Genomic DNA, 60,948 nt, shown 5'->3' with positions numbered 1-60,948 from the left:
AAATATGGGTTAAGTGTTTAAAAGGGGATATTAGTGTGTCCATTAACTCATTTCACTCATTTCAAAGCTACAGAAGGTCAAATGGCACACACACCCTTATTTTTGTTCTGCTTCCTTGTCACCTAAGTTGAATTGCAGGTCCTTCAGCGCTCCACCTAATTCCAAACTACAAACAAGACAGCTGAACAATTATTATGGCATAAATGGTGACGACGAAAAGAGAAAAATGTAAGAGTGATTGTTGTCTGAGGCCACTCCCTTGGGTGGCCACAGAATCTCCTCCCTTAAGGTTAAAAACAGGAGGAATGACAAGGGCGTGATTGCAAACTGTTGAGTTATAGACAGGTTAACAACCTGAGCCTTTGTAAGAGCTAACTTTTTCTGTTTGTGATCCGTCTGTGGAGGTATGTACCCTGTCTCTTACCAGATACTTTGTCAGTTTCCATTTTCTTGTAGAATTATATCAGATTTTTTAAAAAGTGCCTAGAAAGGAATATAATGATTTTAAGTGATTTTCTTGAGACACAGGGGTTAAAAGGTCCCCAAAAACATAAACAAAACCCTAACGTATCTTATGATGTGATGTGACTTTGTATACTTTTAAATTTTTGTGCACTTAACTTGAGAATTCGAATGTTCAGTACGTCTTACTGATATACTGATTCATTATAGACAGCGACATATCTAACACACACTCGAGGATTTCATGTCCAAACTCGCTGTTAACTCTTTCTGCGTAACATGAACCTTTTACTTTGAATGTTGATGGTGCTCAGCAAACATTAAGAATTTGCATTTTTATTAAGTGTTTAACTGCCTTATTGGTTTTCAGTCAAGGCAGTCTAACGACATTAGGATCTCTGATCTGATCTGATCTGCCACATGATATACTATAGCAACAAAGCACTGCAAGCAAACTGTAGAAAGACAAATAAGAACTGATTTAAGAACCAGTGTGATTGGACGGTAAATTTGGACTATTATGGTGTATTTCTCAAGAACAAAGTAATAAGTTCTCTAAGTTTCAACTCAAAAACAAGAAATTGTACTTAATCTATCTTAAAATTCTTAAGAATTTATTTTGGACGATGGACGGCAATCTAAACAATTCAGGAAGCTCAAAGTTTTTCAGGAAAAGTTTTAGTACTTCAAAACATTGTCAGTGGCGGGTTATGTACCTTAAAGCCACACTTGAGTAAAAGTACACATATCTTACCAGAAAATGGCTTTAGGAGAGGTTAAATTCACCTTTTAGAATATTATTTAAGTAAAAGTTTTAAAGCATTAGATATTTACTGTACTGAAGTATCAAAAGTAATTTTATTATACTAGATGTACTTAAGTGATGAAAGTAAAGTACAAGTAAAGTTTATTTTCTTGTAATATACACTACCTTAAAAATGGAGCGTTCATTACAGTTGAAGACAAACAAGTTTTTTTTCACCACTTAAAGGATTTAGAGAACAAAATCCAGTTTATCTTTGCTTTCCATCCCTTCAGTCATTTGTCTGTCCCTTTTTTTCTTCCTCCCTCCTTGCCTATTTTATAGTAAGTTACTAAAACACTTTGGAAAGATGTATTGGAGTAAAAGTATAAATATCATTCAGGAAATGTAGTGGAGAAAAGAGAAAGTTGACAGAAATGCAAAAACTCAGGTAAAGTACAGATCATCCCAAGTAATGTATTATTACTTGGTTACCACTGGTTACCATCAACTACCTCACACAAGCCATAATAATACATAAGTAAACGATAAATACAGTGTTTTATGGCTATAAGCATTCATCTAACATATAATTGTGTGGCTGATATTTGTACAAATGTTGCATTTCCTGTTATAACGTCCATCACAGCAGTAAATCTATCCGCCTCATGTCGCTGGTATGGAAATGTTTGTGCTATAGTTTGCGGGTAGTTGAAAGGGCACGGTCTTTATCAATAGCTAGTGGCATGTCAACGGTACGCCCCTCTGTTTTTGCTGACAACCGTGTGTTTAGAGAAGGTGTGTTATGGAGGGTGGGTGTGTCTTCATGTGGGTACAGATCAAGACAAACCAGTTTAGGGCTTAATCGCTGAGTGTGGGGTTGAGCAGAAGTTTGGTTTGATATATGACAAACAGGTACAGTGACAAATCCAGCATGACATGTTCACAAAACCAACCTGATGGGGAAGTGCTTAAGAGGAGAACAAATGGCATAAATGTAGATAAAGGCATGGATTCTTAAGCTTTTAGAGTTGATTTTACACGTGTAGAGACCTCAGGTACAACACTGTGTATGAAAAAGCAAACAGTACCACCTAGTGGTAGATATACTGTGTAGTATTTCATTATGTGACTAATCCCTTCTTGTTCTTTCACAGGTGAAGCTACAAAATGCCCATCGGTAAGTACTGAAAAATGTCAAACAATTTAATTTATGTGTTACTTTTTTTTCCTCTTTGACATTTTATTTTTCTTTTTTATCTCTAATTTGAACTCACCATTTATTCTAATCATTGCACACTAGTCTTTAGCACAGAGTATGCAACCCTGCATTTTATTGCACATATTTTTTGACTACATGACAAATAAAATCTTTTAATCTCTGAATATGTGCAACAATTCCATTGTGTCACATCAATGGCTTCATTTAACTTGATAAGCACTTTTCATATCGGTGCAAGTCAAACATGTTAATGGAAAGTACTACAGTTTTACAGCCTTCATACTCTGCTGTATGTATTTGTATAAATAGTGAAACATTTTTACAAACTAGAACTAGAATAATAATATTGTGAGTGATTATGAGTAAAGATTTGTGCATTTTTTTAAGTGCCTGTGTCATTTGGATTTCTAGCAGCTTGTTAAATTGTCAAATTGAGTAATCAGAGTTGTAGCTGAAAATAAAGATACCATGCATGTAGGGTAAGAGGAGCTTCAAAGGGTGCAACATTCAGACATAAACTAATGCATTAAAAGTCAACAAATTGAATTAAAACAACGTGGACTTATGACGTTTAAAATATTTGTGACAGCTTTGAATATTGGAGTGGGAGTAACTCAAGTTTTGTTGTGTTTGCAGGCAAGCTTAGAGACAACAGCTGGATCAGAAAACCAGATGATGAGGATGAAGACGTTGAGTAAGTCATCTAAAAAAACGGATGAAACACAATATTCCAAACACACACTGCAGAAAATACAACTGTTGGGTGTGACTTGTAATTCATATCTCAGTTTTACCACATCTAAAAGGAAAAATGCCTCCTTTTAAATTCATTTTGTGTGTCACAGTTTTGAATCATCTCTGTTAATATGAGAAAACTAATCTGTTGTTGTTTTTTTTAATTCTCCAGCCGAGACCCAAACTATGGCACATCTATTCTAAACCCAACCGACGAGGTTACTACGAGCAAGACATCATATGTGCAATCTGTCAGCAAGATGTATGATTTCATTAACCATTCTTAATGCTCAAATTCATTTTGATTTTTAAAAATAACGTCATGTTTTTAGACACACTTGAATTGCAGAAGCTTTGACTGTGATATCTGTCATTGCAGCTTCGGCGGAAGTCAGGATGAGCCAAAAAGCAGGTTTGTACAGTGAACACTTTAATTTGTGCTCCAATCTTTTAACCAAGTCAACATATACTTGCACCAAACCAACAGGTGAAAAATGCAACACCTAATCATTTTCTAAATTTCTTTCATATAACTTCTCCTTTAGTACCACAACCACCACGGTCACAAAGGACGGGAAAACCACTGAGACCACCATCACCACCTCCCAGAGTGTTAGGTAGAGAATATTGCAGCACTAATATGTAACTTCATATCACACATTGAGTTTCTTTAATGACAACTGAGGTTGTCATTTCTTTTTTCTTTTCTTTTTCAGATCCCCTGTGATTAAATCTCCCACCAAGACGTTCACTGAGCGGGTCCAGTCTTCAAGCAGAGAGTAAAAATATATTTTTATAATAATCACTGTTATAAGAATTACTCAGATACCTTACGTTAAAGTACCAGTACAAAAATGTGAAAATACTCCATTAGAAAAATTTTGTAAAACTAGCCTTCATTAGTATCGTCTGCTATACAAATACATTTAGGGTGAAGTCAGTTAATATGGGACACTTTTTGGTAGATTACCAAGAAACCCGCTTTTAAAAATGGCACAGCCGGTAAAGTAAAATGTGCTTGTTTGTTTTTAAATGGTGATATACTAAAAATGTAAGTCTGTAACATCACTCAGTCATGATTTTATGGCACCTGGTATCCTAAAAACATGCTGGTTTCACTTCAGAATAATAACACATTTTATCTGATTTTTTTGTCACTTTTTACCTGGATGCACTAAGTACTTGCTGAAAATCTTTTCCCATAGAAAGTAAAGTATACTGTATATTTTTGTTGCTAAGCCCCTATTGTTTTAGCTAAAGAACTTTTATTACCAAAAAAAAAAAATTCAACATGCCACACGGGTTACTTGAAAGTTGTGGGAGCAGTAATGGAGTAAAACATACAACAGTAAAATTATAAAATAGCTGGAGTACATGTACAAAGTACTTATAAAGTGATAACTGACTGATTCTCATTTTTCACATAGGTCACAATACACAAACTTCACACCTTCCAGAACAACCAAAGTGACTGAGACGACTGTTACCAGCAATAAAGAGTAAGAAATTATTAAAATGTATGATTAGAATTATATTGCAGTGCAATTTAAACCTACACATCACTTACAATTTAACATGAATTTCTGTGCAGCGCGGAGAATCAACTTTACGACACACTCATCCCCTCGTCTGTCAAAGATGATTACTCACCTGTAGACAGGTAATATTTTCATTCATCAAACCGAGAAACTCAGTTACACTAATAATGACGCCATGTAATCACTGATCATTTTCTGTAATATCTTCTTCGTTGCAGCAAAACAACTGTGTCCAAGACTGAAACTGTGATAGTGAAAAGCAGCCCAGATACTGAGTGAGTTTCGTCCCATTATGGGTATAATACAGGGGAGGTTGTGTATTGTCTTAGTGATATTATATCCCAGTTGTTAGAGAAAAGTACTTTTTCTTATCGATAATATTAAAGTATAAGTGTAATGATATTCTGTATTTTTTTAAATCCAAAAAATCCCATCAAAATACAAAAGCTACATTACAGCAATACAACAGCACATCTTACTCCTTTGTATTGTACTCCATGGTCCAAATACAAGTAACAACAGTAAGCGTCATCCAGAGCCTTTAATACAACAACATGGGCATTGTAGTTTATTTTTCACACATACAACAACCTGTTGCTGTAAAATCACTTGAGCACCAAATGTGTATCAGTCCACCACTGAAAACAGTCCCCAACAAATGCACCATTTACCCATGCTCACCCAATTTTACCATCCTGCTCTCATCATATCCCGTATGACGTCTACTGTCTGCCTAAATCTATGTGAATATAGAATTAGGTTTAGAAAAAAAGGAATCATGCTTGGGCGTTATCACATTACATATGTAACATCAAGTTACAGTTAGGTTTTGGATAGTTATGTTATGTAGGTTAGGTTGAGGACAAGAAATAAGTTTGAGCAGCATGATGTGAAGACACACCTTAAAATAAGTCAAAGTTCACTTGGTTTTATACAACACAAACACCAGTCTGCTGGGTGAAAGTCCTGCGTTTGTTTGACCAATCCACCACCCCAACCTCCCTACTTACACAGACTTACACTCTTTATACTACTCCCGTCAGGGCACTGGTCACATCATTTTAGCCTTCACTGACATGTGGGTTATAAGTTAATTCTGGTGCATAAAGTACAAACAGTGCCTGAGAATAGTCTGGAATATTTACATCCTCAGTAGGAACCAGTCAGCCGGAGCTGACTGGTTCAGACAGGGCAGAGAAATGATAAAGTATTTGGTTTCATGCATTTTTTCAATTAAAAAGAAAACTACAGACTAATGTTGGCCTTATGCTTTAAAACTACAACATCTTAAAGGTTATTCTTGATATATTGTAACGTCATTGAGCCCTTACATGATGAATTTTCATCTCCACCTCTAGAGACATGTACTGTAAGCTAAATGGAGGTGTGTGACTGGTGTGTGAGTGTGGTTTTACATTGCCTGGTGCCCACTTCACTGTGTGTCTCTGCCGTAGAGCCAGAATAATAAAGGACAGATATAATTATGACATTTTTATCAAAATTATAATGATGTCTTTTGTGTATTAAAGTTAGACTAGGTAATTTTTTAAACAACAAATAGTATGTTATTCCTCTTAGAGACAAAAAGTTGAATTCATAATCAATAATATAATATAATACAATACAATATAATTTAACCAATATTTCTTTGCAGTGTGGAGGACAAACTTTTCAAGACACTCATCCCTTCATCTGCCAAGGATGATTACTCTTCACTGGACAGGTGATACTTTTATTCATCAAGCCTGGAAAATGAATTATATTGATAATAACGCCAGGAAATCCATAATTATATACTGCATTAAGGTGTATTTTCTTGTTTATGGCAAAAGAACTATCTCCAGTACTGAAACTGTGACAGTGAGAAGCAGCACCAATGGGTGAGTTACTGCAGGACAACTTTTTACACAGTGATGGCTACATTAAATATTCGATAATTAGTTAGATCAAAATATTGATTTATTTAATTATTTTATTATTTACAGAAGTGAGACTAAAACCACAACAAGGACTTCTTCCATGTAAGATAAATATTCATGAATATTTTTGAAATGAGTGAAAGAAAGGATTTCACTCGAATTCGCTATATTAACATTATTGTTGTGTTTACAGGGCTGAGGATGACCTGTACGACACCCTGCTGCCTAAAGGCATTACATCTGCATCTAGTCTTCCGTCTCTTCTCAGGTGAGATGTTTCAGCGATTATTTTTTCACAAAAAATACACACAAGAATACAAGAATGTTATTCAAATGTCAGTGATATAATCACATTGTCATTGTGTCAGCAGCAGCAGCAGCAGCAGCATCACAAAGAGAGAGATCATCACCTTGGAGAGCAGCAGAGGGTGAGTGTTGGATTTAAATGACTGAGACTGTGTAATGTTATTGTGTGTACATTTTTCCACTTTATCTGACATTGTCTTTTATGCCATTTAGAGGAGACAGCCCAACTCTGTCATCACCGTCCATCACTCGCAGGACAGCCAGGTAAACACACCAATATGTGGGTTGATGCCATTTACAGAGAAACCACTCAAGATTAGGTGGCAATATATTGATAGAGTATTGAAATTAGTTGTAATATATATATATATATATATGAGCGGTCTACAGATTTTATAATGCCCATAAATTTTATCAAGAATAAATAAAATAGAAATATTTTTATTAAGGTAAAGTTAATTAAAATACTACTACTTCTACTACACTTCTGCTTTCAAGCTTTTAAAAAGTGTAGGCCTCAAATAAAATGAAAGAACAATAACACATTTCAAATCAGTTAAGTTTTCTTTACATTTCAAAGTGCGATATTCTTTATTATTATTCATTTTTTAAACAAAACCTACAGAAAGAGGGGGTTGGGGGTCCTCCGCTAGAAAATTGTTTTGGATGTTCATGTCTTGCTAATATTCAAATTATAACATGATGTCTTGAGTTATGACCTTATAAAGACCCATAAAAGCAATGTCCATATCCAAGTTAATCCTATGCAACTTTGACACGCAGCTACGGCTCGCTCATTGACGATCTTCCCTCCAGCCGCACCACCTCCTACACCTTTAGCACAATACCCAGGTAATCATTTGACTCCTATCAACATCTCTCACACTCAACAAAACACCTCTTTCAGGGGTGTCTTTGAAACCAGACGTAAATGTGACCGCAGTCCTTCTGTTGTCTCTAATCTGTTCTGTGTTTGCACGCACAGCGACGACTACACCAGCGACCGTAGAAGCTACTCTTACACCAGACCAGACTCCACGTAAGAGAGAGCACGCACAGCCTTCACGTCATGTTTGTTTTCCTTCTCTCTCACTGTGCAGTAAATAAGAACAATTCTAAATCTCACATCATCTGTGGTTCATTTTGTCTTTGTGCAGTTATGAGTATAGCAGTATCACCAGTCCCTCCATCACCAGTTACAGCTCAAAAAGCTACAGGAGCAGCAGGTATCCCATGATGTTTATTTAACAAATATTACATAACAGTAAAGCATGATTCTTGTAGAAACTGATAACTGTGTAACTCTCACAGCAGGTCAGATGACGTGACTGATTCAGTCTACTCATCCTCCGCAAAGAGTGTGTATGCACCTGCTGAGAGGTAAGGAAAGTGCAAAAACATGCTAACATGGAAAAAAACTTTCTCCAAGAGCTTTCAGTCCACATGCGTAGTAGCTAATATGGGGTGAGATTTTTTTTCTGCCTGTTTCCAAAGGCAAGAATGAACATAGAGAATAAAAATAACTCCTTTTACAGGACGGTGCTCGAGAAAGATCTGTGCAGCTACTGCCATAAGCCCTTCACAGGTGATGCCAAGATGGTCCTGGATGACATGAAGATCAACTGCCACGCGACCTGCTTTAAAGTGAGCACACCAGTTTTGTTTCTCTTTCCTTTAACCCTTTGAAACCTTGAAAAATTGGCATGATTTCTTTAAATAACATGACAAGAGGGTGATGGGGAACTTCAGCCCAAAGATTAGCATAAAGTAGTAAATTGTTACACAAAAATGACCTGATAAAATCATAAGCAAGAAATTAGTAAAAAGTTACGAGAAAATTGGCTGAAAATAATAATAATAATAGAAATAAAGTAGTAGGACTACCGGAAAAAAAGCAAAACAAACAGTAAGAAAATTACCTGAAAGAAAAGCAAGAAATTAGTAAAATGTTATGAGAAAATTATCTGAAAAGAAGCAAAAACATTAGACATAAATAAGTAAAAACTTATTGGAAAATTATGACAAAAGAAATAAAAAAACTGAAGACATAAATTAGTAAAAAGTTATTGGAAAATTATATGAAAATAGGCATAAAAAAGGCCTAAAAAACAAAAACAAACAAGAAAATGAGCTAAACGAGGTTCTGACAAAAAACATAAACAGAAATTTCTGCAACATATTTTTTTAAAAATGTAATTAGAATTAAAAATACAGTTTTCTTGACATTTCTATTTTTCTCTATTTTTTTGATAATATCTAATAATAATTTGAGGTCATTTTTGTCACCTTTTATAGATTTTATTATTTATATTATTATTATTTTTATTATTATTAGTCTTTTAATTATTATTATTATTATTATTTTGTAATTCCAGGCCATTTCTTGTGAAGTTGCTTATTATTATTTTTCCCATACTTTGGAAAGAAATTTAACCATTTTTTCAGGTATCAAAGGTTTAATAGCTTGTTAAATGTGCCTGAACACAGCACAAGAAAAATAATGTAGTTAGTGTAGTAGTTGTTCAAGGGTTAAAGTCAGTATTTATCCTATGTAAAAACAATCTATCACTCCATACTCTAACATCATTCATTTTAATATTTACACCTCAGCTTTTTCTACTATGACATGTGAAAAAGTTTAAGATCATTCCCTGCAAATTACCCAAATTACAGCTAGCAAGACATCTAATCAGCCAGTGTAATTTAAAACACCTGTGTGTGTGTGTGTGTGTGTTCAGTCTTTAATTTGCAGTAATGCAGCTGTCAGATAAATGTAGTGGGGTGAGAGGCACAAAATTTCCCCCCTGAAATGTATGGAAGTGGAATATAAATCTGAATGAAATGGAAGTAATGAAGTAAATGATTTTGAAAAATATACTTAAGCGTAAGGCTGGAGTAAATAACTAACCCCTAACATGTAACACAGGCAACAGGATGTTATCATTAAGTTTGCAGCTGACTGCTCAGCATTTATCTCTTTCCTCGTGTTTTGGCAGTGTCAGGTGTGTCACAGCACTCTGGGTAATATGAAAGCTGGAGACAGCCTGTGGATCTACAAACAGGCGGTCCACTGCGAGAACTGCTTTGAGGGCATCAGAGGTAAAAAAAAAAAAGTCTAGTTTTTGATCTTCACAAATCACAAATATGTATTTGTTGTATTTTATTTGCTGAAAAACACCTTGAATTAAATTTAATTAAATTAAAAATTTTTCTCCCCCACAGAGAGATGGCGACGCTGAGTTTCTCCAGAGCCTTCACTGAAGACGACAAGTGATTCAAAATCAAATGGATTGTGGTTTTTGATAAGTTTTAGGTGACATGGGTTCTCCTTTACTTGTGTTTTTATGAGCTAACATTCTGGGTGTTTTGACAAACATTGCATTATAACTGTTTTCTCTGCACACACTGTTGCAGTTAGCTGTAATGGTTTTGTTGACATCATGCTTTGCTCTCTGTATCCACCTCTTTTCATATAACTAAGTTAGCACATCTGATATTCTCTTAAGTTTGCAGCCTTTTAGGGGGATTCTTGTGTGTAACGTGAAATGGAGATATTAATATAAAAACAACAATTACGACTTAGGGCCGGGGGCTTTTTCTGTGTGCAATAAAGGCAATCAACATATCTTAAACACCAAACTTGTCAATTCTTTTGGTTTTAAGGTGCCCTGCTCTTTGTTTGTATCATGCTTTACTCTATAATACCTATGAAGAAGCAATCTGGGGTATGTTTACTATGAATACTGATTTTTAGCGACAGAAACCATTCAGATGTCAAAATGTATATGTAGGAAATGTATGTAGAAATATTTAAGGTTCTATTCTATTCCAGGGCTCACATGTACTCCCTGAATTTTCAACGTGGACCTCCTGCGGTGGTCCATGTTTGTAATTCAGAAATTTAAAAGTTGAAATTCGTAAACTTATGCGAAACATAAACAAGGTTTGAAATTTGACTCCCACATTCACTCATCACAAGCACTCCCGTGTGACATACCTCAGGTTGGGTATTAACCGGCATTAAAGCTGCCTCTACATTGGTGGTCGCCGTCCTTAACCACTGGACCATCTGTGGCACCGATGACTTGTCCGAAGCAGAGAGAGAAAGAAGATGAGACTGAAGCTGCAGAAAGTTCGCCTTCATCAGCCTGCAGAGGAACAAAGTTTATGTTGTGATGTTCTTTAAGTGCTTCTACAGATTCTTTAAATTTTCTGACATTATTTACAATATGATATTATGGTAATAGTAATTATAGTCATAGTTAGAATTTTTCTATAGAAAATTTTGGCTAGCTTTTTTCTTTTGTCTTCTATTATCTTTCAATTTTTTTTAATTATTTTTTTTAAATGTTCTTTAGTTCTTCTCAATAACCATCACTGGTTTGCTACAATGAGACATTTTCCCACAGACAGCAACAGCTAACACATCGTTAAGCAAGTCTGTAGCTATTTAGACACTAATTAGCAAGCTCATCTATTAAGACTAACTGACAGCTCCAAAGATCATGTGTGGGATATTTACTTAAGTATTTTATGCTGTAGAACAAAATGTGAAAGTCTGTTAATCTCATGTTAACCACTGACTCTGGCACCCTACAAAAAAGGCCCAGGTGTATTGTGTATGTCATGTTTGTACCTGGCTACCTAAGTGTAAAACTTTTTTCAAATATGATATTTAATTATTATTATTAATAATAATATTGTTTTTGTTGGGTTTATAATTATTATTGTTATTATTGCACATTTTACTGTAAAAATATAAACATAATATATGTAAAACGTGCAAACTCAAAGAGATACATATTCTCTTTGTATGCTCTGCATGTGTGTCCATGATAAATACTTCCTCAGTGGTGGTGTGATGGGAGTTGAACTCCAAGCTGTTGACCAATGAGATGGAGGCTGTGCAATCATCCCAGTAGCAGCAGCATCAGTGTGTGTGTGTGTGTGCATGTGTGTGTGAGAGAGAGTGTGTGTGTATGTGTGTGTCGTAGTAGCTTTAAACGGGGGAATCTGGACACCCTCTCTGAATTGAATAGGACCCTCTGCAGGCAGGCCGTGCTTTTCTGCGCCTCTCAATGTGCTTTTTACCAAATGGAAGCAGAGGTGTTGAACCCCCAGATGATGGCAGACGTCAATGGCAACAATAAAATCACCAACGCGGAGCTGGAGGTGTTAAAGCTGCAGGAATTAGTCCGAAAATTGGAGAAGCAAAACGAACAATTGCGGACGAGAGCGAACGCTGTAAACAATTGCTCCGTCGGCCCTCATCTCCAGACCTCGTTGTCGTGTCTGCACGTCGGTGCTTCGTGTCCGGGGGACAATTTCTCCGCTAAATATGGCATTTCGAGTCCGACACAGTCGCATCCTTGCCCCCTCGGAGTCCGAGGTTCACCGGAGGAGCCGTTCGCCTATTTTCAGCCGAGCTCGGTGTCTCCTGACGCCGCCGGGGAGGACAGCGACGCCGCTGGAGCCACAACTGTTTTGGATGAGGTTGATATTTTGGACCTTAACGCCGTGCTCCCTGTCGGAGAGCCGGAGAGCTGGTAACTATTCTGTTTATATCGACTGCACACACATAGATGTGAGTTTACAGTGAAAAATCAGTGTTTCTGTGACCATCAAGGCCACATGATTGTGAACTAGCCACATCTTTGTGATTAAGTTATGTGTTATGTGTCATAGTATCCTTACATTATTGATTACATTATTGATTCTTCTCCTGGTGGAACAGACCTGCAGACACTGCAAACAGTGGGACTTTACAGCAGATACAGATACTCAACTTACGGCCCACGGGCCAGATCTGGTCCCCTATAGGGTGCTGCCCAAACACCCCCAACTATTTTCAAATTCACAATAAAAATAAAGTGACTCACACTAGGAATTATTTTTGTACTTTAAGTATACATAAGGCACCACAGTGCATAAAACAGCATCAAAATAGAGTTTGTTTATCAAACAAAGTGCCAGTGGAGGATCCCCCGCACCCCTCGACAGGGGTCCTAGCTAAGCCCCTAATGTAATAAAACCCTAGAAATGCTGTAATTCCTACACATGTAAAAACAAAAAAAAAAAAAAAAAAAAAAAAAAATCCTAGAAACATCTAAAAATCTTAGAATCCTGCTAGAATTCAAGAAATTTCCTTAAGTCCAAGAAATGTGCCAGAACCCTAGAGAGGTCCTAAAATCCTGCAAACATCCTGAAATCTTAGTAATGTCCTAAAATCCTAGAAACATCCTGAAATCCTAGAAATGACCTAAAATCTGAGACGCATGTCATAAATGTACTAAAATCCGAGAAATGTGCTATAATCCTAGAAATGCCTTGCAATCCTAGAAACATCCTGAAATTTTAAAAACATTCTAAAATCGTAGAAAAATGTCCTAAAATCCTATGGGAATGCTGTGATTGGCCCCTGGCCTCCTGTCATTTTGGTGGCCCTCAAGCAAAGCAAGTCTCTTTGTATTCCTGCTTTACAGAGGAACAAAAACAGATTCGACACAAGCGGTGTGAATCCCAGAATGCACCGTGCACGCTGCAACATAGGTATCGTCTGTGTGTAAGACAGCAATGGGATGAAATTAGAAACAATGACCCCCTTCAGCCTGTGATCAAACAGCTCGGCTTTGTGTGTGGTGTTCAGCCCCAGGCTGAACTACTTTGAGGCGCTGTATCTGCTGACTTGGTAGCTCACACACTGACATGCTGACTACTGAACCGTTTCCAGCTTTATGTATCTGATGTGATGATGTGGAAAATGTAGCACACAGCTGAACGTAGCACCGGTGTTTATCCTCACTCCATTTAACATAACTAAAAGTGACCTCAAGTCAGTAACACCATGGCCTAGTTGGAGAATAAAGTCTGTCTGGTTTATATTCTTCCACGTGGACAAAGAGGTGACACATCTTTTTTTTTTCACAACCTGGTGTGTCGTAGTCACACACACCTATATATTTGGTTTATTGATTTTGAATCAGATAGCTTGTTTGACCCTCTTTATTAAGTGCTGAGATATGTTTCACTGATAGCAAGCTGCTGATAAAACTCGGACAAACATTTGGTGCACTGAATAAACTAACAATGGCAGCTGTTAGTGCCAAATCAATCAGTCTGACTTCATTTGTATAGCACTTTTCATACCAGCAAAAACAATAAACCTAAAAGCCCCCCCCCCCTTAAATTAATTAAAGCACTAAAATAAAAGTAGTCATTCAAACCTGGAAGTGAGGAAATACCATAAGAGGCAGCATGAAACCAAAAGAAAAAATATACAAAATAAATAAATATAATATTAATAATTAAGTAAATGAATAAAATATTATAAATAGTAGTTAAAAGGTAATTAAAAGCATAACAGCAAAAACAATAATGGGTTAAAAAATGTTTTAAATAATAAAAATAAAATGAAATACCATATAGTAAAACAGACTAAAATGTGTAAATAAATAGTCAGTAAATAAATAAGTAAAGTTCAATTAAAAGCCAAACTAAAAAGGCAGGTCTTGACATATCCAAAGATGCTATAAAATTTTGGGGGACAGAAGCTCCTTATGTCACATAGAAACCACCAAAATGATCTTCACTGTGCCAAGGTTAACCACCCTTTGCTATCTTCGTAACATTATAGCTAATTTAACTCGTTGAGTGCCAGCCCTATTATATAATGGAAAGTGGCTTGTGCCTGCTTTTCTGGCCATTTTGAGTCATCTTTCAAGACTCACAGAATATTTTGTACAAAGACTCTGAAAACACCAAATAGCTCAAATTAAAGAAGAAAATCTCCTTTTTGTCATGGAAAAAAACGTTTGTTTGCACCTTGTTCCATTCTTGATTTATCTGACGTTGAATAGATGCTAGTTTCACCAAAAAGACCACTTGTTTTTATAGAAAGCTGAGAAAAATGCATTTTTTGAAAGGGAGTATGTCAAGCAAAACCGTGATATGAATGTTATAATTTTGCCTTAAATGACATAAAAGACATCTGAAAATTGTATTACAAATGTTATTTCGTTGTAAAATAAATATGCAAAGTACAGCACAGTGCAACAAATCATGGCCCCAGTTCAGAGAGAGAAAACCCACAAAATAGAACCGGAGTCCATTATTCCTACCTGCAGTACTCGGGCGACCGGCCTGCTTTGAACACAATTTTTCCAAAGTAAACGCTTCGGACCCCCGCGGGACACTCATTCAAGAGCATGGGGGGAGGGGGACCCGAGATCCACGAGAGTTTTATAATTTTATGCCGATATTGAATTTTTGTAGCTTCGTTGCTGTAGTTTCGGATCACCTCCGTGCAGATCACTCTGCTCTCTGATCCCGGCTACTCCACTTCATGCTTTGATCCACCGTCTTTTGTACTACAACTACAAATCCCAGAAGCCCCAAAATTACACACACGGAGCGCGAGCGCGCCCCTTTGTTCCAGCCGCCGAAAACACACTTTGACATATATATTTAATATACGTCGATGGCACTCAATGAGTTAATGGTTTCCAGTTTGGTGGGCTTTCACTACAACATTTTGCTACAGGTAACTTTAATGTTAAATTGTCAAAAAACAAATACTGAGACTAATTTGAACAATTGACACGGTGAGTTAACTTTACGAAGCTGAAGTTAGCCGTAACGTTAGCGGCTAATAGCTAACTTAAGCTAACGTTACTCAGCAAAGTTTGCTGCAAGGCGATATTATACACGACGTTGCCGACAAAATGTACGAGGTTACACATCCTACTTGTCACTTTTAGGCAAATTTTGTTTACACTATGTTGTCTTACCTTAGAACAAATGTAGTCATCCTTGTTTGTTTATTTTCTTTAAGTTTTTAATCGACTTTGCTCTGTTTCACTCCACTCTGTAGCCTCTCAGGATACCTCGTATCAGTGTTGCATTTACCCCATGCACATTATTTGACCATTTTTTTAAATTTACAACTGCACAAATTCAAATAAAACCGCAGGAAAAATCAACTTTTGGTGCTTTTCAATGGAGGTTTACGAGCAGGATGTGATTGGCTCGTGGCATTCAAGCAATAGGTCAATAGCTTTTGGTTTTTTTTTATTTTTGTTTTGACTGAGGTACAAATATTTAGGGCTGTAACAAACAGTCATATATGGAGAAAATCAAATATCGCAATATGTTTTTTACCACATTCCTCTATATTGATATTGCGCCAATGATATAGCATTGACTATTGGTGCTTTCACAATATATTTATACTATGAGATTTTTAATAAATATTTATCAGTAATGTGGATATAAAGACTAAGTGGATAAAGGTAAATAACAGAACAGCTAGAACATCCTGGTAAAGTCATAACATTGCATGACTTTGTTTAAATGCAGCCTTTAAACATAAAAAAGACAGCAGTTACAATATCGTAGTATCTAAAATCTGAGACAACATCAAATCTTATATCACAATATCAATATATTAGTATAGTTAACCCTACAAAATGAGGGTATTTGGCCAAATATATAAGGCCTTTTGATTTTTTTCCATATCACCAAACCTCAGGATTTTTTTTTCTGATTAATTAATTTTAGGATTCTAGGATTTTTTGTATATAGTCAATATCTGTTTTCATCTAGTAAGATAATGTCTTCAATCATGTTATCTCCCTTCAGTCATTTTTTTTTGAAGCAAAATGCATTTAGTGGACTGACAAAACAATTCACTTTATTATTCTAGAATGGCTACCAAAGGTTTTGTTTTATTTACATTATTGAGAATTAGTAGAATATAGAAATAGATAGCAGAGCTCAGATATGTAAATGATGTATACACAATAAACATATGTATGCCTTTTCTCACCCATAAACAAAATGATATTTATAAAGGGAGAATGGGAGAATAACAGGCATACACATGGTTTTAGTGTCTGTGTCATTTATGATAGAAAAGCAGCAAATCCTCAAATTTTAGAAACTGAGAATTCCTTTTAAAAAAAGGATTAAAATGATTGATTGATCATGTATCCTAAATTATTCTTACTGACACCACTCTTGAATGAATCTAGCAAATAATGCATACATTGTAATTATTTCTTATTTTCTGTTCTTATTTCTTTACCTATGTCTGCATTGTGTTGTACATTATAGCATAATGCACATATGTTTTTATATTTCTAAACCTTACATACTAGTTTTACACATTGTAATGTCACATAAAGCACATATTTGTATACTTTTACACACTATATACTTAGCATATTATTTATTTTACATACCAGTGTGAAATTGAAGCATAACACACACTTCTATTTGATTCTATTTTTACTTATTTCATATTTTCACACTTTTTCTCTTACTTTCTACAATTTTCTATGCTTTACAAAAGAGCGACTGTAACAAATCACAATTTTTTGGATCATTTAAGTATTTCTGATTTTGATTATCCAAATGGCTCCTGATTAATACTGTGTTGCTGTTTCATCTAGAAACAGTAGTATCCACCACCGCCCACAGCGAGAGGAGATAGTCATCATCCTCTGTCTCGCTACAGTCACGTAGTCACATCTATACATCTCTGCACAGGGTGAAGCTGTCACCCCTTGGATTTTTATCACACACTGTTGGTTTCACAGCCTATATTGTTGCCAGTAAAATGGCGATTGCTCTTTGCAGAAACTTTTAGAGTTTATTGGCATTTGGATTTTATGAAAATCACTCCCTTTACACCGCCGTGGGTTTACCTTTGTAAAAATCACACATTGCTTTCATCTGAGAAATATTGCCGCTGTAAAACTCGTCCCTCCAGATCTCTAAGATTTACAGAAAATCAGCCTTCAGTTTATTTAACTTCAGCTCTCTGCACAGTAACAATATGTGCTGTAAATGTGTCAGGACTAAATTGTGCTGTGTGTTGCAGGTTGTACGTGAGCCCCAAAGCCAAGCTGAAGGGAGAGAGCGCCCTCAGCCCTCTCCAGTGGTGCAGGCAGGTCCTGGACCACCCGGGGCCCGAGGTGGAGCTGGCTAAGATGACCCTCTGTCACAGACTGGACCAAGGTAACGTGTATTTACCACTCAGATTAAAGGCCTTTATCTGCGGCCACATCTGGACATCTGTCTCTGTGGCTGCTGACATGTGATCATAAGCTGTGACACGCGTTTCAGCCACAAAATGTCTCCACGTGCAGCAGGATTTCAGCAGCAGTTTCTGAGCCGTGGGAGCGTTTCTCTGCTCAGTCGTTTCTAACCATTTGACCATTTAACTCACTCTCTTTAAATTTATGGGGTTTTAAGTACGTCAGACAGCTTCCCACAGAGTGATTATTTTCTGTGGTGGTTGGAAAGACTCCCATTTACACATATCAGCGTCTCCAGAGAACAATTAAGATCAGTTTAAGGGATTTGCTACTCTGCTAAAGTGAAAAACAACAATTCCATTTGGAGGAACTCATGCTGTGCTGCTGGATGGCATTACACTGTGTTAAGAGGAAAACAGTGAAGAGCAGTGTATAGAGGATTATAAAGCTGCAGTCAAAGTACCTTGTAAAATCTGACAAGTTGATCTTACTTTAAAAAGAATAGGCAGAGGCAAATTTTTGGGTAATTTTCATGTACTTGTAACCTCAGGGTCATTTCTTCAATTGTTGCTCATGTTTTTTAATAGAATAAAGCCAATTTTCCCAGGTCTCAAAACATTAAAAAAAATAATTTGATTGTATTTCCATCTTTGCTGAGCAACAGTTTTGTGTGAAAGGAATTAAAAACTCGTCCCCTATAGACGCCTATCCCAAATATAACCCTGTTGAGTTCAGTAATTTAAGCAAATAATAGCCATTAACTGAAGTTTTACAGTAATAAAAATGTAGTTATTCAGCTCCCTGTATAAATTATTATAACATCATCCAGGTGCATGATGGTCAGTTCGTGGTGTTGCAGTCTTTGACTCATTTGCATCACGAAAACACAGTCATTTAATGTATGAACTGAGTCACTTACTGTTAAAGATGGATCTACTTTTGCTTCTCCATCTGATGATCAGTGATGGAGAACAAAGAAGAAAGATATTGCTGCTGCTTTTATTTTCATTTCAGCATGCAGACTATTGTTACATAATTTATCATCATATTTTTGTTGTTTTTCGGACTAAAAATAACATAACTCAAGCTGAGGATGCACCTGCGCTCACAGCAGACCTGGATATGGCGCTCACATGCTACAGTATCCCTGTTTCTAACCATTGTAGTAGTATATGGTATTTATATGCATTAACACAACCCAGATACTCCAAAAACCCTTCATAAACAGAATACTAGTGTGCTACTAAGTGACATTTGCTGCTTGACACAGTTTTTTAGATTTGGTGCTTTTACAGTTTCTATCCTCGTGCGTGGGGATATGGTTGCCATAGAGACCATGCTTACATTAACTGGGTTTTCGAGGCAGCTTTGCTCAGCTCTCGCTGCTCACAGCCTGTACAAGAGACTCTTGTGCTGCTGCATGTATGAATATTTGCTATGAGTACGTGCCTGTGTGCCGTGTGCTTTTATTTTCATGTTTTAAAGAGTTTTCCAGGATCAATCATCCTCACATTGCGCGTTTGTTGTGTCCAAGCTGATTCGATAATGCAGATTTGTTAGTGTTTGGATGTTAATTAGAGTGTGTGTGTGTGTGTGTGTGTGTGTGTGTGTGTGTGTGTGTGTGTGTGTGTGTGTGTGTGTGTGTGTGTGTGTGGTTCAAGGTCCTCTTCTTCCTCTAAAAGCTGTATTCAGTGAAGGTTGGCTCTCCTCCTCTGGGTCATGAATACATCCTTGTTTCTGAGCTCCGGTCGCTGTTTTTTGTGTTACTTGCAGTGAATGCTAGTTTTATCCAGACACGGTTGAGCCCAATTGTGTCAGGAATGTCAAATGCTCCACTCCGTCAGGTGTGTGCCTCTCTGACTACCAATCAGAGGGGGTGAACTCTGTGTTTACACACATTATCTAATGTCTGTCAATTGACTCACTGCTAACGAGCATTAAGGGAAAACTTCACCCACAAAAGGATCGTTTGTATATCAGTTACTCACCCTGTGTTAACTTGAATTTGTGCAGAAAACGTGTTTTTCTCACAAGCCTCTAGTGAACGAAGGATTCAAAAACAGGTCGACTTCTAATGTATATTCTTGTCCAGGGGTGCTACTCAGAAGCAGCATTGTTTTTAATAGTGAGGCTTCAGCAAAAGTGCTAGCAAAAAATGTTTGGGAGATACTATGCTCCTCCAAAATATGACCACAAGGTTGTTTTTACTATAGACTTTTTAGCATACAGTTGGATAAATGAAAATTAAAATATAATGCGTTGTGTGACAGTTTGTAAACGTATATTTTTATATAGTTTTGTTGTTGTTAAATGTGATCCCTATTTATTTGAATTCATCAAGAAATTTATCTGGGTTTTGTATAATTTTGAATCAAGTATTTTGTTAATTAGTAAAAAGTGTGCGATTTTCTAATGAGGCATACTTTGTAAAAAGTTTATAACAGTTGTCTTTTATTAATGCTTTATAGATAGTTGATAAGTCACTAATAGGTTATTTGGGCTGACAGACAAAGTAAAAATCAATGGGTGTCCCGCTTTCCAAATCACTGTTTACTACAGATCTATAAATTTAATTAACTGTGTTTTAGCCTTTATGAAGACCTTTAGTACAACGTATAAACATTTGATGAAGGTAATGTCAATACAGTGTTGTACCATGAAATTAATACAGCATGGGGAAAAAAAATCGAATTAAGGTAATATAAATCCAGCCTCCACCATAAAACCAAAAACTAGACCATAGTAGATCTAATTCTGATTTTGGGAATGAGATGTAGCCTACATACACAATCCCTGCTTATCCTAAGATCCCTCCCCAAAAAATCTGTAGTTTAGCCCAATAAGCTGCAGTGGTAAGCTAAACCTCATCTTACTGTATCAGCCTCTTCTGTCAAGCCATGACCCAATCATTTAAAACATCAATACTGATCTGCAAAGAGCAGATTAACATTTGGAGGGACTCTGTTAGAATATAATCAACCCGCTTTGTGTGTTGTGTGTGTTGTGTGTGTTGTGTGTGTTGTGTGTGTGTGTGTGTGTGTGTGTGTGTGTAAAACAATCAGACTAACATGTCCTTCACTACAATCTTGTGTCCAGCTAAGCGGTGGCGAGGAGTCTCCTCGGTCCGTCCATACAGCTGCATAGAGGGGCTCTCCACCCTCAGCTGCCCCGTCCTGCCTTACACTAAACCTGCTGCACTAACCGAGTCCCCAGGTAACACAGACATATACTGCACATGCATATAACTAACAGCTAACTACTAAAACAGTCAATCTCTAACTACTGATAGGAATCTGAGGACTATTTATATGCACTGAATGCTGTTTTGTGGCTTAACCCTTTAAATGATAGCTTTTTGTCATGATATAACTATGTTTTTAGGTGAAAATATACACAAAAATGAATTATTTTCAATATCCTCCATGCTCAGTATATCATTTTAGCTGCTTCCAGTCTGGGATGTCAGTGATTAGCAGCAACATTGATTGTGACAGTGCACCTAGTGGAAATAGCATGTATTTTCTCCATATGCCAAATATTGTCAAAATGATGTCATCAGGTGGAAAATAGTCAAAATGACCAATTCCAAGTCAAAAGCTCAGAATGAAACCTAGAAATAATACAATGCATGTTTTTTATGGTTTGATGGCTGTGGGATCAAACATGTCAGTTTGAATGGGTTTCAATGGAGCATTTTTTGACCTTAACGGTCTGAATGTAACTATGTAGTTTCCACAGACTTATTGTAGGAGCTGAGCTGGAAAATCACTGATTACACTAAAATACACAATCTGGACTACATTAAGGACATATGCATAAGCGCAGACGAAATTATTACACATAAAATGCACCAAACAGTCCCTAAAGGGTTAACTGCGATGATTGGCCTTAAATTATTCACTGTTATCTGTAGATTAGATAAGCTGGAATGTCTGTTTATTTAATGCATAACTGCTAATTTTGGCATTTGTTTTAACACTGCAACGATTAATTGAGTCAAAGTATTGAAAGTGAACTGGTCAATGACTATTTCAAAAGGCCAAACATTATTTGCTGGTTAGTAGTAGTTAAAATGTTTTGTTTTTATTTCTTATCATCATAATTTTTAGCCGTGCTAAAAGTGTGGATCTTGGGATGATAACGTTGGTTCCCCATTTCGGCTCAGACTGAAATATCTCCAAAATTATAAGATTATGTGCCATGAAATTTTACATGGACCTAAGAGAATGAATCCTGGTGACTTTGGTGATCCCTTGATTTTTGGCCCTTGTCCTATCAGCAGGTGAATTATTTACTTATTCTGTAAAATATCTCCAAATGTACGTGATGGATTCTACAGACATTCATAGTGCAAAGACAGTCTGTCTTAATAATTTAAACATTTCTGAGCACAACCCCTTGTAGAAAAGTGATTTTTCTCAAAAGTCAGATGGTGCCAAAATTATCTTTTTTGTTTTCTTAGCATTTTATTTAAATAAAAGAAAAGAATATTTAAGTGGCATCTTTATTCTGTATATTCCATATCTGAGCCCAAAAACTGTTTGAGCATTTAGCTCAGAGCAAAGAGTACAGAGCTGCACAGGCCCAGTGGTATGGCTGTTGGCTCTTAGTCTAGTAAATATTTTATTTAAGCAGTATTTTCAGTGAGTACTGACTTTTTTTAGAACACTCGTCTCCACAGTCACACCTCAAAATTGTCCAGTACAACCACAGACTGATCTGCTGGCCTCTTTTTCACCACCCGGTTTTATCGTGCCAGTGCTGGGACTCAAAACCTGCTTCTCTAACCTTCAGGCTGCTGCTGCCCTCATTCCAAAATCTTACATATAGCTAATGAAAAAATACCAAAAATGTTCACAGAATATGCAAATGAAGGCTAATTATCTTACATTTGCCCTAACATGTATAGTTTATGAAATTTTAGACATAACAATCTTCATTGCTCAAATTAAACCAACTCTTTTTTTATAAACTTGTAGTCGTTGCTTCATTCAAAGTAATGAGAACTTAGTGCCAAAAGCATTTGTTGCTTCCATAATACTTTTGGAGCTCACTGTATAAACATAACCCAGATTCTTAAACAACCTGTTCCTTGCAGTTTAAAATCAGATTACAGCAGATTCAGGAGATTATCAGGCAGTACCCTCGGACAGATGGAGACAAACATGCTCAAACTCCACCACAAGCTTGCTCATCCATATTTTATATTAAAGCACATGTCAGTGAGTTCAACTTTGATTTGCATCTTAAGGTCATCAGTGATTGAATCTTTTCTCTCTTTTTCTGTGTGTTTCTCTTCTTCCAAGCCCCGTTGCCATCATCTGCTCAGTCTTTTCTCCAGCCGACTCTCCCGCTCAGAGCCAGCTGCAGCCTCACTGACAGAGCGCCCACCTTCCTATCAAACTCCACGCTCCACAGTAAGACCCCTCTGACATTATGTCCTGTCCGCTCTGTCATTCATCTCTGCAGATTCATCTGGTGTGAGTCAGCATCCATCTGTGATAATCACATACGCATAACATCACATTTGTTATGGAAACATCAGTATCCCACACATATAGTTAAAATCATTGCAGCTGGAACTTACATGCACTGTTTCTTGGACTGTTCTGCCATCCAAAGCAGGACTCTCGAAGATCTAAGTTGCTAAATAAACTTCATTTTCATGCCTTTAATCAGTGACTTACTTGAAGGAGGAAGTGGTACAATGCACTAAAAAGTATCATCAAATCCTTATAAAATATCTTTCTCCTTTGTTTTTATTCATTTGATATTATTGGGTTTTTTTTTTAATGGTTTTACTTATGTAGTAACAGGATTATTCATCTGTTTATTTTGCTATCAAGCTCAGGCCCATAACAAAAATTATGTTATAATTAATGTGAGAAATAAAATTTAATTATATATAAAAGAACAACAATGCAGCTGCCTCTGTTTTTTCATGGTGATAAAAATCCAGATGTGGCTCATGTGGCTCTCCTGTGTGTGTTTTTTAGATGTCGGCCGCCGACATGCAGCAATCAGCCCTCAGTCTTCCCTGGACAGCGAGGTGGGTGTGTCCGAGCTGGAGGACGACTCCATCTCTATGAGCTACAAACTGCACGACATGACAGACGTGGAGGTCATGGCACGGATTCAGGAGGAGAGTGAGTCACCTTTTTAATTGTCTTGTGCGCAACACAGGTGGTAAAAAACAACTACACAAAATATACCCTTCATGAAAAGGATCTGAGGTTTGAAGTATGAATGTTGCTTTAAATATTATTATATCAGAGTACACGTTGTCATTCCAAAAATCATGTGCCTTTTTCAAGAGGTGTTAACATGTTTTTCAGCATCTTGTATTTACTAACTTCAATGCTTGATAAAAATAGTGTTTTGTAAGCTTTGTGTGTATTTGTACTTTTCTCTATACTTTTTTTAATGTTTGTATTTTAAGTCGTGAGATATTACAAGTGATAAAAATCAAACAGAGGATCCGCACACTGTATTAAAAGCTCCCGGTATTTTTTAATTGCCCGACATTTGGGTTTAACTTATTTATCTTTGTCAGGTATTTTCAAATCCTCATGACAAAGTCCAGCAAGCAATGTTCAGACACAAACACATTCTTCTTTCAGGTGATTTTGATCTGCTTGATTGAGAGTCAATTTACTCTCAGGTTGAAACAATCAGATCGCGTTAATCAGAGCAGAGCTGACTGCCTTAGTTTGATGTTTTGATCCAGCCCTTGTAATAATATCTTTGGATGTGTGTGCTCTCCACCTTGCTTTTTGTATTAAAAGTGAAAGACATTCATCAAATATTTAAAATATGTATAACCCTCTGAAAAGACTGACGTTTTATAGATCATTAATACTGATGCATGGCTGAAACGAATGCCTACCATATGCTAGAGGACTAACAAAAAGACTTTGAAAATACTTTTACAAACTTTTTCACATCTGAAGACAATGCAAATTTTTGGTCACACACTAAGATTTTGCAAACAGCGAGGATAAAAGACAACTAGATTTAAGAAATATAACATATAACATATTAACAATTCTTTACATGTCCACAGAAATACATGACATAAAAAAACAAGAAAAAAAGGCATCATATGTTGAAAGTACTCTTGTCAATTCGGCATCAATGTGATAAAGTGAGACTGTGTTTGTGTTAAATTTTGGATTTGGCGCCTCAACTTGCTACCAGCCTCCACAGGTTAGCTGTGCTATTTTAGTGTGAAGAGATCTTGGGAATGAGAGGCGGACTGTTAAAAAAATGTAAAAAAAAAAGATTACAGGCTGAAAGAAACATGCTTGTGTTCACTCCATAACTCCACCAGTTCTTCCTTCTTCTCCACATCACAAGAAAACACAGACTCGCTGTTTCTCGTTTGGTGCTGAAAAGAGAGCGCAGCTGTTGGCTGTTGACAATATTCACATCGTTAAACTTCAGTATTTACATGAGCCAACACTAAAAGCTTACAATAACATGAAAAATGTTTGATTTTGTCATCACGCCAAGACAAGAAAAAAATAACACTGATAACAAATGATGTCAAACTCATGATTTTACTCTGACATTGGAAATTTGTCTGAGAAAGTGAAATTGCTTTAAAAGTTCGGTGCAGGGCCAGCATTAGATAAATGTTTGACCTTTGAGCAGTTAAACTGGAGTTGACAGTAAGATCTTGATGTGCATCGTTAAATTATGCACGAGATATCAGGAGAAACGAATCAGTCTGGTCTGCAGATTCATTGACTAAATAATGGATGAGGAGTGTATCGTATACTATATGAGTTTCAGGTTCATGTTTTTCCGCAGATTAAAACATCGATCTCTTCCTCTGTAGGTCTCCGACAGGACTACGCCTCTACCTCACAAACCGCCACAGCCAGCCGTCGCAGCTCCAGCTTCTCCTTGAACTCCCTCAGGCGCAGCGAGATGGATCTGGAGGAGGAGGATGAGGAGGACGAAGGCTACGACCAGCTCCCTCCTCCCCAGCCTCGACTGTTCCGCACAGGGTCTATGCAGCGGGGCAGCCTGCCCCACTCTCACACCTTCTCCAGTATCAGAGACTGCAGACGCAGCTCGATCACACCTCAGTTTTCACTCAGTGGACTCTCGCAGTACTCTGGACCCTCCAGCCTGAGCACAGAAACAAACACAGCATACAGGAATAGCACAGGTGAGTGTTTAATCAATTCATAGTCTATGTGTAGTAGTAAGATCATTGAATATTCACCTAAATAACGATGTGACTACAAGGGTTCTGATTTGTTTTTAAATTAAATGAATACAAGTGTCCCAATTCAGACTGAAAACATCTTGACAGAATTACCCACATTCAAGACGTCCTTAATTTCTGACCAGACAATTTCAGTGAGTGCCAAGAAGTATTTAGAGCGCTCTTGGTTGCAGGATTTAAACAGCATCTTCAGTTAGGGTCAGTGTGTCAGTGTACTCTTTCACATGTTATGCATTTTTTGAGTTTAATGCTTTGAGACCTGGAACAACATAACTTTTCATGTGCTTGGCTTAGACCCCCTATTATAAGTATTTACACCATTAAAGGTTTAAACTTGAAGCGAATTGATTTGATTTCTTTTGAAAACAGAGGGTTGAAAGGCAACAAGAAAGCTGACAAGAAGTGTCCCTCAAATTGCAAGAAATTAGTAGATTTTTAAAATTATTAAGAATAAGATAGGGAGAAATGTCGTATATTTTTGATTATTATAATCAAATATTAAAAATTATGTTACAGAGTAATTATTATTATTATTATGTTTTAGCTTTTTTTCAAGTAATTTCTTTGTTTTGTTTTGGTTTTTTTTTTAAATTCCCTTTTATTTATTTTTATTTTTTTCTGCTCATTTTTAGGTAATTTTCTTATAATTTTTTTTTTTTACCAATTTCTTGCTAATTTTGGGATGATTCTTCTCAAGTTGCTCATTGCCTTCCTCCATTGTTTTTGAAAGAAATTAAGCCAATCATCTTAGGTCTCAAGGGGTTAAGTCAGAAGGAACAGGAAGAATAGTTTTTGTAATTTTGTAAAATACATTTTTTTGCATTTTGCTGAGAGTTAGATGAGAAGATTAACCATTCTTGTATCTGTTCGATTAATATGAAGCAGCAGTGTAGAACATGACAGCATTGGTCTAAAGGATCCCAAACTTTTATAAAAAAAAAAAAACACCCACTGAGGAGTGAAGCATGAGGCATCTTCATTGGGATTACACTCTGTTATAATATTTCATACTTGATCCAAAAACAAAATATTTTCCCTGGCAGCAAATTGAATAAATTGAATCACCTCTTGTGTTTGATATTTATGACCATCTGGAGAAACAAATACTGGAGAGAATAAGAATCATAGTTTTTTTGAGAGCAGGTGTTATACATGTACAATTCTGAACGGAGTAGATTTTGGTCGATTAGAGGCAGATATTTCCATAGTATGGATCCACACTTCCTGCCAGTTCAGGTCATCAATAGTAATGCCCAAGTCTCTCTCCCAGGATTGGTTAGTAGCTCTGGAAGTAAGAGATGAGTTTTAATTTAGGGCTCTTTAAAATACTTGAATTCTTTCCTTAAATACCCTTAAAAACAAGGCTTTTTCTACACCCAACATTGTTGGGTGTAAGTCTGGTATCTTTGGTAATGAAATGTTTGATTTTTAAATATCTGTAAAAATCTAATTTTCTGAAACCACTCTGTTAACACTTTATATCTAGTTTGTTTAATTAGTACAAAAAACAAATTATAAAAATACAAGTTGTGTTTTTACAGCAGGTTATATGCAGTATTATTTATTCTCCAGAAGCAATGATATTCGTATCCCCAAAGAAGTTAAATTAAACAATTCCTTTAATGTTGGAAATGTGAGTGAAAAACATCCAAAGCTCCAAATTGAGTCAATACAATACCTGTTGTGGTTTGTTGATGTGGTTGCATAGACAAGCTACGGAGAAGCATGCCCAACCTGATCCGAGCTCCCAGCATGCCCAGTGTTCCCAGTATTCCATGCTTGGCTTCCCCTGTCAACCCATCCTCCCACGGCCCCTCCTCCTTACCAACGATATCCTCCCTCCGGAGCAGCCAGAGTTTTGACTCATCCAGTGGGCTAGCACGACTCCAGTCCTCCAGTAAGACTCTTTTTTTATAAACTCGATGAATAAATCAGTTGTACACGGCTCATTTTTATTCATGACTGAATGTTGAGCACCGTTTGCTGAAGGCATGGCAATTCCAAATTCAGTAATTGCATCTCTGTCACCGATGTTAGACTTACTTTCATCTATCTTCTCTCTTGCTTTTTCAGTTCCCTCCCCAGGACAGCTCAGTCAGAGAGTCCAGAGTGTGGGGAACTTCCCGACCACTCCCCGACACCCACTAAAAGCCACAGCCTACGTGAGCCCCACAGTGCAGCAGGGCCCCACCTCCACCTCCCTGTCCAGCTCCGTCAGTCTACACTCCATCCCCAGCAGTGCTGCGCTGCCTCAGCCCCTCAAACCTAGCAGCAGTTTGGTACCACAGCCCCTAAAGGCCGGCGCCAACCAGCCGGCTGTCACTCGCAGCTCCCTTCCTCGTCCGGCCTCCTTTGTAGGAACAAGTGGAGTTCCACGTGCGAGTAAAATCACCCAACCCACACGCAGGTAAGGGCAGATATACTGACTAAATTTAATTAAAGTATGCAGCGAAACTCAACTCACGGTCCGCAAGCCAGATCTGGCCCCTGATAGGGTGCAGTGAGGCCCCCTGTTTTGTACTTTAAATATACATAAAGTGCCAGAGTGCTTTAAACAGCATCAAAATAGAACTTCAAAAAAGCAGCAAAAAAGTGCCTGTGGAGGATCTCCCGCACCCTATAACAGAGGTCTTAGCCAGAACTCTAATGTCCTAAAATCATAGAAATATCCTAAAAATCCTAGAAATGCCCTAAAATCATAGAAACGTCCTAAAATCCTAGAAGTGTACTAAAATCCGAGAAATGTCTTAAAATCAGAGAAAAATCCTAAATGTCCTAAAATCCTAAAAAATATCTGTGAAATGTCCTTAAATCATAGTAACATTTATGGGGCTGCCGTGACTGGCCCCTTGCCGCGTTTCATTTTGCATTAGTGACCCATAAGCAAAACAAATTGAGTATCACTGGTCTAGTTTGTGGGATTTAGTGCCATCTAGTGGTCAGGTTGCAGATTGCAACCAACTGAAACTCTCATGCGGCAAGCAGGCAGGAGAACTATGTTGTTGACCAACACGAAAATATGAACGGCTCTATCTAGAGCAAGTTTTTGTTTTGTCTATTCTGGGCAGTGGAAGAGAACCTGCCATGTAGATACAAATGTCTAATTAATTCTAAGGTAACGGAAATATAATAATTCTTAGTTTTGGGTGATTTTACACTAATGAAAACATACATGTTATTTACAATTTTTTGCTAATATAGCCTCCTAAATCCTACACACTGGACCCTAAAGTGTCCATCTGTTTGACGTCCCATCTCAGTCTGTAAAACTTGGAAGCATGATGCGTTTTGAAACTGGGTTAGGAGCTGTGTCCCAAATTCCATACTGCATGCTAATTTTAAACAAGTTCAAGGATGCTTTGCCTTCATACTTATAAAAAGACAAGTGTACTCAAAACAGTCAATAAAAGAACCCAACCCTTTATTTTTTGAGTGTACTGTTCTCCCATATTAGAACAACAAAAAAAACACAATTTATTTTGAAGTTCAGTGAATTTCTAGCACAGTGCTTTTATTTTGAAGTTGATTCTTACGATATGTTTTATTTTGTTGTGTTCTAAGCCAACGTGTTGTTTATATTTTGTGAAATGAAACTGAATATGTGGTCATTTATCTTATTTGTGGAATTTAAACTAATGACTAAGGAACAATCTGGACCCTGTGGCTGGACCAATTGAGAACCACTTCTGCAGTATATAGAGATGCACTTTTTTTTAAAGTTTACCGTAAGATAGTATGAAATTGGGACACAGAGCAGTTAACATATTTACACTGATTGTCCTGAGGGAGGTGCTGTAGTTAAATCTCAAACCTTGAAAGGCAAGCCACATCAGTTTGTTTATAATACTTGAGGGAATTATGAAAGTTTTAGTATTTTATTTTATTTGAGTTATTTTATTTTATTTTATTGAGGTATGTAATCAACTAGTTTCTTTCCGTCTGCAGTTTGCTGACTCCTCCAAAGAGCCTGGCTGCCCTGAGTGCCCTGAGGGACGGCAGCTGGAAAGACGGCTGCTACTAAACCCAAATAAACTGAAGTTCAGCGGGTGCACAGGGTAATGCTGCATGGGACCCAACTGATTGAAGGTGTTGCCGTCAGGAGGGCCTAGTCTTGGGCTGTGACCCAAGAGAGAGTGACTGTTACCGTTTCTAAAGGGCACGACTCTTCAGTGAAGGACAATGCAGAAACTGAGAACAGCTCGGGTCCAGCAGGCTGGATCTTTACATTACTACCTGCTATAAAACGCAGACTGACACACTAAGAAAAAACCTGGCAATATTCTGAAAATCAGCTGTTAAATGTGAACTGGATCTTCTTTGATATGTGTTTTTTTGATTTGTCATTGTGGATAGTTAAGGCTTTCATTCAACAGAATGAAAATTTCTCTCCAGATGAAAGTTTAGAAATGAAGATAGGTAACGCTTTTGTACATGCTTTTAATGAGTTAATATAACTAATTTTGATTTTTTTGATTTTTGTCAGACTGTGGTGTCGGATATGAAGTTGAACCTGGAGTTTTGTTACATCCTGTGCCTGTTAAAAAGTAGTGTATGTCATGTTATATTTATTGGCTGGACCTTACAGCACTTTCGATCACAATTATGATTAACATGTTAAAGTAAATTGTTTAAGTGAAGTATGAAATTCGTTTAAGTGCACACACACATTACCTTTTCTTTTCATTATTGTTTACATAAGAGCTGAGGTTTTTAATGTTATTTGATAAACATAATCGCTGCAATGATATTGCACAGAGCCCTGATCCTTTTTATGGATGACAAGAATTAAAGAGGAGGTGAATTTTTAAAGTGAATAAAAGCCTTTCAAAATATTTTTGTGTTTTTTTCAGTCTTTTTTGAATAAAGTCAGTTCACTTAGTGATTTAATATCAAGAAATTGTATTTCCAATGACTGACTGCAGATGCAATGCCGCACCTAGCATATTCAGCGACCAGAGCAGGCTTCCCCTTAAGCCCCCCACCCCATCTATATATTATTATCTTTTATTTGTCTCTCTTTTATTTATTCTAAACAATAACAAGAGTTAATGAGAAAATAAGTTGATAAATTGTTAACTTAGATAACAAACAATAGTGAAAATAAACAGTAAAAGAATATTATTTGTGCAATTTTGTGAGCAAATGTACTTTTACTTTATTTTTATTTTTTTAATGCACCCAGGATGGCTTTTGTTTTTTATTTATTTATTTATTTGTTTTAAATTCTTTATATGTTATCACTCAATGACACAGTTCAGTCATCTTAGTATGGTATTTTTACAGAGTGATCCATCTTTAAATTTTTTTCCTATGTATTTGTAAAGCAAAGAACATAACATTCATATATATAAATGTAAAAAAAAAAATAGAAGTTCAAAACGGAGTTTATCCCACTTAAACATGCATTTTAATTTTCATTAAAAAAATATTTTATTTTTATTTTATATTAAAATACATTAGAATATTTTATATTTTATTATTTACCATTTAATATTTTTCACCATTTCTCCAACTTAATGAGGCAAGATGCTCAATTGAAAATGTATACATCCCAAGGCAAATTCTTTACCTTTTAGCCCCAAACACAACAACAATTCACTCTAGTTGTCTGAAGGTAAACAATAAAAGCAGTGATGGCCTAAAACTGAAGCATCTCCAACAGCATTCCCTGCAAACAAATCTTAATAATTACTGATAACACATGCAGAGTTTGCTAAGACATAATGGTGAGGATTTCCTCTTCTGTCAGCACAGTACACTTGTTTACCTGGTTTAACCCGACAGTTGTTAGCTCCACAAGGGACCCTGCAGCTGAAGTGACTAATGTTTAACAGAGTGGTGTGTTGATGCTGAATCTCCCCAGTAACACTCACACCACGCTCAGTTTTTTGGCATACTGTACCTCGTGGAGAGTGAATAAAATCTCTGCTGTTTATTATGTAACGATCGCTGATATCTGTGCAGAGAAATCTTTCTCACGCGATACATTTGATTTATGAAGACAGTTAATTAAAGTGTGACTCGCTCTGCTGATCATTTGGAATTTGAGATAATGCCCAACAAAGCCCAAGAGGTACGTATTATCTGTATTTATTTCCACTCCAACACGTCTTAAATCAGCAAATATATTTAACATTTAAATCCATCTATCTTTGGGGTGATTTTGCATGTTTTTTTTCTTTTAGGATGCTGTAATTAACCTGAAGACACTGCAGGAGATTTCCACTCAGCTTGGTTTTGAGTGGACGGTTCTGGCGTATGAGCTCGGCTTTAACAGAGCTGAAATCGGGCGCTTCCACAACAAATCCACAGAGAAAAGTGTCCAGGCCAGGACCATGTTGGGAAACTGGTAAAGTGTGTGTGCATGTGTCTGTAACATTATGTAATAGTAAGATTTAGTCAGTGTGCAGATACTGTACGCTGTATTAAAGAAACAGCGTGTGAGATTTTGGGGGATTTAGTGGCATCTAGCTTTGATGATTGCAGATTGCAACCAGCTGAAACTTCTCCTGGTTAGAATTTGTTCAGTGTTCTTTGTTTAGGAGGTTTTTTACCGTGAGCCAAATTATCTGAGGAGACCTCCTCCGCTCAAATAATAACAGACAAGTAAACCTGTGAAAAACAAAACAAAAAAAATATGGTGTTTAATATGAAGGCCAATGCAAAAACACATAAACATGACGTATTCCGTGAGGCTAAAGATAAGGTTATCATAAAAAATCTTTGGCAATGTGTGGTCCAAATTTTATTTTTTAAAACCAACAGCAATGGATCATTTTAAATAATGTCATTCTATGTCTTAAAACAGATAATCATAACTTCTCATATAAAGTTATTTGAGTTTTTCTGTGGTCTACTGAGTTTTGACTTTAGTCTTTCTCCTGACTCTGGGCTTTCTCATGTCCCTTCCTTGGTCTCAAATGTTCCTCTTCTTTCTTCACAGGTATGAGAAGTCCTGGGACAAGCCCAATAAGACCAAGCTGCTGCAGGACGGACTGGAGCGAGCAGGCAGACGGGACCTTGCTGAGAGGCTGCGTTGCCTCCACTGGGGCCACCAGAAGCTGAGCCAGAGGGTGGAGCTGCCCTCTGCCTTCCCCTTCCTTATCACAGTCCACAAGACCATCCGCAACCAAGACGCACTGCGCAGGATCAACGACCTCAGCCGTAGATACACTTAAAGCTGCCTATGGCCATAATTCTTACTTTACAAGAATATAGTACTGCAGCCTTCAATAATCTCAAATTAATATGCTGAATGTCACTTAACAAATGAATGAGAATCATGTGACATGAAGTCATGCAAAATTCGGCCTGCAAGAAATTGCAAAACAAGATGAAAAGTTAATTTTCATAACTCATTTTGTATTCCTTTTTTTCCATTAAAATGCCATTTTTTTCCTTTTAAATATTCAAATTACTTGTTTTGTCCAAAAAAACAAAAAACAAAACTGAGAGCTGTTTATTATGCAGTGATGTAAAAAATAAATAAATAAATAAAAATCTGTGAAGTTGCAGAAATGTTTGACATTGTTGCATGGTACATAACATATATGATTCATCGATTATTATTGAATTATTCCACTAATCACATCAGCATATTTCTAAGAGTAGTAGGTACATGAGGTTGTGGTCAGCTGGGTTCAAAAAGCCATAATGACATAATCTGAATGTGCCATGAACATGTATGAAATACAGATATAAGGCAAAAATAAACTGAGAAGATGGATATGTGTAGATGTACATGTGTGTCTATGTATGCATGTGTACGTGTATGTATGTGTTTATGTGTGTATGTAAGTGTAGTTCTATGCATTTTTTCATTGCATTTCATTGCTTTTATTTTGTATTTTCTTAATCTTAAAAAGCACTTTGTGTTGTTGGCTTGAAAAGTGCTACAAACAAAGTTATTATTATCATCATCATCATCATCATCATCATCATCAGCCCTGAAATAATAAAAATAAAAATAATAATAAGGAATACAAAATGCAGCCCTTTGCCGCATGTCACCTGCATGTCACATAATAATAATAATAATAATAATAATAATAATAATAATAATAATAATAATGATGATGATAATGTTGTTGTTGTTGTTGTTTTTGTTTTTGTTACCCACTTGAGCACATCTTAAATTGTAAATGTAAAAATATCCTATGCCAACAAAATGAAATCAAACGAAGGACAAAATTGCATTTTGATTAAATAATTTAAGTTTAATTTGGGCATTTATGGACTTCCGATCAACCAAACCAAAATCGACCCAGTTACACAAACCAATCAGAGAGGCGATGCCTTTCTTAGCAAGGTTGTATGAGCCAGACCGGAAGCCTGGCAAGACTGGCTTCAAAGTAAAAGATGACAATTTTTCCCTTTATCTTAAAAAAACTAAGTTAAGTAGTGGGTGGTGGTAAACGTGAATACTGGTATCATGAATCCTTCAAAATCGTATTTAATTGGATATGAAGTGAAAAAACTAAAAATCCTTGCATGACTTATACGTGACAGGGGACTTTATTTTGGCAACTTTGTCCGGAAAATGTAGTTCCAAGCCTCGGCTTGACAGTGTTATCAGATGAGACTGTCTGCTACACTCAAAACAGACACCAACACAAGAAAAAATCCAAGAAAATATGGACATCACGGTCACGGCGGCTCTGCGGGTGTAATTTTTCGTTTATGTTTGATTTTTAACGCGACATTATGATCAGTCGGAGGCCGAGAACCGTTGGCTCTCGGACATACGGGCGACCGTTGAGCTGGTAATGTATTTTTCACCGCATATGTTTGACTTTATAAACGGATGTGTCGTTATCAGACCCTTTCATGAGTATGTCAGCGGCAAAACAGCGGGTTATTTGACTCCTTATTTGACGTAAAATAGCAAATTGCCCACTGAAGTTACAGCAATGGCCTCGGCGCTGGGTTGCTTCAGCGGTCCGGAGGTGTTGGAGGACGTGAATCACGCTCGGAGTTTGATGGACGAGTTGAAATTGCTGTACGACTGCCGGCTGCTCGGGGACGTTACCATCGGGGTTAAATGTGAGGAGGAGTCCTTGGAGAGCTGCGGGGGGTCGCCCAGAGGTGACATTGATCAACTTTTCTTGTGTAGCCGCAACGTCCTAGCAGCTGCGAGCCCGTACTTCAAAAGCATGTTCACCGGGGGGTTAAACGAGAGCATGCAGCAGCGAGTCCTGATCCGCGGGGTGGACTCTGAGTCCATGTCCGTCATCATAGACTACTGCTACACAGGCAGGGTGACCATCACGGAGAGCAACGTCCAGAGACTGTACGCTGCTGCCAATATGCTCCAGCTGGACTACATCAGAAAATCTTGCTCCAGCTTCATGTCAAGGAGGCTGGATCTCTCCAACTGCGTGGGCATACTGAAATTTGCAGACACTTACGATAACCCTGAGCTGAAGCAGACTGCACAAGCTTTCATCGCCAAAAACTTTACCCAAGTGTGTAATGGAGGGGATCTGTGTGAGCTGGATTTGACGCAGTTGAAGGAGGTGTTGTCTCTGGACACTTTGGATGTGGACTGTGAGAGGAAGGTGTGCTCGGCGGCTTTGCAGTGGATAGAGGCCAACACACCGCAGAAAAGAGAGGATGCACTGCAGGCTCTGAAGTGTGTGCGGTGGAACTTGTTCACTGAGAAGGACAAGTGCTACCTTGAGGGCCTCGTGGCGAGGCCTTTAATTGAGAAATACCTTGCATCTTTTTTTAACAGGTCTGCAGAGGACATACCAGGAACTCTGGATGCACCAAAACACAGAATAGGTGTAAGCGCGAAGGAGATGATTCTCTTCTTCGGTTTGCCCTACGACAACATAATGTGCTGCGACCCTTACTCCGAGGACTTGTACTTCATGGCTCGTCCGTTGGATGACATCAGCAGCCAGGATTACAAACGCTCCACTATGGAGTCTTTAATCGCCTGTGCCACACCTGAAAACAACTTGTACCTAGCATCTCACCTCTCTAAACACTTCTGGCTGTACAATCCGGTGCTCAACCGGTGGCAGGAGCTGGCGGAGAGACCTCTGGGGAGGATACACTCTGGGATGGGCTACCTCAACGGCCATGTTTATCTTCTAGGAGGAAGAAATCCAGTCACGGATCTGAAACTGAAAGAGGTGGAGTGTTACAGCATCCAGAGGAACCAGTGGACGTTTGTGGCTCCTCTGCCTCATTCGTTAGGTAAAATGCAAGTGGTGTCACTGAACGACCACCTCTACGTGGTGAACAAAAGGAGAATGCTTTGTTACGATCCCAAGAGGAACCGCTGGCGCCACTGTGGGTCACTGAGAAGAGACAAGCTTCACAAGGCATGCGTTTTTCAGGATCAGATCATCTGTGTGTGCGACATCCCCGTTGTGAAAGCCTACAGCCCCACCAGGGGGGAGTGGAAGAGGCTGGGGGACATTCCCATCGACAGCCGTGCCCTAAATTACCAGGTGATCCAGCACAACAACAAGCTGCTCCTCCTCACTCAGACTTTACTGCAGCACAACAAAAACAGGGTCCTCATCCACGAATACGACCAAACCAGGGACACGTGGAAGAACATCATGGCAGTGTACGTGTCCACGCTGGGGCCCGTGTGTGTTTCAACACGCGTGTACCCTGCGTGTCTGTTCTCCGCTCACAGCTTCACGACAGAGGAGGACGATGACAGCGGCTCCAGTGCCGACTGGGACTTTGATGGGTTGACGGACGCAGACTCGGACTCTGGCAGCTCGAGCTCGTTCTCAGATGAGAACTGGTAGTGGTTATTGTGTCAAAGAAAAGCTCGACTTATTTATAATGTGATGGCTTTCACAGGGTTCTGCATGCCGAGAGAGGTCACAGATCCTGATTTGGCTGAGCGTTAAAGCCAGACATTTACAGCAGAAGCACAAGTCCGTCAAAATCTTGACTTCACTTGGACTTGAAACTAAGCAGGGTTGGTTTCAGAAATGCCCAGAAACAAGGGCTTTGTTATTTGATGGTGTTTGTTAGTCCTGTTTGTACAATAACTCAAGATAAATATATGACGGAAGCATAACCGTTAAGCAATAAATACCCTTTTAGAGTCTGATTTAGCACATTGATAAGGCAGCTGAATGAAGAGCACTCCAGTGATGTACATAAGTATGAGACTTGCATAAAATTGGGGGAACTAGCAGGAGACAGATTAACAAGAAATTGAGAAAAGTAGAAGAAGCAGAGGCTGTAACGTCTTGACTTTTTGTCTTTAAAGGCTCAGTGTGTAGTATATAGGGACATCCATAGGCATAAATGATTTATACTATTCATACCTCTATATATTACTAGTTTATAATCAGCTGAAATCTAGTGATGCATGATAATATCTGCACGTCATCAGTATCTGCCGATATTGGCTTTAAAATGTAATATCAGAATTGGCCAACATGCTGATGTCTGCTGATATCACAAACCAATATATATATATTTTTGCCATTTAAAAAGTGTACAAAATATCCACCCTAAGTTGAATTATTTTTCTTATTTTGCAAAATGAACGAATATTACATTAACTGAAAAGCATTGTATTTTATGTCTCCATCTGCCAGTGGGACATCATAATAACATATACATAATATGATGTTTAATTCCACAACAGCAGAGACTTGATGATCTCTAAAATTAGGTGGGAAAAAAGTGGATATATCTGTATCAGGTATTTGCCATATGAGTTGCTATATATTGGCATATCCAGTATCGGCCAAAAAATATCTTGCCTCTCTACCTGACATTAAGAATCATGTTTTCGATGGCTTAGAATTAGCCGTTTATATCTACGAATGAAGCAGGTCCTCATAGCAAATACAAATACAATAGGGGTGCTAGATAATAATAATTTTTATTTATATAGCACATTTCAAGTACAAAGTAATTCCCGGATGAAAGGTTTACAGAATAACACAACATTCAGGACGTAAAGCACAAATAATAAAATAGCACTGTGTACAAGAACATAAGAGGGCGCGAGTTCAAAAATGCAATATCATAAATAAGTAAGGAAAATTTGGATAAGAGAATTAAGCTCACGTAAGCAGAAAACATGAAGAGTAAAAGGAATAAACATGTATAAGCAGATAAGACACTAACAAAGGAGATGAGCTCTTATAAAACAGGTTGAATGCCAATAAAAGAACAAACCTTTGAATTTAAAACATCTAAAAGTATATGGATGTGCATAAAATAGTTACATGGAGAAAAAAGACTACTATAAAATGTAATTTTAAGTTAAAAATGTAACACCATCAAATAATAACATTAAGGGTAGGCTTTCTTATGAAGTGATTTTTTTTAGGAGGCTTTTAAAAGCTTCAGTGGAGTCGGCCGATCTCACACTGACAGGATTTATTTAGAGCCATTTGCATTTTCGTGTCGGTCACCATTTTTCTCCTTCACACACGAAGTTTCCGCTCGGCAGCGACACCTCTAGATGCCACTAAATCCTACACACTGGACCTTTAAGGTGCAAGATTATCAGACTTTTGACAGAGTGAAAAGAAAAGGCGTGTGTTTTTCAAGGATATTCACAATACAAAGATGCTTATCTTGCTCTTGAGTATTTGGTCGGTATAAAGCGCGTGAAGGTGCGTCATGCCGTGTGGGACGGGGCGCCACCTTGCAATTGCGCTCTCTGTAATCTCTATTACCAAATTTAATGCACTCAGTCCAAAAATGAGACCGTTTACAATGTCTGATCATGTGATGGAGGTCGTGCATTGGGGTCTAAAATGAAGCCATCAGGTGTTATGTTTATTAGTTTGTCAAAACTAATCAGTACTACTTAACTACTTTGAAGGTATTATTAGAGAATGATTTAAAGGGTAATTAATTCCTGTCAGTTCAAAAATATGTGTGAAGAAAAAAAAAGTCAGCTGGTAATTTTTTTTTCTTTTGGATTGACGGCGAATTGCTGTGTACGATTTTTTATTCTTTTTATTTCTTAGTCTCATTTTTTCTGTAAGTATTGACAGCTAAGAAACTGACAGACAGACCATCTATTTTTATTTGTTGATTTATTTTTGAGAAAGGGGCTGGTAAAAAAAAAAAAAAAGATTATCTTCTACCTGCCCATTTTCGATCATGGAACGTAATAAAGCAAGTAACATGTGGTTTGATTTTAAACTGTTTCCGTGAGCGTAATAAAAGTGAAAAAGTAAAAAAAAAACAAAAACAGTGCAATTCTCACAAGATGGTGCCCCCGTCCAAAACATATGGCAGCAGAATGTTGTGTCTTTTGTGTGTAACACTTCTGTTACATTTTATTCAGTTTCTTAAGGAGAATGTGACAAAAAAAAGTTATGGAACCGTGGCCATAATGCAAATAGCACATTTTTTTCTACTTGACAATGCTCCTCCAGAGCTACAGAAGATATTATAAGTAAAACCGTCGCAAAGACTGCGTGGTACTCCTCCCGGTATAGTAAACTGACTTAGACGTGTAAAAATCGGAGGGTCTTTAAATGCTCCGGGTTGGTTTTGTGTTATATAAAGACGTGTTTGTGGCAGAAATATTAATTTTATTTAGCTTGAATAAATGAGCACAACTGCTTATGAAATCATGTTTGTGACTTTTGGGACGTCAGGCAGCTCAAGTGCCTCATGTTTATGACTTTAAACACACCTGGTCATTCACAGGGCTTTAAAATTTGCTGTCTTTTTCTTTCTTTGTTGTTGATGCACATCAAGACGTCACACACACAGCCGGTGTTGTGAGAACTGCTGTATGAAACAGAAGCCAACGTACTGTACTCTCACTCAGGTTTAGGCTTCAGAAAAAAAGCCTGTATGCCATGATTGACTTTTTATTTTAGATGTAGTAAAATTAGGTGGTTTTGGTGAAAAAATTATAAATTTTATGACATTTATTTTAAGCTATTTTAATGGGTGTATGTATACATTTTCTTATCTATTATTTTAAACGTAATGTTTATGTTGCAATCAGAAATGAAAATGTCTTTTGAAAAGTGTTTTGAGTATTGTTTGGTCCTGATAACCTGCTGGAGGACGTTTTGTCTGCATGTAATGAAACTGTTGCGAAGCCATCGTCCTCCCCAGCCTCCCCGTACACTCAGTTACCAGTTTATTAGCTGTGTTAAAACACACACAATAAAGTGTTTATGATGTGTCTACTCTTACTGATATAAATGTTGTAGACAAAATATTTAAATCACTTCTGTAAAATGAACACTATAAAATTCTTAATAGCATCTATTGCAGGGCTGTTGTATAAGACAGTAGATTCTGCTAATAAAGTGGTAAATGAGTGTCGTTCTCATGCTGTCCCTCTGTATTGATGGATACTTGGAGAGTTACATTGGGTGTGTGTATGTGTGAAGGGGCTGTGGTTTGGATTATAAAGCTGTTTTGGTGTATGTGTCAAATAAACATTTGTGGCTGATGCAGAATTGCATTTGTGTGTGCATTTTTCCCCCAGAAAACTTAATTTAACCAGTCAGTACACATAACATAACACATGAAGTACATGAAGCAAAATTAGTAAGTACTGTAGTTTAACGGTATTTATTTTGCCATTAAATGTTGAAATGGAAGATGAGAGGAGGATGTAGAGTAATGAACAAAAACAAAAAGACAAAACCAAATAAAATTTTAAAAAATCGGCGAATACATCAATCTCAATGACAAATATTCAAGCAACTTAAACTTAAATATCACATGTCTGAAATGGTGTGAAGTAAAAGTACTCACTTATTTATTCCTACCCCTACTCGTTATTTGTTGTTGATTAATTTGTCATGACATTTCCACACGAAATGTCATGTGGAAAGTAAAATTTAATTCATTTATAAAAAATAAAATTTTCATAAACTGTGAAAAAAAAAAAATCATTTGAATAGGGTTGAAATTGAATTAAAATTCAATTAAATAAAAAAAATAAAGTGAAATAATATTAAATATAATATAATATTAAAATAATATTAAACAAAATACTTAAAATGTTTGGGGTTTTTTTTAAAAAGGCAATAGATTGTTTTTTTAACTTGAACTTTTTTATTGTTTGGCACCAAATAAAAAAATTGAAATAGATATTTGGTCCAACTTATGAACACCGTTTACACCGTCTAGCGGCTCATCGCAGTCTCGCGATGTTTCAGCACCCGTCACATCCAGACCGCGAGAAGATGAGAGATGGCAATAGAAAACAAACCTGGGGACGAATTTCACACCGTTTTCGGTCAAAATGACTCCTTAGAGCTGTCCTCTCAACACGATTATGAGACTAAACAAGCTCGGATTTTTAAGATAATAGTGATAGGAGACTCAAATGTGGGGAAGACGTGTTTGACTTACAGATTCTGCGGGGGCACTTTCCTGAAAAACCCGGAGGCAACGATCGGGGTCGATTTCAGAGAGAGGACGCTGGAGCTCGATGGGGAGAGTATCAAGGTGAGAGGACCCACACACACTTACACGTTAATGTCACACACGGACACACACACCTGAATTTTCCTACAGGGTGACCGCTGCAGTGTGCCTAAGCTGCGGTTCAGAGGTGGACACAGGCTGACCTGGAGTCAGTTGTCAGACATTAACTTGCTGTGCTTTGGGATGGCACCACTACAAAATTAAGGCCTACCTCTTTAAAATGATCAGTTGCTGTACTCACAATAAAACACACTATCGTTTTACAGTCGACACTATAACCCTAGAACAAACTGTGTAAAGTAAAGGCAAAACAAATGTACATCTTTGTGGACTCTTTGCCATACTTTCAAATAATTATTACAGCCTACTTTTATTTCTATCTACTATATATCAGTCTATATTATAATACACTTCACTTGCCTATCTACAGTATTATACCACGCTATAATGTTGTTTATATGTGATATTGTATTATATTCTTATACTATATTATTCTATATTATATATAATCTTATGCTATATTCATGTACTGTGCCATATATGTGTGTATATATATATATATATATATATATATATATATATATATATTACTATCTTGTACCTTATCTAATGTCCCATACTATATCATATCACAATTTGTGGTATACAATATTGTGTTAATGTGAAACAGATTTTGCAGTCCTTCCATACTATTACCATACCATGACCACCCAGTTTTTTTATTTGATTTTTTTCTTTCTTTTTCTCCCAAAATATCCACGATTTTATTGTATTTGTGTATAATCATGTGTATAATTTGTGTATCAACAATTCTTCTTCTTCTTATTATTATTATTGTGGTGGTGGTGGTGGTTGTTGTTGTTTTTAATCAATATTTATATATAGATTGCTCCCCAGATGTAACTGCCTCTTTTATGGACATTTTTACATAATTCCTATCATGGTTTTACTTGTAAGCCACTACTGTTTATCACTTTTGTTTTTTGCACCAATTAAAAAAAATATTTTTTCAAAAGTGAAAAAATATTTTTTCAAAAGTGAAAAAATACACATCTGTATGAGAATAATAATTCAGTAGTATGCCACAGACAGGGTAAGGAAGTCAATATATTGATATATTAACTAATACATTAATGGCTTTATTTTTGTTGACAATAAGAAACATATAGAATAACAGTAGCCTTATCCTTTTAAGTATTATTCAGTCACATCCGTGTCTGTTTCTGCTGTGCCAGCTGCAGATCTGGGACACGGCAGGTCAGGAGCGTTTCCGGAAGAGCATGGTGGAGCACTACTACCGCAGCGTCCATGCCGTCATCTTCGTGTACGACGTGACCAGCCTCTCCTCCTTCGAGAGCATCCCCGAGTGGATCGAGGAGTGCAGCCGACACTGCGTGGGGCCCCTGGTGCCCCGCATCATGGTCGGCAACAAGTGCGACCTGAGGGACCGCCGGGTCGTCCCCACCTCGGCTGCGCAGTGTCTCGCTGACAGCTACAACTTCCCACTGTTTGAGACGTCGGCCAAGGAGCCTGCAGAGAAAGAACATGTCGACGCCATATTTCTGACTTTGGCTTATAGACTGAAGAGCCACAAACCGCTGAGACTGAAGCAGCCGAGCGAGAGCAACCTGAGGCAACTGTGGAGCCAGAGGGAGCAGGAAGCAGGAATATGTCAATGCTGAGGTCACCCTCGCTCAGTATGGATGATTCACAGCCTTCAGAATCAATAATGGTGCTGAGGAAAGCAGCGTTTCTTTGCAACGCTGAGACTGAAATCAGAAAGGTGAAATTCAGAAGGTAGAAAATAGAGAAGTGTACCATGGTTTTACATTTTCCCTGCCTGATGCAAGGCACAGCTTGTGACAGTATGGGCCTTTAAGTTTGCACAATATTAAATCAACATTTCAATGAAATGCATGAATGAAAATGGAGGTATGCCAAACATTTGTAGCCTAAATTGCACATAAAATCACTTTGTGGAAAAAAAAAACAAAAAAACAACAGAGCATTGCAGAATGCACTTTAATGCGTAGACAAATTATATGCAATCAGCCGTCTAGTAGCACTCCAACATATCTACAGTATTCAAAACATACAGTGAATTATGGAACGAATTAGATTTCAGTGTACGTAGAGGGACCAAAAAGGTTAACTGAAACTGTGAATAAAAAAGTGCAATCATTTTCTTTGATTTATGTTTTAAAGTGATATTTCAGTTCTACAAAAAATGTCAAATGCAGACTGAGTTTTGTTGCTGTTGCTGAACGTGTATTTCTCAAATATTAATACGAACATAACCAGCTTTGTGTCAGCTCATTCGCCTACACATTTCTTTGGAGAGAGCTCACCAGTGAAAAAAATGTCTTCTGGGACAAAATGCAAATCTACATATTTCACTTGAAAACAATGAGTGAAGACATGCTGCTCAGCTGCGTTTGAAAATTGTAATGCTGGAAGGTACTGATGGTATGATATAAAGTCACAACTGACTGATTTTGCATGTGTACAGTAATGCAAACACTTTTCAACAGTATGGAGATTTGTGAGAATGTTGTGCTGCAAATCAATAAAAGTGGTTTTATCAGTGTGATTAAAAATGTTTGAGGTTTCTGGTGTGTTGGTGTGATGGTACTGATGATGCAGCAGACATGCCAGATTCATAATCATAATGGACTCAAATACTTACACATTATGAATATATTTTATTGCTTATCGTGAAACTAACATCACCCTTTATCCATTCAGCCAACATGGACAAGGAGTCCTTGAGGTGTTGAGAAAAACAGGAAATTCTAAACATCTGCAATTTTAATATAATTAAATAAAATAAATCTGCAAATGAAGTTAATTTGATATGATCGAACACTATAGAATAGCTAAGAAGCCTTTGAAATCTTAGCAAACTGGTTTGATTTCTTTCAAAAACATGGGGAGAATGCAATGAGCAACTTAACAAGGCATGGCCTAAAAATTTGCTAGAAAAGTTACAATAAAATTGCCTGAAAATAAGCAGGTGGTGAAAATATATATTTATTTTATATGATTTTTGTAACATAATTTTAAATATACAGTATTATAATTGTAAAAATAGTTTTCTGGACATTGTTCCCTATTTTTTGGATCATTTTCAAACAACCCTCGCCTCTTTTTTTTTAAAAGTAATTTGAAAGTGATTTTCTTTTCCCCTTTAATGAATTTATAACAATTTGGGATACATTTCAAGGTGGTCATTGCTTTTTTCTCACCAAGTTTTCAAAAGATTTCGAAAAAAAAATACTCGGGTTTCAATGAGTCGGAAGAGCTCGTGAAAGGCGTCTGAAGGCATCACAACAGATGTCAATTCAGGTTTGAAAGGGTTAAGTGGACTTTATTATGAGTTTTCAGCATCTTTTAGTGTGAAATATTTTACAGGATTTCAGCGACGACTGGTGGTCAACGTGCATAACTATAGCTCTGATGATATGTTCGAGAAAATCCTGTAAATTATCTAGTTTAAAGTATGTTTCGACAAATGTGATTAGAAATATTAGATTAGATAGACTTTATTGTCCCAGTGGGAAATTTTCCTTGGACTTCGATGTCTGTAGTATAAAAAACCCAACACATACACGTTGCCGTAGAGTAAAGTCAGCTCTCCAACTTCTCTATTTGATCCTCGTCACTTATCTGGATTGTCATATTTCCCACCCTGCGGCATGTCCATGAATGCAGCACAGTAATCGCGCCGCCTGTGTTCCTCACGCGGCGTCTCTCTGCGGCCATGGTAACACTTTCCTCAACACCGGACCTCTAAATCAACAATAAACATCTCAAACAGGTGCTTTTCATGCAGGTATGAGGATTATCTTCATGTTATATATGTTTTAAAGAATACAACGTTGGTTGTTTTTGTCTACATGCATATTTAACGCTTAACACATGCCGGGGGGAGATTAACTGGCGTTTATTTACTGCAACACGATTCGTTTTGTTTGCCATCTGTGGCCTAGCTGCAAGCTAACAGAAGCTAACGCCGGCATAAGACTGCGTGTAAACAAGAAAATAAGCTAATTTGAATATTAGCTTGATATAAACGTCAGGTGAAATCACAGCGGTATTAAAATGTTAACTTAAAATCACAGTCTCTGACACTAGCTAGCTTAACTAAAGTGCTTCGTGTAACGTTAGTGAACGCTAGCACTGTTATTATTTCTGATAGGCAACTGACTTTAGAGGTGCAACATGCTGTAATAAGGAGGATTTTTTATAAAATGAGGACATTGGGCTCTTTGATTAAGAAGTGATTTTTGACCTACTTTAAGGCTAGCTAACACGAGCCAACTCATTGTGCCAGTGCTCAGTCAAAGTGCTTAGCTTTCGTTTGTTTTCCTCCTTATCTTACAGCTGTTATTCAGGATGAATTTGGCAGACATATGTGACAACGCCAAGAAGGGCCGTGAGTATGCTTTGCTGGGGAACTATGACTCCTCCATTGTTTACTACCAGGGCGTCATCCAGCAGATCCACAAGCACTGTCAGGCCCTCAGAGACCCTGCACTCAAAGTCAAATGGCAACAGGTGAGCCCCAAAAAAAAAAATTATGCCTGCACCATCGTTAATAACATAATTAAAGCCCCTTGAAGCAAATTTGTGATACTGGTCCATGATAATACAGCTGAATTTGAATTACATAAGAGACTGTGACTGCAGTTCAGCACTGAAGATGTGATAATACACTTCCATTTGATGCCAACACTGATTATATTTTTTTAAAAAGAAAACAAAATAAGGATTGTTTAAAAAAAAAAGAGCTTTGAGGTTTCAATGCTGACGTCTCTGTTGACAGTGTTCTATGCTTGTTATATTGGTCTCTCGGTTTGATAATCCCAGCCAAAAGAAAATTAAAACCTACTGGGTAAATGCTGTTATGTCAAAGGTGTAAGAATTACCTGATATTAACAAAGTTTAGGTCAGCTTGCAGGACTCCCATTGCCCTCTACTCTGGGCGTGTCCAAAATCTGGCCCAGGGGCAGATTGTGGCCTGCGGAGCAATTTTAATGACCCATGGCTTGTCTTCCAAAATATACTACCATAAAATTTCAAATATAAGCCTAGTCCGAATTAATCGCACAGTCCTTTTTGCAAGCCGGGTGTGGATACACATTTTTACAAATAAAGGCCTGTCTCAATTAGAGGCTGTATAAAAACGGATGTATAAAACCGAGTTGTTAGCTACCTGCTGGAGATAACGTTTGTTAGCTGCGTATGGACATGCTACTCATAATGTTAACTTGGTAAGATTCTTCACAACTCAATCATTCAGTGAATTTTACTGACACAATGAGCCCCAAAGACGGTATTACTGGCATAGTAAATGAGAGGCACCCCTGCTCAACTCACTGACTTTAATTTACCACCATGTAATTGGCACCATAGACAGTTTATGGGTGGCACTAACAGGTATATGGGTCTTTATTTTCAAGTTAAATCTAATATGTTGTTGGGTGGCATGTTGGTGCAGTGGATAGCAGTGCTGCCTCACAGTCAGAGGGTTGGGGGCCCCCTGTGTAGAGTTTGCATGTTCTCACTGTGTCAGTGTGGGTTTTTCCGGGTTCCTGAGCCTCCATGCACATTAGGTTTATTGGTGGTTTTAAGATGCCTGTAGGTGTGAATATGAGCATAGATGGTTGTCTGTCCCTATGTGTCTACCCTGTGATATTCTGGTGACCTTTCCAGGCTGTATCCCGACCTGGGATAGACTTTTTATTCATTGTCCGACATTAAAGCTTTTTCCTAAACCTTTACAGACATCCACACATCCACGAGAACTGCTGTGTTTTTCTGTTCTTAGATGCAGCTCTGATAGGTTACTCTTTGTCTTCCTCTGTCTGTGTCCAGGTCAGGCAGGAACTGACTGACGAGTATGAGCAGGTGAAAGGCATCATGGGAACACTCGAGAGCTTTAAGTCTGAAAAGCCAGTTGACATACTTGCCCCTCAAACTGAGGAGAGACCCGAGGATCCAGCAGTGTGGCCTCCTCCCACCCCTGCAGAACACCGGTGAGCGTCTGTGCAGAAGTTACATCTTTGATCCAAAGCCTTTCATGTGCTCCCCATGTAGGGTTCAGTGTTACAAAATACATCTTTACTTTTTTCTAGACACTGCTGTCTGGTTGCCAGTTCTTATTTCATTCAAGCGAACAAGGCTGCAGTGTGTGGATATTTTGGTTTCTATATTTCAGCCACCTGCTCAGGCACTGATCCAGGCAACTTCTTTACTTTTTGGCTGAACTGATTGTTATTGATACGATCCAGAAGGTCTGCAGAGCAAAATGCCTCTATAAGGAAGCACTATGAAGTACAAAGAGACATATTTGCATAATCTTTTTCATCTCTACCAGCACACTGTGACTCACCATCTGGCCATTAAAGTGGACATGTTGAGCTTTACCTCTGCAGAAAACTAGCAGAGCTGGTTTAAGGTTGATGTCACTCTGCGGGAGCATCGTCGCACATGTTTTAGCACAGTTATTTAATTGCAAAGCAATGTGTTGTTTCTGTCTGCAGGTGTGTCTTTCTATTTCTTTATTTTTCTCATTTTTAATTTAATTCCTGTGCTTGTGTCTCTGTAGGAATCCTATTGCAGTGAAGCGCCCCAATAGTGCAGTGAAGCAGCAGAGGAAGGAATCTCCGGGTCTGCAGCATCGAGGACCAGGAGGCCGCGGTCAGGCCAACCCCAAACCAGACCGGCCGGGTTTCAGAGACGCCCGAGGCACAAAAGCAAAAGACGATAAGGTCAGACTGCAGCAGCTGATCGGTGGCTGAGTGGGCAGATAGTTGTACGCATGAGGTCCTTAAGAAATGACTCAGTCTGTCACCCCAAAAAACATTTTTATTTTATTTTATTTTCAGAGTATTGCATACAATCCTGACATTGCCAGTTTTTTGCTTTTCATTACAAAAAAATTAGAATAAAGAATTTAAGAATAAATAAAATAACATAAAGCAACATAAGATACAATCTTTATAAGTTTATATACATATATGTGTATATATATTCATACATACACTCCTACATGTACGTATATAAATACACATACGCATATTTGTACATAAATTCACCCACATGTACATATATATACATATATGCACGCAAACACCCATATACACATGCTTCCACATACTATGGAAAATACGTAAGTAAAAAAATATATATATATAAAAATGAATAAGATACAATAAGTATATATATATATATATATATAATTAAAACATAAAAATAGATTAAATATATATATACATATGTTTATATAAAAGATAAACAAAATAAATAAAAATGAAAAAGGATGACAATTGAACCTGCTTTTCTTGAACCGTAGAACAGGGATATATGGAATAATACATTTTGATTTTATATGTGTTTCTTATTCATTAGGGCAAGAAAGGGGTTGGAGACACACCAGGGGATGTAGAGCAGAAGAAGTTTGATGGCACTGGACATGACAGCGACCTGGTGGACTCACTGGAGAGAGATATTGTGTCCCGTAACCCTAACGTACACTGGTATGGCTGCATACACAGATTCTTACATGCGCCTTTATATGTTTTGCAGTCACATAAGTTTTTTTCTTAGCCCTGCTGACACTGAGTTCTCTGGATGACCTGCAGGGACGACATTGCTGATCTGGAAGATGCCAAGAAGTTGCTGAGAGAAGCGGTGGTGTTGCCCATGTGGATGCCAGACTTCTTTAAGGGCATCCGTCGCCCCTGGAAGGTACACACACACACGTACACACAAATGTACTGCTTACTGAGCTGTATATATTTCTTTTGTGCGCCTTTCTTTTTTTTTTTCTTAGAAAAATGCTTGAGAAATCAATAGAGGGTGATGAAAAGCTCACAATGTTCTGCAAACCTAAGATATGTTTTGAATCTGCTGAGCCGCTGACCTTTAAACAGGCTGCCATAGTGCCTTGCAGAATAATTTTGCAGACTCTTAACTCTATGTTGTAACTAATTTGTATGGTGCAACCTGTTTTTAAAAGTTATGACTCCCACACAGCACTTAAACTGCGCTACAGTTGAACCTGGCACCCCGGTCTGCTGTTCCTTTTCTCAATAATGACACTTTAATGCGAATGCTTACATGTGTTTGCGTCACTGACTTCTTTCATTGAAGTCCTGCTGCCTCTCACTTTCGACGTGAGTCATGGAGTTTCTTCTGTACCAGCCTCTGCTGAACTTCATCATGTGAGGTCTCTTCCCCCTGAGGCGCAGCATGTGAGGGTCAATACTTTATCACTTATGACAGTTGCACAGTGCCTTTCATTTTATCCGATATATGCATGCATAATTGCACTTTTTTTTTAGTTAGGATGAGCCTTTTTTTAGATGAAGATGCATTAAAGTAAAAGATTAATAAAGTAGTTTTAGAAAAAAGAATAAGTTCATGATTGTGTTATCTGCACAGAGTAAAGAGGTCTCTGCAGTTCTGTCATCCATGTGTGTGTGTTTGTGTGATAAAAGGGGAAAAAAATGAAAAAATAAACTGGGGCAGATTTAAAAAAAAAAGGGGGGGTTATATCCAAAACCTATATTTAGAATTCTTACAGTTCTATATTTAAAATTATCTTACAGAGAAAAATATTTATACTTTTTAGCACTTTCTTATGGTCATTTTCTTGTTTGTTTTTGTGTTTTACTCTTTTTTTCTGTTATCTTCAGGTAATTTCCTTAAAACTTTTTACTAAATTCTTGCTAAAATTTGGGTTTCTTTCTGTTGAGACATTTGTTGCATTCCTCTCTTGTTTTTGAAAGAAATCAAGCTAATTTGCTCAGGTTTCAAAGGGTTAAAGTGAGTTAGTGATCAGTCACCCTCATTCATGAACCACACATCGATAATAGCCTAATTTTACACATTATCCACAGTGATGATGATAAAGAAAAATAGAAATGCTCAGCAAAAATAGCATATTGTCAATATTTTAGAGCCCCTCCCCTGAGGTTTGCTGATCAATCAAACCTGCGTCAGTGTTTTATGTAGAAAATCTGTCTGCCTCATCCTGCAAAAAATAATAATAATGCATTTTATTTATAGAGCGCCTTTCAGGGCACTCAAAGACGCTTTACAAAAATATAACGCACATTAGTCTGTGTAGATTCTGGGGCGGCAGGGAACACAATTACAAAATGCTATTGATTCTGACGCTTGTCCTTTTGTGGTTTATGTAGTCTCCATAGCAACGGACAAAAAACAGATGCCGAAATGTCAGACATCAGAGCGTCAGTGATATTCCTGATGTTTACAGGAGACATTTGCGTCAGTGTACTGTGTGTGTCCTTTATGTGATTTACTTTTAAACATTTTGTCTCAGGGTGTGTTGATGGTCGGCCCTCCCGGGACAGGCAAGACCATGTTAGCCAAAGCTGTGGCCACAGAATGTGGGACTACTTTCTTCAACGTATCGTCCTCAACCCTGACCTCAAAGTACAGGGGCGAGTCTGAGAAACTTGTTCGTCTGCTGTTCGAAATGGTACGTTTATGTACACGCATGTGGCGTGTTTAACCTCACAAAACAAACTGTAGATTTAAATATTTTTTTAAGTGGCACAGAAAAAGTCTCTTCTTTTTCTTAGGCCCGGTTTTATGCACCGACAACCATCTTTATCGACGAGATCGACTCCATCTGTGGCAGAAGAGGAACATCTGATGAACACGAAGCCAGCCGCAGGGTCAAATCAGAGCTCCTGGTTCAGATGGATGGTGAGTGGAAAAGAGAAGTTAGGAGGTGAAAGTTTGAAGGAGTTTCTAATAGAGATATTTTTGGGGTTCATTTAAAAAAAAAAACTTGCACGTTCAAAAAAATTACAGTATCATATGTCATGAATGACACAGTAATGTGCATTTCCTTGTTTAATTGCGGTGTTGTGTGTTTTTGACCAGGTGTTGGGGGAGCTCTGGAGAACGATGACCCCTCTAAGATGGTGATGGTCCTCGCTGCCACCAACTTCCCTTGGGACATCGATGAGGCGTTACGACGACGGCTCGAGAAGCGTATCTACATCCCCCTCCCCACAGGTGACCTCATCGTCCACAGACTAACCTCATGATTAACTAGAGCACTGATCACTGTAGTCATCTAATAGAGGCTGAACACAACCATCCTAATAACCTTTCTTTGTGTGTGTGTGTGTGTGTGTGTGTGTGTGTGTGTGTGTGTGTGTGTGTAGCTGTAGGTCGTGTAGAGCTTCTGAAGATCAACCTGCGGGAGGTGGAGGTGGCCCCTGACGTGGACCTGGACCTAATTGCTGAGAAGATTGAAGGCTACTCTGGAGCGGACATCACCAACGTCTGCAGGTGCGTTTGGTACTTAGGGCTGCGTATCAGTACTTGGAAAGAAAAATGTAATGAAATGAAATTACCACAATTTCCCACAAATTTATTTATGAAGCCCATTATCACAAATCACAATTTGCCTCAGGGGGCTTTACAGACACACATTCAGATCGCTCTTTATAAGAGTGAAGTGATGATTATCAAAACATTTGTAGCTTCCTCATTAATTATGTGACACACATTTAAATATAAACAGATAATACCAATAATTATTTTAAAGTATGCAATGATTATTGGAGCGTGTGAATATGCTGGACATTATTTCTAATCGTTGCTTTAGTCACACGTCTCCTCACCACCATGTCCTTGGTGTGTTTCTCTCTGCACTAGCTACGCTAAGAATGGCAGGTATTTCATGTTGCCCATATCGTCTCTGCTAAGCTCCAGCTTGCATTATTTCATTGACCTTGAATGTGTGTGTGTGACTATCATCCACACACAACCTTCAGGATTTCAGCCGGTTGTGGCTTAATGATCACAGCCTGGAGTCTATTTTGACAGGAGCACAACTATTCATGTAGGGAATCAATAAAGTAGTTTAGGGAGCAAAAAAATAAGTTTTATGTGTGTGTGTTTGAACCCTCCTGCTCGTTCTACTCCCGTTTTTACATGCACATCAGGGATGCGTCCATGATGGCAATGCGTCGTCGAATCCAAGGCCTGAGCCCGGAGGAGATCCGAGCTCTGTCCAAAGACGAGCTGCAGATGCCCGTGACCATGGAGGACTTCACCCTCACGCTCAAGAAGATCTCAAAGTCCGTCTCTGCTGCCGACCTGGAAAAATACGAAGCCTGGATGGCTGAGTTCGGGTCAGTATAGAGAACTGCACCGTTTAGACTCACAGGGACCAAAACATTAAAAGGAAGTATTTGAAAATGATGAAAGCCTTGAAGACGACTTAGAAGCGTAGTGACCTCTAGTGTGTGAGCCGGGCAGCACATCAGGGATCAAGCTGATACCTGTGCTCATGTTCACATCAGAAGACAGGTGCCTTTGTGAGAGCATGATGAGAACTTTGAGTGGCTTCACTGCTGCCCTGTCACACACGCTTGCTCCGACACAATTGTCCATGTAGAGACTATCAATCGTCCAGCTGCTGACTGACTTCAGTGACCTGAGGAAGAAAGGGGAACTTTTAATTTAAAGAAAAGTAGCCTAATTCACACAGGTAGACCAGGGAATGCACTCTAGTTTTACTTATGTTAGGCCTTGTGCAAGAATTTTTGTACCCTCTTACTTTTTTTAAGCTTGCTTGTATTGTTTTTTTGTCAGATCCACTGACTAAACAACCACATTCCTCTTTTCAAATGTTTACAAGTAGGTGAGCGTTTATGCAATTTCATCATTTGGATAATCATTGTTTCTAAGAATGCTATAAAATGTTCTGCTCCATTCATGGGGAAGTTTTTCTCAAAAATATATTAGCAGTCTAAGTAAAAATGAGAATAACACACCTCTGAGCTTCACATCCTGCAGTCAGAAATGTACAGTGGCCAACAGGGGCCAAAGTTAAGACCTTGATTGATCTTAAAATGTCTTAATAAAGTCTTAAAAGTGCTAAGACATCAAAGGTACGATCTTATGAATCTATTTTTCTGACATTGAAAATGACACAACTAGCATTGCTGTCACCCAAATGTCACGTTTTATATTAAAGTAAATATTTGGGCAAAAATTACCCAGAGTCTTAAGTAATTGGTGTCAGGTCTTTTTATTTTCTTATTTTTTTCTCTCCCAGTTATAGTGAAATCGGTCTTAAAATGAAACCTGAAAACAACCCTTTCTGTAAATGTGGCAAACCAGACAAGTTTTCCTGAAGAATAAGAAAAGAACAAATCAAATCTGTTAGTACAGTGATTCTTGCACGAGGCCTTTTTGTCTGTATGTTTTAGCACTTTTAATGTATTTCCTTCATGAGCTCATGTGCTTACTACTGACTGAACACACTTGAAGAACCACAATGACTGTGTTATATGGTGTCAGATGATGTTTTGTGTTATGTTGGTGTGTTTTTTGTATGTTTTAATATTCGTTTTCAATTTTAGGTCTGCTCTAAGAATGTAGTCAGGCTAAAAGAAAATGGCCATCAGATCCATGGATTGTTTATTAAAGGATACAGTCAATTTATGCCTAAAATCGCGCCTAATTAATGGTTCCTTTATTTTATGAAAATATAGAATTGACCACCCAAATGTGAGTCAGGTTCTTAACTATGTTATTCATCACGTTGCATGTTAAATTTATAAATTATTCCATGATGAGGAGGTGATTGAAATTATTACCCTGAGACTTAATTCTTGGAAATAGTTTGACCAAAGAAAATCTCAAGTCAAGGTCGTCTTACCAGCTTTTTCATGGGCTTTAAACCGTCAACACCGCACCATCGAGACTAATCTGAATCTTTTTGAGTCCACACTGATAGTAGCCATGCCAACATACCTGTTTTTTTTGGGATTTGAATAATGGAGCAGAGCAAAGTAAAACAAACGTCAATGTCCGGAGATAGCAGCGTGTATCTTGTCTACAGCGGTCATCGCCGTTGTCGTTATCACTCCTTATTGGTTCTGGCGCACTGATTGACAACACTTGAAAAAGGCTTGAAGCGGTTGTTCTCCCTCCGCAGCATTCACTGGATCGCATTTAATTTTAACCAAAAAACAACCGTTTTATGTCACGATGCCAGACGAATCAGTCAGCGGTGAACTCAGCGGAGTGGGTGGATTCTAAGATCTGGATTCAGGGAACTTAAATCCAGCTTGAAAAAGAAATCTTAAAAATGCTACAGATGACATCACAACCTCTACATCTCCATGACGTCTGAGTGGACTCCATGACGACCACATGATTGACCTCGAGTTGGGATAGTTTTGTCAAACTATTAAGTTATTGTTTTGGTATGTTAAACCTGTGATGTCAGCTGTGACACAAAAATACTTTATTTTTTACGATATGAACAGTATTTTGGCGAAAGAGTAATTTAAAGACTCACTCGTGTCTTTAGATCCATAGCAGAAGCATTTTAAGTTAAATTGCATAGAACAATGTGCATATCTGTTTATGTATATTTGGGAATATTGAAACAGCATCATATGTACATCAGCCTGACTGTACATACGGGCTGAGCCTTGTTTTGTCAGATTACACTGTGCATCTTGTACTGTTCTTCATGGATGTCCTTGTTAAGATTTTTTGAGATTCACTCTGTCTCAGGCTGCTTTATTGTCCTTTATTTCCTCTGTCGCACTCGGTTTTTTTTAGGTCAACAGAAGAGCATTTGACATTTGAAATGTCTTCTCCATCTTATTACGTTTCAAATGTAGGACAAAATTGTACAGAGAATTCCTTTATATGACGGCTCTTACATTTTTTTCCCCTCTTGACAATTTGTCCTTTCATGAATCTAAGACTCATTTTACAGCAGGACAAGCAGTCTGTGTATCCCATATTTTTACTGCATTGCATTGTAAAGATGTAAAGATTAGAAACCAAAAAGCATTTTCTCAAGCTTCTCTGTCTGTTATCAGAATCCCAATTATCTTTTTATTAGCTTTTAATTTTGATGAAATATTTAGCTGTTTTAAAATAATTGGCAGCACAACCGACCCCCCAAAAACACACATCATTTATCCTGAGTACAGTGAAGGAATTTTTAACAATCCACTTGTCCATTGTTAGGCATATTTTTCATCATGTAAATATTCATTTATGATGTTACAATGTTTCTGTTTAAACTATTTTAGAGAATTATTTATTCAGTTTTATGATCATTTTTGAGACTGTAGTTTGTGGCTCTGTTGAACTGTAAGGCATTACACAGAGAAGTGTTGCTATTATTTTCTAAGATCTCTTAGCCTACTATCATAAATTGGGTCGACAAAATATTAGAAACACTTGTCTGTATACGTTTATATTTTCCCAGAAACCCCGTCTAACCATCTCAGCGATTTCTGGAGTTCTCCAGACCTCATTTCAGGTGTCCGTGTGATATATGGTCTCACTTTAGCGTGAGCTCCAGGACTGTGGTGAGGAAGGTTCCCCAGGCTCCGGAGGGCCTCGAGACGGTGGAGAAGGACCACAACCGGTGAGAGAGGTGGAAACTGGCTTTCAGTCTGTGTTGTGGTAATTTTAATAAGTGATGGATGTATTTTTTACATATGTTTATAGTGAACGGAGACTGACCCTTGAGGACCAAAGAGACCTGGATAGGACAGGTAAGGACTAATAAGAATACGTCCTGTCTTATGTGTAGATTCATATTCTTTTCATGGAAATTTAAAATTTGTTATGCCAAAGATGGCCAATATAAACGTTAACAAAGGTGGAAATCAAGTAGGTGCGTTTGCTCTGTTAACCCTTTGAAACCTTGATCATCATTGCTTTTCTTGTGTTACGCTCGGACACCTTTCACAAGCATTTAAACCGTTAAAACCCAAACAGACTGATTTGATCTTTTTTTGAAAACATGGCAAATAGCCAGTGAGCTATGTGGCAAAAAATGTACCGCAAACTGCAAGAAATCAGTAAAAGGTTTAAAAAAAAAAGACCTGAAAAAAAGTAAGAAAAAGAAATAAAATTATTAGTAAATAATGATAAAAAAGGGGAAAAAATACTGATAATGTTATTTATAATTATTATATGTTTAAAATTATGTTATAGGAAAAAAAAATCTTCTTAAGGGGTCAAATCATTTCCTAGTTTGTTTGTTTTTTTCTTTATTTTTCTTTTATTTTGTAAATTTTTAGGTAATTTCCTGGCAATATTTTGGCTTATTTCTTGTGAAATTACTCATTGCCCCCTTCTTATGGTCTTGAAAGAAATTGGGTCAATTTTCTCAAGTTTTAAAGGGTAAATGTTAGGGATACATGATAGCATTGGTACAGTAGTGTTGGTAGATCAAGGCTTTAAAATAAATTATCAGCATTGGCCTAAAATGAACATTTCTGACGATATGACAGGCCGATGAAATGACGCTCTAATCTGCAACTTTAATCAGCTGATATGGGTCAGATTTGCCTCGGTAGCCACAATTGTCAGGATTGTACACAGAGCATCAACCAATCCTGTTAAAGTAGGATGACTTACAGTTTAGCTTTAAAACGTTACCTAAAAATAAATGTGGCAATTTCCATGTAACCTAAATTGAAGTAGTTTCAATAATATGAGAAGCATTTTATTTTATTTCTGCATCTGCCGTTGGAAATTTATTTCAGATGTTTCAATCCTGCTTGATCTTCGACAGGTCAATTGTTTGAAAAGATTGAACCGCGCTTAAATTTATACATATTGCATACCAATAGGCTGACGAGCTCTATGGTTACATGTGTGGTTTACCATCTGAACCACTCAGTGTAGTAAAACAACAATAAATTACATAGGAAAAAAATACATATGGAAACAAAAACAACAATGTCATGGCCATATTACAAAATAAACAATTTCAATCAATGCAATGATTATATCAGGATTCTTGATACCAAGATTCATCTTTACATCAAAGTACTTTATATTAAGTCTAGATCATCTACAGTGTGCAGATTTGACCTTTTTCCTCATGTACACTGCTTTTTGACTGCCTTGCACCTTTGTGATGTGCATATAACTACCCACTTTCAACTTGCATCTGCCTTTGGGCCATCATGACAAGAGCAGGATTAACATCATGTTAATCCCACAGGAGAGTCTTGATGTTCGCTAAATCTTCTCTATAGCTGCATCTAATCATCCGAAATTAGTTGAAAAATATCTGATATCTGATCGACAAAAATCCAATATCCTGCATACCCAGTTATTGTAGTTTAGTTTTTAGGAAGGTTGCTTATAATTTGAGTATGTTCTTGTGAGAAAACCTGATAATGCTAAAGATGCAACAAATAATTAATTAGAAACAATTATGAAATTAACTGCCAACTAATTAACTGATAACTTGACACCATGGACTGTGACTTGATTTCATTCATAAAGATCATATTTGACAGATAATAGCCCTCCCAGTCCCTTTTACCTGTTTAAATACCATCACTAATAATTAAATCAAGTCATTCTAAGGCAGAAACAGCCTTTCAGTGACAAGATGGGAGCTGCAATCACTTTTTGGCAGGTTGAAAAAGTCCATTTTATGTGTTTCATTGTTGTATTAATAAAACACGTGTGCAAAATAGAAATAAATCACACACACACTTTAAAAACACACACACATCAATGTCACCTCCCAGGCTCTGTACACGAGAGCAAACATTTTTGATTACATTTTTCTTTCTGTGACTTTCAAAGGACCAGAAAATAGCTGTGTGCCAAACAGCCCCGGTCTCCCCTACTCAAGCACAGCACTTGATTAAATATACTTTAAACCGCCGCTATTCTCACACAAAACCATGCCGAATCTTAATTAGACTTTTGGAAAATCACTTTATAGTCATCTTATTGATCAGTGTCGATAATCACCGATGCTATCCTTTGACAGAATATAAATTGATGATTATGTGGCTGCGGGCTGGTGTGCTGCGTGTCTCCAGTGACGCTGTGTGGCTGCATCAGCGCGCGGTTGCAACGCGACAGAGACGGTTTTTTTCCCGTTAATACCACAACGGGTCTAACGTACGCTCCACAATGGAGACTAAACCGGTCATCACCTGCCTTAAAACCCTCCTCATCGTCTACTCCTTCGTCTTCTGGGTACGTAGCCTCTCAGTATCTTATCTTTTTTAAATAACATAATCCACCATGATGTGTTTTTTGTTGTTTTTTGTTTTTTTGGGGCTGTGCGTGATGAAGGGGTGGATAGTGGCAGCATCATCGACGGAATCATGCCGTTGTTTGGTAATACGGCTAAAATGAAAATCATTAGCTTTATGCAGCGTTTTAAATGTGGATTTTATCGCCTTGTGTTGCGTAAGTTGTGTTAAGGTTACAGATATTTTGGCTGCCGGGCGGTGAGAGTACATAGCACACATAGCATCATGGTTGTTGTCAGTTAGCGCTGAGGAGGATGTTAACATCACCGCAACGATTTAACTCCGTCTGAGGGGACCGACGTTAAGGGCCTGGTCTGTTTGATCAGGCCCGTTTAAAGACCATTTTCTCAACACATAATGTACATTTTGGCATCGTTGCTATAGATTCTTAAAGGGACCTTGCACCCAGTCAGCCTACTCCCATACAGATATATTATAGAACACCATCAAATCTATTCATTCCTATAGGGACGCCACAGAAAATGCTTAAAAGTGCCTTAAACTGAGTGTCCACCAAAAAAAAACATTAAAAAAATGAAGAAAGTACTCAGATCCTTTACCTAAGTTTAAAAAAAAAACACCAAAGTGTAAAAATACTCCATTACAAATTAAAGTTCTGCATTCAAAATCTTCAGTGAATCAGCAAAAGTGTTTAATGTGAAGGACTAATTTTGCCCCTGTAAGTAGTAACTAGATTATATTTGATAATTATTATTGATGTAGTTAGATGTAAGCAGCAGATTTTATGTTTTTTATTTTTTTTTTTTTTTGAAAATGCTTAAAAGTGCCTTAAACTGAGTGTCCACCAAAGCAGAAACACTTCAAAAAATGATGGAAGTACTCAGATCTTTTACTGAAGTAAAAAAAAAATAATGAAAATACTCCATTACTAATTAAAGTTCTGCATTCAAAATCTTACTCATGTAAAACTACAGACATTTTTATCAGCTAAAGTCTCTAAAGTAAATGAAGGCGACTCATTTTGTAACATAATGGCACTTGTAAATAGAAACTAGATTATATTTGATAATTATTACGTATGTATTTAGATGTAAGCTGCAGATACTAAGCAAAAAATGCACCATATCAGAAACACTTCAAAAATGTTAGACGCAGTTCTCAGATCCTTTAAGTAAAAATACCAACTTTACATTGTAAAAATACTCCATTACAGATTAAACTAATGCATTCAAAATCTTACTTATTAAAACTACAGTAGTATTCAAAAGTGTCTCAGGCAGGCTACGAATTTTGCAACATAATGGCCCCTGTAAGTAGTAACTAGTCCATATTTGAAGATGAATGCATTTAGATGAAAGCAGAATTACTTAAGTAAAGTACAAGTACTTCAAAATTGTATATATGTACAATATTTGATTGAATGTGCTTAGTTACACCACACCACTGTGCTTGAATTGAATAATGCAATTTAAAACAATACTACTGCAGTTATACCTTATATAAAACTTTACTTTAAAAGTTAAATTATTGTTGCAACTGTGACTACAGTTTTAGGCTGTACCTTATGATTATATTGTATAAATGATTATATTGTATAGGCAGAGCTACAACTAACTGTTATTTTGTATTATTTATCAGCCAAAAGATCTTGTTTTTTGAATAGAAATCAAAATCTCCTAAAGTCTAAAATGCATTTTGTTTTTGTGGTCAGACCAACAGCACAATCCCCAAATACATTTAGTTTGCCATAATAAAAGCTAAAGCAGCAAATCCTCACATTGGAGAAACTGGATCCATGACTTAAATGATTATTAAAATAGTGTCTCTAATATTTTGTCCACAAAGAAAAAAGAGAGTTACTTGAAAGCTCTCAATAATTGTATTTTTAACATACAAACAGTCATTTGAATACAAAGCAGTCAACTTTTTTTTAAAGGATCATGCAAATGTCAGTGTGTGGACTACCTCTCCTTTTCTTTTGTGCGCTGTGTTTGTCCTGCACCTGCACCCAGCTGGGGCTGGAACGTGCACGCTGTCCACCTTCTCTGCGTGATATTTTCCCCACTGCATTTACATACGCAGCAAAAACGTTAGACACGCCCTGCTATATCATGCAAAACAAAGCTCCACAAAAGCCTCAAATTATAGAGTTGAATCAATACCTCTGGAGGATTTTTATTTTGCTAAGGTCTTAGGCTGCAAAGCCTCGCTCTGATTTGATATTCATAACAAAAAGTGCTGTACTCACAATGCAAAGTAAGCAGTATATAACAAC

At 37.5% G+C, this 60,948-nt stretch overlaps 7 protein-coding genes across 12 annotated transcripts in view; all 7 read left to right on the top strand.

Moving 5' to 3' along the window:
- Positions 1-270: 270 nt before the first annotated feature.
- On the top strand, positions 271-10,563 carry scel (sciellin). Of its 4 annotated transcripts, none has more exons than XM_042494814.2 (23): positions 271-404; positions 2,362-2,384; positions 3,063-3,120; positions 3,334-3,423; positions 3,541-3,573; positions 3,707-3,778; positions 3,878-3,940; positions 4,589-4,660; positions 4,753-4,821; positions 4,918-4,974; positions 6,354-6,422; positions 6,532-6,579; positions 6,685-6,720; positions 6,812-6,886; positions 6,990-7,046; positions 7,138-7,188; positions 7,708-7,776; positions 7,910-7,963; positions 8,082-8,150; positions 8,236-8,304; positions 8,460-8,568; positions 9,921-10,023; positions 10,147-10,563. In XM_042494814.2, exons 2-23 carry the CDS (start codon positions 2,375-2,377, stop codon positions 10,161-10,163), a joined length of 1,350 nt encoding a protein of 449 aa, XP_042350748.1. In that variant the 5' UTR covers positions 271-404; positions 2,362-2,374; the 3' UTR covers positions 10,164-10,563. The 4 variants fall into 4 exon arrangements, with proteins under 4 accessions (XP_042350748.1, XP_042350747.1, XP_087939562.1 ...); XM_042494813.2 differs by having other exon boundaries at positions 6,987-7,046; XM_088083436.1 differs by having other exon boundaries at positions 6,984-7,046; positions 8,239-8,304.
- Positions 10,564-11,871: 1,308 nt separating this feature from the next.
- Positions 11,872-31,028, top strand: slain1a (SLAIN family member 1a). Its single transcript, XM_042494800.2, has 9 exons — positions 11,872-12,470; positions 17,804-17,940; positions 21,057-21,173; positions 23,267-23,377; positions 23,957-24,106; positions 25,801-26,136; positions 27,905-28,093; positions 28,270-28,603; positions 30,142-31,028. The coding sequence occupies exons 1-9, from the start codon at positions 12,019-12,021 to the stop codon at positions 30,215-30,217; spliced, it is 1,902 nt and encodes a 633-aa protein (XP_042350734.1). The 5' UTR covers positions 11,872-12,018; the 3' UTR covers positions 30,218-31,028.
- Positions 31,029-32,227: 1,199 nt separating this feature from the next.
- Positions 32,228-34,126, top strand: LOC121948748 (uncharacterized). Its single transcript, XM_042494190.2, has 3 exons — positions 32,228-32,269; positions 32,382-32,545; positions 33,140-34,126. Exons 1-3 carry the CDS (start codon positions 32,249-32,251, stop codon positions 33,372-33,374), a joined length of 420 nt encoding a protein of 139 aa, XP_042350124.2. The 5' UTR covers positions 32,228-32,248; the 3' UTR covers positions 33,375-34,126.
- A 606-nt stretch (positions 34,127-34,732) lies between these two features.
- kbtbd7 (kelch repeat and BTB (POZ) domain containing 7) lies at positions 34,733-40,628 on the top strand. Its single transcript, XM_042495104.2, has one exon. It carries the CDS (start codon positions 35,106-35,108, stop codon positions 36,966-36,968), a length of 1,863 nt encoding a protein of 620 aa, XP_042351038.1. The 5' UTR covers positions 34,733-35,105; the 3' UTR covers positions 36,969-40,628.
- Positions 40,629-41,315: 687 nt separating this feature from the next.
- On the top strand, positions 41,316-44,202 carry LOC121949294 (ras-related protein Rab-33B). Of its 2 annotated transcripts, none has more exons than XM_088083433.1 (2): positions 41,316-41,628; positions 42,849-44,202. In XM_088083433.1, exons 1-2 carry the CDS (start codon positions 41,371-41,373, stop codon positions 43,287-43,289), a joined length of 699 nt encoding a protein of 232 aa, XP_087939559.1. In that variant the 5' UTR covers positions 41,316-41,370; the 3' UTR covers positions 43,290-44,202. The 2 variants fall into 2 exon arrangements, with proteins under 2 accessions (XP_087939559.1, XP_042350879.1); XM_042494945.2 differs by having other exon boundaries at positions 41,334-41,628; positions 42,843-44,202.
- Positions 44,203-45,284: 1,082 nt separating this feature from the next.
- Positions 45,285-55,180, top strand: katnal1 (katanin p60 subunit A-like 1). 2 transcript variants are annotated; one of them, XM_042494944.2, is made up of 11 exons: positions 45,285-45,439; positions 45,991-46,164; positions 47,485-47,645; positions 48,218-48,380; positions 49,021-49,148; positions 49,254-49,359; positions 50,960-51,118; positions 51,222-51,348; positions 51,529-51,663; positions 51,816-51,942; positions 52,602-55,180. In XM_042494944.2, exons 1-11 carry the CDS (start codon positions 45,434-45,436, stop codon positions 52,798-52,800), a joined length of 1,485 nt encoding a protein of 494 aa, XP_042350878.1. In that variant the 5' UTR covers positions 45,285-45,433; the 3' UTR covers positions 52,801-55,180. The 2 variants fall into 2 exon arrangements, with proteins under 2 accessions (XP_042350878.1, XP_087939558.1); XM_088083432.1 differs by lacking the exons at positions 45,285-45,439; positions 45,991-46,164 and adding an exon at positions 46,795-46,880.
- A 3,313-nt stretch (positions 55,181-58,493) lies between these two features.
- The window catches only part of tspan7 (tetraspanin 7), an 18,311-nt gene continuing 15,856 nt past the window's right edge, over positions 58,494-60,948 (top strand). Inside the window, exon 1 of the mRNA XM_042494666.2 lies at positions 58,494-58,653. Within this exon, the coding sequence (XP_042350600.2) occupies positions 58,588-58,653 (66 nt within the window). The 5' untranslated portion in view covers positions 58,494-58,587. The remainder of the gene's footprint in view (positions 58,654-60,948) is intronic.

This window comes from Plectropomus leopardus, chromosome 10 (genome assembly GCF_026936395.1).
Source record: "Plectropomus leopardus strain MGB_pleo_1.0 chromosome 10, ASM2693639v1, whole genome shotgun sequence".
In the NCBI taxonomy this organism is placed as follows: domain Eukaryota; kingdom Metazoa; phylum Chordata; class Actinopteri; order Perciformes; family Serranidae; genus Plectropomus; species Plectropomus leopardus.
Note: the sequence above shows the minus strand (reverse complement) of the source record. Positions and strands in the feature narration are given on the sequence as shown.

Excerpts from the sequence above, each read along its gene's own strand:
- katnal1 (XM_042494944.2), top strand. Across the intron at positions 48,381-49,020 it reads CAAAAGCAAAAGACGATAAG|GGCAAGAAAGGGGTTGGAGA; the intron begins GTCAGACTGCAG and ends CTTATTCATTAG. Across the intron at positions 51,119-51,221 it reads TTCGTCTGCTGTTCGAAATG|GCCCGGTTTTATGCACCGAC; the intron begins GTACGTTTATGT and ends TCTTTTTCTTAG.
- LOC121948748 (XM_042494190.2), top strand. The coding sequence starts at position 32,249 with ATGCCCAACAAAGCCCAAGAG. Across the intron at positions 32,270-32,381 it reads TGCCCAACAAAGCCCAAGAG|GATGCTGTAATTAACCTGAA; the intron begins GTACGTATTATC and ends TTTTTCTTTTAG. Across the intron at positions 32,546-33,139 it reads AGGACCATGTTGGGAAACTG|GTATGAGAAGTCCTGGGACA; the intron begins GTAAAGTGTGTG and ends CTTTCTTCACAG.
- kbtbd7 (XM_042495104.2), top strand. The coding sequence starts at position 35,106 with ATGGCCTCGGCGCTGGGTTGCTTCAGCGGTCCGGAGGTGTTGGAGGAC.
- slain1a (XM_042494800.2), top strand. The coding sequence starts at position 12,019 with ATGGAAGCAGAGGTGTTGAACCCCCAGATGATGGCAGACGTCAATGGC. Across the intron at positions 12,471-17,803 it reads GTCGGAGAGCCGGAGAGCTG|GTTGTACGTGAGCCCCAAAG; the intron begins GTAACTATTCTG and ends TGTGTGTTGCAG. Across the intron at positions 17,941-21,056 it reads CTGTCACAGACTGGACCAAG|CTAAGCGGTGGCGAGGAGTC; the intron begins GTAACGTGTATT and ends TCTTGTGTCCAG.
- scel (XM_088083435.1), top strand. Across the intron at positions 3,779-3,877 it reads ACCACCTCCCAGAGTGTTAG|ATCCCCTGTGATTAAATCTC; the intron begins GTAGAGAATATT and ends TTTCTTTTTCAG. Across the intron at positions 4,661-4,752 it reads ACTGTTACCAGCAATAAAGA|CGCGGAGAATCAACTTTACG; the intron begins GTAAGAAATTAT and ends ATTTCTGTGCAG.
- LOC121949294 (XM_042494945.2), top strand. The coding sequence starts at position 41,371 with ATGGCAATAGAAAACAAACCTGGGGACGAATTTCACACCGTTTTCGGT. Across the intron at positions 41,629-42,842 it reads TCGATGGGGAGAGTATCAAG|CTGCAGATCTGGGACACGGC; the intron begins GTGAGAGGACCC and ends CTGCTGTGCCAG.